General features: G+C 61.6%; 2 protein-coding genes and 1 long non-coding RNA gene across 3 annotated transcripts; all 3 read left to right on the top strand.

Moving 5' to 3' along the window:
* The first annotated feature begins 10,670 nt into the window (after positions 1 to 10,670).
* LOC129200494 (uncharacterized) lies at positions 10,671 to 15,978 on the top strand. The gene is made up of 3 exons (XR_008574935.1): positions 10,671 to 12,487; positions 13,530 to 13,679; positions 15,099 to 15,978. It is a non-coding gene; the product is annotated as an uncharacterized LOC129200494 (long non-coding RNA).
* A 3,805-nt stretch (positions 15,979 to 19,783) lies between these two features.
* On the top strand, positions 19,784 to 25,429 carry LOC129200495 (BCL-6 corepressor-like protein 1). Its single transcript, XM_054811812.1, has 3 exons — positions 19,784 to 21,601; positions 22,645 to 22,794; positions 24,210 to 25,429. Exon 3 carries the CDS (start codon positions 24,302 to 24,304, stop codon positions 25,409 to 25,411), a length of 1,110 nt encoding a protein of 369 aa, XP_054667787.1. The 5' UTR covers positions 19,784 to 21,601; positions 22,645 to 22,794; positions 24,210 to 24,301; the 3' UTR covers positions 25,412 to 25,429.
* A 23,399-nt stretch (positions 25,430 to 48,828) lies between these two features.
* On the top strand, positions 48,829 to 52,289 carry LOC129200492 (proline-rich protein 36-like). Its single transcript, XM_054811811.1, has 2 exons — positions 48,829 to 49,653; positions 51,069 to 52,289. The coding sequence occupies exon 2, from the start codon at positions 51,161 to 51,163 to the stop codon at positions 52,109 to 52,111; it is 951 nt and encodes a 316-aa protein (XP_054667786.1). The 5' UTR covers positions 48,829 to 49,653; positions 51,069 to 51,160; the 3' UTR covers positions 52,112 to 52,289.
* Positions 52,290 to 52,808: the final 519 nt, after the last annotated feature.

Raw genomic sequence — 52,808 nt, 5'->3', positions numbered from 1 at the left:
CCAAACTCCGTCCCCGACGCACGCCAAGCCCCGCCCCTCAGCAAAACTCCGCCCCGACGCACGCCAAGCCCCGCCCTCACGCAAACTCCGCCCCTCACGCAAACTCCGCCCCGACGCACGCCAAGCCCCGCCCCTCACGAAAACTCCGCCCCCGACGCACGCCAAGCCCCGCCCCTCACGCAGCGCACAGCGCATGCTCGCTCGGTGCTGCCGCCTAGCGACCAAATTTCGGTACTGCAGCGGCAGCGCCGCGCATGCGCAGTGCAGCGCCACGCCCCCTCCCCGGAACCGGCTGCCGGCAGTCGGTGTGCAGGGGCTGCCGTGAGCCGAGGGAGGAGCGGAGGCATCGCCGGGCTGCGGCTGCACGGAGGGAGAAGGTGAGCGGGGCAGCGGGACGGACCGGCGGGTCCCGGGGAAAGCCCCGAGGAGGGCGGCGGCAGCGGTGCCGCCTCCGAGGAGAGGCGGGGGGGCGGCGGGGTCCGTGTCACAGAGGGGAGGGGGGCTGCCCGGAGCCGCGCGGCGGGTGGGGGGGGTGCGCGCCGTGTCGGAACCGGGCGGGGAGACCGTCCGGAGCCGGGCGGCGGGGGCTGCCCGGAGCCGGCGGGCGTCCGCGCCTTTCGGAGGTGGCTGAGGGGAGGCGGGGGCGGGGGGGGGGGTCCAGCCCGGAGCCGCGCTGCGGAGCTCGGGGCTGCCGTCGCGGCTCGGCGGGGCTTTCGGGTGAGTCGGCTTTCGGGTGAGGGCACGGGACGGTGTCCCCGCAGGGTCAGGAAGCGTGGAAGGCTGCCTCCCGCGGCACGCCGGCAGTTGCAGTCTTGGGGCACGCGGCTGCTGGTCGGCCATATTGGCTCCCCGGAGCACGCCGGGAAGTGTAGTCTTACGGCACTCTAACGGCTGCCACGCGGCGCTTGCCAGTGCGTGCCGGGAGGCGTCGTTTTCGCGGACGGGGCTGCCGGACAGCCCGACTTGCTCTCGCAGGAGCGCGAGGTTGGGGTTTTTTTTGCCGGTTTCGAGTGGTTTTCTGCAGGCTTCCAGCCGCTCCCGAGCAGCGGTGCGGCCGTGCTACGAGAGAGCGCGCGCTCGTGCGGTGAGGCGTTGCCCGGTGTCCCGAGACGAGCGCTACCGGTCGGACTCTCCGGAAGCCTGTCCGGCAGCCCCAGGCCGCCCCCGAGCCCTGGCGTGAAGGCGGCAAGCTGGCCCTCGCCTGTGCCGCTTTCTTCCTGAACGGGGGTGCTGGCGGCAGCGGCAGCGGCAGCAGCGCGGGGAAAGAGCGGCGTCTCCGGGAGCCCCTGCAGAAGGAGGAGGGTCTCCGGCCAGGGCCGACCTCCGGTAGTAACGGCCGCTGCTTTTTCTTTCCCTCTCCCAGGCCGCGCTGAGGACGTGGTTGCCCGTCCCTCCCTTGGGGATGCCGTCGACTGCAGCCGCCTCGCCTGTGCCTGGCCTGGCTCGCCTCGTGGCGTGGGGGCGAAAAGGGACAGGCGGCGGAGCGCTTACCGGCCGTGGACAGGAGCTGCCCTAAGGGAAGCTGGAATGGCCAGAGAAAGGTGAAGAAGAAGAAGAAGAGATGGAAGGCTCTCCGGCCGGCAGCTGCCTCCCGCTGCAGGCAAGAGAGCGCCTGCCTCGCCGGGTGAGGAAAGATCCCTCGTTGCGCTCCGCGGCAGGTCAGGCTGCCGACGGGCACCGCAGGGTCGCCACGCGTAACCCAAAGCACGGTGCGGCCGCGTACCGAGGGAGGGAGGCAGGCTACTCATCTAGGCAGACTCGTCTCCTCGGAGCTGTAAGACACCCGTGTATTCTCTTAGGCGGAGGACAGCCGAGCGACCGGAGTGACAGCAAAGGAAAGGCGGAGAGCAGGAGAAAGAAGCGTCTGCGCTGGCAAGCTCTCCCGGCAGCGCCGAGAGCCAGAGCTGCGGTGAGTCCTGGGCCCGCGGGGCCCCATCGCCTCTCCTCTGCGTCGCGGGCCCTCCTCTGCCCCCCTCGCTTTCCCACCCCGCCGTGGTTTGCTTTCTGCTCCCCGCTATGTTCTTTTTCCATCTCGCTCTGACGGGCTGCCTGTCCCCACCTTTTTCAGGTCCTCGCTCTCTCTGCCCCGTAGCCCGTGGCTATTGTTTCCTTCTCTCTCTCCCTGTCTCTCTGTCCGGCCCCCAGCCACTGTTTCTGCATTCCTCCCCCTCGGTCCTGTAGCCCGTCGGTATTTCTGCCGTCTCTGGCGCTCTCTGTGCGGCTCCTCGTTCCTGTTGTTCGAGGTCTTCCTTCTCGGCTCCGTAGCGAGTCGTCGTGAGTCTCTCTCTTTCTCCGTCCCTCTCGAGCCTCTTCCCTGCCCCTCGTTTTGAAGGCCCGCCTCTCTGTCCCGGCACCCGTCGCTACGGTTCCTTTTCTCCGTCTCGCTCCCCGTCCCTGTTTTTCTAAAGTCTCCCCTCTCTGCCTCCTAGCCCGTCGGTACCTTTTTCTTTCCCCGTCGCGGTTCGTCTGGCTCCCTGTCCCTCTTTCTTTCTTTCTTCCTTCCTCCCTGTCTGCCCCGCAGCCCGGCCCTTCGTTCCTTTCTCCTTCCCTCTCTGTCCCTCTCCCGGTCCCCGGCTTTAAACTCTGCTTCTCTGCCCGGTAGCTCGCCACCGTCTTACCTTTCCCCGTCTCTCTCTCTGTCCAGCTCCCTCTCTCGAATTTTCAATTCCTCCCTGTCACTGCAGAAGCCTGTCGGGACTTTTTCCCCTGCCCGGCTTGCCTCTCCCCGTCTCGCGATTCCTCCCTCTCTGCCCTCTTAGCCGCGACCGTTTTTATATTCTCCGTCTCTCTCTCGGTCCGCCTCGAGATCCCGATTGTTTTTTAAAGCGACCGAATCGTCGAGGTTGGCAGAGACCTTTACGATTATCGGGTGGAACCGCGAACCTGGCGCTGGCAAGTCCCCCTCTGCCCCGCAGCCCGTCCCTTCCCTTCCGACGGCCTCTTTCTGCACCTCTCTCTGTCCGGCTCCCGGCCCCTCTTTTCCACTTCCGCCCTCTGTACCCTGTGGCTTTCCCCCTCTTCTTTCTCTCTCTGTCTCTGTTTGAGGAGGAGCAGCTGCCGCCCCAGCGTTCGCACCCCGTTCACGGTGTCGCGCGCACGCTTCTTCTCGGGCGCGCTTCCTCCTCCTCCTCCTTCGGGCTCGACCCGAGGCTTCCGGCAGCAGTCTCCGGGTGTCGGATTTTGTAAAATAATTAACGTAACTGAAAGGTGCAGCAGCGGGATCGGCCCGGGCGGGGCGCCTCCAAAGAGAGGGACCCGGAACAAAGAAATCCCGGGGCCGTTCCACGCTTGGGTCCCGGACACCCGCCCCTCGCGCGCTGTCCGCGCGTCCCTTAGTCCCGCGGCGACTTTTGGTCTGGGGTCTTCTACCGTCGTCTCGGATTCTTCTTCTGTATAGCTGTGGGCGGTGCGTTATTCCACAGGTGCTGCTGCGCCGATGCTCCGTACGTTCGCAGTAACGGGTAGAGCGGAAGGCTCCGTGGCCGGGGAAGAGCGGCACGGACGCGTTCCTGCTCGCTCCGTTGCACCGGAATTTCGACGGCTGGGTTCGGCCGCTAAATTGATGGCGCTACCGGAAGAAATTTCAGAAAAGTGAGTGCTGTGCTTGTCTTTAACCTTTTAAAGTAATTTTTCGACGGGCGCCCGGTCCGTGGCTTAGATATTTGGTTTGCGGCGAAACAGACCCGGAACGTGGCTCCAAGTAGCGTTCCGATTCGCTGAAATTCCCCGTAGTCAGAGCGCAAGAATCGTGAATGTTGCTTGGCGGTTTGAAATCTCAGGCTTTCTCTGAAAGCTGACCTGCCAGAATGAGCCGAAAGCAGGCCGAACGCCAATAGGGATGCCGCAGAAAAGGTCCTCTTCTTGACAGGAGAAGAGCTTGGCGAGACGTCAGCGCCGTTTCCCGTAGGGCCTCCGACCTACCGGTTCAGCAAGCGCGGGCTTTGTGCGATTCCCTCGGGGACGATGGCGAACAAACGTTGTACGGCAGAGAGTATCTTAGCTTACTTTCCATCTCCTGCTCGGTTACTTGCAGAATATTTAATTTGGCGTCGCACGGACCCAGAGGGACGGGTCCCCAACTCATGCTGGTAGGGCAACCCCAGTACCAGCCGGTAAAATCGGAAAAGAGTACGACGTTTTGAAACGTTTGCCTTGCGAGGAGAAGGGCCGTCTCTCGTTAGGCAACTGAATTCTGCGACCGATTTCCACGCCTCACGCGCGTGCGTGCGCGCACACGCGCCCCCCCCCCCACCCCCCCCAACAGGCAGGCTTTGACGGAGGCAGTCCCTAAGGCAACGCGATCTAAAACGTGGAAGTTTTTTTTTCTATTTTTAATAGTTTCTTACGGATAGGAGGCTCGTGTGAGCGTTTAGCCTGTCCCGTCCTTAATTCGGAACCCACTGGCTGGTGCAGAAGAACGGTCGTGTGACAAAACCAGCATGAAATTTGTCCCTGTGCCGGCTGCGTCCCGTGGTAAAGGAGTACATCTGTTATTCCGGCGTGAAAGATGTTTGATGAGTGTACCGCATCGTCAGAGCTGCTCTTGGTCTGCCTGCAAGCCGTGGGTTATGATTTAGAAATACGTTCGCCTACCGTTCCTTAACCGTGTGGTTTTGGTTTTTATTTTTTCAAAGAAAGGGTGGCTTTTTCGTCGATCTCTTTGTGAGAGTATCAAATCAGGCGGCGGTAAATACGTAGAAGCAACTAGGCGTACTACGGCGTGTACCGGACAGCGTTGGCGTGCCGCTCTGCTAGCAGCGGAGAGCCAGATGAGGATGCCCGTGGTAAGTACTCGTTCTGCCTCCGGCTGAAGGGAAAGATTCTCATGTTGAGGGTTCCTGGGCTTGTCTGTGTGATTAGCATTACTTTTTTTTTTTTTTTTTTTTTTTTGTAATGTGAAACAGGGTCAGATGATTGTTGATGAGTGGGACTTTGCGTACTCCTTTAGGTAGCTTTTCGTACTGAACCTTAGATCAGTTACAAAACTTAATCTTTGTGCAGTTTACGCGTTTTGTAGCATCTGTGGCAGAAACAACTACAAAGACATTTATCCTGTAGGTAAGCTGAAAATAAAAACGCGGTTTCTCACCTGATTTTTCTTTCGGAGGAACGCTCGCCCCCAGCGGCTGGTTTTTTTTGCTAGTGCTGTCGGGGGGAAGGAACGGCGGCACTTGCCTGGCTTCTTCCCCTAGCCAGGGACCTGAAACTTTGTTTTCCTCAGCTGTTTCAGTAGAAATTTACAAGTGTCGGTGGTCAACAGTGGCAGAGAATTGGGTGGCGTTTTCAATTTCAAAGGGAAGGAACATGTTGATGTTAATTCTGTTACCAAAAGTGAAGTACCAGCTGCTTCCTCTTTCTAGATCTTCTCTCCTTTCGCCGTCCTCCCCGAGGGGTAACGTGGCCACGCCGTATACCTTTTCTGCTCTGGTACCGTTCGTTTGATACGCAGGAGCGCTGTGAAATAAATAGAAGGGCTCCGGACAGACATCTGCCATCGTTGCGGCTGCCTTAAATCGTGTATTTGTCCCTTTAGCCCGTCATTTCCTTTCCGCTCAGTTGAGTTACGTGCAGCGTTAGGTTCCAGTCGAGAGCGGTGCCGCCGAACAACGCTCTGGGAGCGTGCGCGGAGGAGGGCGACCGAGATGGCGAGAGGTCTCCGAGGCGAGACTTAGGGGGAGCGGCTGAGGTCACTTGGTTTGTTCAGCTTGGAGAAGGGAAGGCCGAGGGGTGACCTCATTGCAGTCTACACCTTCCTCGAGGGGGACGGCGGAGGGGGAGGCGCTGACCTCCGCTCTCTCCGGTGACCGGCACTAGGACCCGAGGAAACGGGACGAAGCTGCGTCAGGGCAAGTTCAGACCGGACGTTGGGAAAAGGCTTTTCACTGAGAGGGCGGTCGGTCAGTCGCGGAACAGGCTCCCCAGGGAAGCGGTCGCAGCCACCGAGCCTGTCAGGAGTTCAAGGAGCGTCTGAACGATGCTCTTAGTCGCACGGTTTAGTTTTAGGTAGTCCCGCGTGGAGCGGGGGGCTTGGTCTCGGCGATCCGTATGGCTCCCTTCCAACTTGAGATACTCTATGATTCTGTGAAATCTTCTGGGTTAGAAACGACCTTATTGTAATAGAGAATTCGCTGAACGTGGCTTTGTGCAAGGACTGTCGTCTTAGAATATCTTTTTTTTTTTTTCTTCCCCCCCCCCCCCCCCCGATATGAGAAAAGCTCTGTCCAGAGATACGGAGACGAAATCAGTTGTACCTCATCCCGTGACACCGGAAGACATTGAGTAAGTGTAAGCTGTGATGCTCAGTGAAATTACTAAGAGCGTTAAGTTTCCCGTGCCTTTGCTTTCACTCTCCCATTCTCTTGTCTTGCGGCACGTCGCGTTTTTTGAGGCCGTGGAAGCGACATCGGGAGCGATGGGGTGTCAGAACCAGGTCCTCCTGCCTGTCGCTGGTTTTGCTTACCTTCGCCGTCTCTGTGTACCAGTCTGCGTGTCTCTCTGTGTTCCTCAATCCCTGTCCTCTCTTCTCTGTTCTGCTTTGTTTCGCTGCGTATGTCCCGTTCCCTGTCCCACCTTTATCCTTCCTTCCTTCTTCCTCGCCTTTTTCTCTGTCCTTTTGTCCTGCTCCCCGACCCTGTTTCTCGCTCCATCTGACCGTCCTTTCCTGGCACCTTTGTGTCTCTGCTCCTTGCCCCCGTCTTTCTCTCCCCTCTGCCCAGTCCTCGTCTCCCTCTTTTGTCTCTCTGCCCCTCTGTCCTGCTCCCTGCCCCTCTTTTTCTCACTCTGCCCCAGCGTCCCGCTCCCCGGTCCTCTTTCCCTCTGTTGCGCTCTCCTTCTCCCTGCTCCCCAGCCCGCTTCTCTCTCGCTCCCGCTTCCTTTTTTTATTCTCTGTTGCTCTGTCCTGCTCCCCGTGCCGCTGTCCCTCGCCGTACCTCTCGGTCCGGCTCCCTGCCCTTATTCTCTTTTCCTCCCTCGCCGTGGCGCTGCCCGCCCAGGGTCGTTTCTGCCTCTCTGTCCCGCTCCCCGTCCTTGTTTGTCGGTCGCCGTCCCGCTGCCTCTCTTCCTGCCGCTTCTTCCTCCCTCTCTGTCAGGCTCCCCGTCCCCGTCCTTCACTCGCCGTCCCTTTCCTTGCCTCGTGCTTTCTCGCTCGCCGCCGCCCCCCCCCCCCATCCAGCTGGCTGCCCCTTTTCTCCTCTCAGCCAGCGTCCTGCAGCTGGCTCCTCGGTTTTGGCGGCAGCCTGCACATAGCAGCCCAGCTCTCCAGCAGCCTGACGGACCGACCGTGTGTCTGTTCCACGCCGGACTGGCGAGCGTGGCTCTGGGTAGGACAGCCGAGGTGCCCCAGGGCCGGGCCCCGAGCCCCGGTGCGGAGTCTCTCCCGGGACCGGCTCTGTGTGTGACTGAATAAACGCTTGCGGTCTCTTTTGCCGTGCCGGCTGCGTTGGTGCTTCCTTTGCGGGGGGCGAGGGGCAGGGGAGGAGGTGTGTTGGGGGGTATTAACGTATTCAACAAGGTCACATTGCTCGCATCCCCGGGATCCAAAAGTGATGCTTCTTGGCTCCGCCCCCTGATGCATGCCAAGCCCCGTGCCTGAAGCAAACTCTGCCCTGATGCACGCCCAGCCCCGCCCCTCATGCAAACTCCGCCCCGACGCACGCCAAGCCCTGCCCCTCACAGAAACTCCGCCCCTGAAGCAAGCCAAGCCCCGCCCCTCACAGAAACTCCGCCCCTCACAGAAACTCCGCCCCTGAAGCAAGCCAAGCCCTGCCCCTCACAGAAACTCCGCCCCCACAGAAACTCCGCCCCTGATGCATGCCAAGCCCCGCCCCTCATGCAAACCCCGCCCTGATGCATGCCAAGCCCCGCCCTCACACAAACTCCACCCCTGAAGCAAGCCAAGCCCTGCCCCTCTGCAAACTCCGCCCCTCTGCAAACTCCGCCCCTCTGCAAACTCCGCCCTGATGCACGCCAAGCCCCGCCCCTCATGCAAACTCCGCCCAGATGCACGCCAAGCCCCGCCCCTCACGCAAACTCCGCCCTGATGCATGCCAAGCCCCGCCCCTCATGCAAACTCCGCCCCGATGCACGCCAAGCACCGCCCCTCACGCAAACTCCGCCCCTGATGCACGCCAAGCCCCGCCCCTCATGCAAACTCCGCCCCGATGCACGCCAAGCCCCGCCCCTCACAGAAACTCCGCCCCTCACACAAGCCCCGCCCTGACGCAAACTCCGCCCTGATGCACGCCAAGCCCCGCCCCTCATGCAAACTCCGCCCCCGACGAACGCCAAGCCCCGCCCCTCACGCAAGCCCCGCCCCTCACGCAAACTCCAACCCCGATGCATGCCAAGCCCCGCCCCTCACGCAAACTCCGCCCCTCACACAAACTCCGCCCCGATGCACGCCAAGCACCGCCCCTCACAGAAACTCCGCCCCTGACACAAGCCCCGCCCCTCACGCAAACTCCGCCCCTGACGCACGCCAAGCACCGCCCCTCACGCAAACTCCGCCCCTCACGCAAACTCCGCCCCCGACGCACGCCAAGCACCGCCCCTCACGCAAACTCCGCCCCGACGCACGCCAAGCACTACCCCCATGCAAACTCCGCCCCTGATGCAAACTCCGCCCCCGATGCACGCCAAGCACCACCCCTCACGCAAACTCCGCCCCCGACGCAAACTCCGCCCCCGACGCACGCCCAGCCCCGCCCCTCAAGCAAGCTCCGCCCCCGACGCAAACTCCGCCCCGACGCACGCCGAGCCCCGCCCCTCACGCAAACTCCGCCCCCACACAAACTCCGCCCCCGACGCACGCCAAGCCCCGCCCCTCACGCAAACTCCGCCCCCACACAAACTCCGCCCCGACGCAAACTCCGCCCCGACGCACGCCAAAGCCCCGCCCCCACACAAACTCCGCCCCCGACGCACGCCAAGCCCCGCCCCCACGCAAACTCCGCCCCGACGCACGCCAAGCCCCGCCCCTCACGCAAACTCCGCCCCTCACGCAAACTCCGCCCCGACGCACGCCAAGCCCCGCCCCTCACGCAAACTCCGCCCCCGACGCACGCCAAGCCCCGCCCCTCACGCAGCGCACAGCGCATGCTCGCTCGGTGCTGCCGCCTAGCGACCAAATGTCGGTACTGCAGCGGCAGCGCCGCGCATGCGCAGTGCAGCGCCACGGCCCCTCCCCGGAACCGGCTGCCGGCAGTCGGTGTGCAGGGGCTGCCGTGAGCCGAGGGAGGAGCGGAGGCATCGCCGGGCTGCGGCTGCACGGAGGGAGAAGGTGAGCGGGGCAGCGGGACGGACCGGCGGGTCCCGGGGAAAGCCCCGAGGAGGGCGGCGGCAGCGGTGCCGCCTCCGAGGAGAGGCGGGGGGGCGGCGGGGTCCGTGTCACAGAGGGGAGGGGGGGCTGCCCGGAGCCGCGCGGCGGGTGGGGGGGGTGCGCGCCGTGTCGGAACCGGGCGGGGAGACCGTCCGGAGCCGGGCGGCGGGGGCTGCCCGGAGCCGGCGGGCGTCCGCGCCTTTCGGAGGTGGCTGAGGGGAGGCGGGGGCGGGGGGGGGGGGTCCAGCCCGGAGCCGCGCTGCGGAGCTCGGGGCTGCCGTCGCGGCTCGGCGGGGCTTTCGGGTGAGTCGGCTTTCGGGTGAGGGCACGGGACGGTGTCCCCGCAGGGTCAGGAAGCGTGGAAGGCTGCCTCCCGCGGCACGCCGGCAGTTGCAGTCTTGGGGCACGCGGCTGCTGGTCGGCCATATTGGCTCCCCGGAGCACGCCGGGAAGTGTAGTCTTACGGCACTCTAACGGCTGCCACGCGGCGCTTGCCAGTGCGTGCCGGGAGGCGTCGTTTTCGCGGACGGGGCTGCCGGACAGCCCGACTTGCTCTCGCAGGAGCGCGAGGTTGGGGTTTTTTTGCCGGTTTCGAGTGGTTTTCTGCAGGCTTCCAGCCGCTCCCGAGCAGCGGTGCGGCCGTGCTACGAGAGAGCGCGCGCTCGTGCGGTGAGGCGTTGCCCGGTGTCCCGAGACGAGCGCTACCGGTCGGACTCTCCGGAAGCCTGTCCGGCAGCCCCAGGCCGCCCCCGAGCCCTGGCGTGAAGGCGGCAAGCTGGCCCTCGCCTGTGCCGCTTTCTTCCTGAACGGGGGTGCTGGCGGCAGCGGCAGCAGCGCGGGGAAAGAGCGGCGTCTCCGGGAGCCCCTGCAGAAGGAGGAGGGTCTCCGGCCAGGGCCGACCTCCGGTAGTAACGGCCGCTGCTTTTTCTTTCCCTCTCCCAGGCCGCGCTGAGGACGTGGTTGCCCGTCCCTCCCTTGGGGATGCCGTCGACTGCAGCCGCCTCGCCTGTGCCTGGCCTGGCTCGCCTCGTGGCGTGGGGGGCGAAAAGGGACAGGCGGCGGAGCGCTTACCGGCCGTGGACAGGAGCTGCCCTAAGGGAAGCTGGAATGGCCAGAGAAAGGTGAAGAAGAAGAAGAAGAGATGGAAGGCTCTCCGGCCGGCAGCTGCCTCCCGCTGCAGGCAAGAGAGCGCCTGCCTCGCCGGGTGAGGAAAGATCCCTCGTTGCGCTCCGCGGCAGGTCAGGCTGCCGACGGGCACCGCAGGGTCGCCACGCGTAACCCAAAGCACGGTGCGGCCGCGTACCGAGGGAGGGAGGCAGGCTACTCATCTAGGCAGACTCGTCTCCTCGGAGCTGTAAGACACCCGTGTATTCTCTTAGGCGGAGGACAGCCGAGCGACCGGAGTGACAGCAAAGGAAAGGCGGAGAGCAGGAGAAAGAAGCGTCTGCGCTGGCAAGCTCTCCCGGCAGCGCCGAGAGCCAGAGCTGCGGTGAGTCCTGGGCCCGCGGGGCCCCATCGCCTCTCCTCTGCGTCGCGGGCCCTCCTCTGCCCCCCTCGCTTTCCCACCCCGCCGTGGTTTGCTTTCTGCTCCCCGCTATGTTCTTTTTCCATCTCGCTCTGACGGGCTGCCTGTCCCCACCTTTTTCAGGTCCTCGCTCTCTCTGCCCCGTAGCCCGTGGCTATTGTTTCCTTCTCTCTCTCCCTGTCTCTCTGTCCGGCCCCCAGCCACTGTTTCTGCATTCCTCCCCCTCGGTCCTGTAGCCCGTCGGTATTTCTGCCGTCTCTGGCGCTCTCTGTGCGGCTCCTCGTTCCTGTTGTTCGAGGTCTTCCTTCTCGGCTCCGTAGCGAGTCGTCGTGAGTCTCTCTCTTTCTCCGTCCCTCTCGAGCCTCTTCCCTGCCCCTCGTTTTGAAGGCCCGCCTCTCTGTCCCGGCACCCGTCGCTACGGTTCCTTTTCTCCGTCTCGCTCCCCGTCCCTGTTTTTCTAAAGTCTCCCCTCTCTGCCTCCTAGCCCGTCGGTACCTTTTTCTTTCCCCGTCGCGGTTCGTCTGGCTCCCTGTCCCTCTTTCTTTCTTTCTTCCTTCCTCCCTGTCTGCCCCGCAGCCCGGCCCTTCGTTCCTTTCTCCTTCCCTCTCTGTCCCTCTCCCGGTCCCCGGCTTTAAACTCTGCTTCTCTGCCCGGTAGCTCGCCACCGTCTTACCTTTCCCCGTCTCTCTCTCTGTCCAGCTCCCTCTCTCGAATTTTCAATTCCTCCCTGTCACTGCAGAAGCCTGTCGGGACTTTTTCCCCTGCCCGGCTTGCCTCTCCCCGTCTCGCGATTCCTCCCTCTCTGCCCTCTTAGCCGCGACCGTTTTTATATTCTCCGTCTCTCTCTCGGTCCGCCTCGAGATCCCGATTGTTTTTTAAAGCGACCGAATCGTCGAGGTTGGCAGAGACCTTTACGATTATCGGGTGGAACCGCGAACCTGGCGCTGGCAAGTCCCCCTCTGCCCCGCAGCCCGTCCCTTCCCTTCCGACGGCCTCTTTCTGCACCTCTCTCTGTCCGGCTCCCGGCCCCTCTTTTCCACTTCCGCCCTCTGTACCCTGTGGCTTTCCCCCTCTTCTTTCTCTCTCTGTCTCTGTTTGAGGAGGAGCAGCTGCCGCCCCAGCGTTCGCACCCCGTTCACGGTGTCGCGCGCACGCTTCTTCTCGGGCGCGCTTCCTCCTCCTCCTCCTTCGGGCTCGACCCGAGGCTTCCGGCAGCAGTCTCCGGGTGTCGGATTTTGTAAAATAATTAACGTAACTGAAAGGTGCAGCAGCGGGATCGGCCCGGGCGGGGCGCCTCCAAAGAGAGGGACCCGGAACAAAGAAATCCCGGGGCCGTTCCACGCTTGGGTCCCGGACACCCGCCCCTCGCGCGCTGTCCGCGCGTCCCTTAGTCCCGCGGCGACTTTTGGTCTGGGGTCTTCTACCGTCGTCTCGGATTCTTCTTCTGTATAGCTGTGGGCGGTGCGTTATTCCACAGGTGCTGCTGCGCCGATGCTCCGTACGTTCGCAGTAACGGGTAGAGCGGAAGGCTCCGTGGCCGGGGAAGAGCGGCACGGACGCGTTCCTGCTCGCTCCGTTGCACCGGAATTTCGACGGCTGGGTTCGGCCGCTAAATTGATGGCGCTACCGGAAGAAATTTCAGAAAAGTGAGTGCTGTGCTTGTCTTTAACCTTTTAAAGTAATTTTTCGACGGGCGCCCGGTCCGTGGCTTAGATATTTGGTTTGCGGCGAAACAGACCCGGAACGTGGCTCCAAGTAGCGTTCCGATTCGCTGAAATTCCCCGTAGTCAGAGCGCAAGAATCGTGAATGTTGCTTGGCGGTTTGAAATCTCAGGCTTTCTCTGAAAGCTGACCTGCCAGAATGAGCCGAAAGCAGGCCGAACGCCAATAGGGATGCCGCAGAAAAGGTCCTCTTCTTGACAGGAGAAGAGCTTGGCGAGACGTCAGCGCCGTTTCCCGTAGGGCCTCCGACCTACCGGTTCAGCAAGCGCGGGCTTTGTGCGATTCCCTCGGGGACGATGGCGAACAAACGTTGTACGGCAGAGAGTATCTTAGCTTACTTTCCATCTCCTGCTCGGTTACTTGCAGAATATTTAATTTGGCGTCGCACGGACCCAGAGGGACGGGTCCCCAACTCATGCTGGTAGGGCAACCCCAGTACCAGCCGGTAAAATCGGAAAAGAGTACGACGTTTTGAAACGTTTGCCTTGCGAGGAGAAGGGCCGTCTCTCGTTAGGCAACTGAATTCTGCGACCGATTTCCACGCCTCACGCGCGTGCGTGCGCGCACACGCGCCCCCCCCCCCCCCCCCCCAACAGGCAGGCTTTGACGGAGGCAGTCCCTAAGGCAACGCGATCTAAAACGTGGAAGTTTTTTTTTCTATTTTTAATAGTTTCTTACGGATAGGAGGCTCGTGTGAGCGTTTAGCCTGTCCCGTCCTTAATTCGGAACCCACTGGCTGGTGCAGAAGAACGGTCGTGTGACAAAACCAGCATGAAATTTGTCCCTGTGCCGGCTGCGTCCCGTGGTAAAGGAGTACATCTGTTATTCCGGCGTGAAAGATGTTTGATGAGCGTACCGCATCGTCAGAGCTGCTCTTGGTCTGCCTGCAAGCCGTGGGTTATGATTTAGAAATACGTTCGCCTACCGTTCCATAACAGTGTGGTTTTGGTTTTTATTTTTTCAAAGAAAGGGTGGCTTTTTCGTCGATCTCTTTGTGAGAGTATCAAATCAGGCGGCGGTAAATACGTAGAAGCAACTAGGCGTACTACGGCGTGTACCGGACAGCGTTGGCGTGCCGCTCTGCTAGCAGCGGAGAGCCAGATGAGGATGCCCGTGGTAAGTACTCGTTCTGCCTCCGGCTGAATGGAAAGATTCTCATGTTGAGGGTTCCTGGGCTTGTCTGTGTGATTAGCATTACTACTTTTTTTTTTTTTTTTTTTTTGTGTAATGTGAAACAGGGTCAGATGATTGTTGATGAGTGGGACTTTGCGTACTCCTTTAGGTAGCTTTTCGTACTGAACCTTAGATCAGTTACAAAACTTAATCTTTGTGCAGTTTACGTGTTTTGTAGCATCTGTGGCAGAAACAACTACAAAGACATTTATCCTGTAGGTAAGCTGAAAATAAAAACGCGGTTTCTCACCTGATTTTTCTTTCGGAGGAACGCTCGCCCCCAGCGGCTGGTTTTTTTTGCTAGTGCTGTCGGGGGGAAGGAACGGCGGCACTTGCCTGGCTTCTTCCCCTAGCCAGGGACCTGAAACTTTGTTTTCCTCAGCTGTTTCAGTAGAAATTTACAAGTGTCGGTGGTCAACAGTGGCAGAGAATTGGGTGGCGTTTTCAATTTCAAAGGGAAGGAACATGTTGATGTTAATTCTGTTACCAAAAGTGAAGTACCAGCTGCTTCCTCTTTCTAGATCTTCTCTCCTTTCGCCGTCCTCCCCGAGGGGTAACGTGGCCACGCCGTATACCTTTTCTGCTCTGGTACCGTTCGTTTGATACGCAGGAGCGCTGTGAAATAAATAGAAGGGCTCCGGACAGACATCTGCCATCGTTGCGGCTGCCTTAAATCGTGTATTTGTCCCTTTAGCCCGTCATTTCCTTTCCGCTCAGTTGAGTTACGTGCAGCGTTAGGTTCCAGTCGAGAGCGGTGCCGCCGAACAACGCTCTGGGAGCGTGCGCGGAGGAGGGCGACCGAGATGGCGAGAGGTCTCCGAGGCGAGACTTAGGGGGAGCGGCTGAGGTCACTTGGTTTGTTCAGCTTGGAGAAGGGAAGGCCGAGGGGTGACCTCATTGCAGTCTACACCTTCCTCGAGGGGGACGGCGGAGGGGGAGGCGCTGACCTCCGCTCTCTCCGGTGACCGGCACTAGGACCCGAGGAAACGGGACGAAGCTGCGTCAGGGCAAGTTCAGACCGGACGTTGGGAAAAGGCTTTTCACTGAGAGGGCGGTCGGTCAGTCGCGGAACAGGCTCCCCAGGGAAGCGGTCGCAGCCACCGAGCCTGTCAGGAGTTCAAGGAGCGTCTGAACGATGCTCTTAGTCGCACGGTTTAGTTTTAGGTAGTCCCGCGTGGAGCGGGGGCTTGGTCTCGGCGATCCGTATGGGTCCCTTCCAACTTGAGATACTCTATGATTCTGTGAAATCTTCTGGGTTAGAAACGACCTTATTGTAATAGAGAATTCGCTGAACGTGGCTTTGTGCAAGGACTGTCGTCTTAGAATATGATTTTTTTTTTTTGTTCCCCCCCCCCCCCCCAGATATGAGAAAAGCTCTGTCCAGAGATACGGAGACGAAATCAGTTGTACCTCATCCCGTGACACCGGAAGACATTGAGTAAGTGTAAGCTGTGATGCTCAGTGAAATTACTAAGAGCGTTAAGTTTCCCGTGCCTTTGCTTTCACTCTCCCATTCTCTTGTCTTGCGGCACGTCGCGTTTTTTGAGGCCGTGGAAGCGACATCGGGAGCGATGGGGTGTCAGAACCAGGTCCTCCTGCCTGTCGCTGGTTTTGCTTACCTTCGCCGTCTCTGTGTACCAGTCTGCGTGTCTCTCTGTGTTCCTCAATCCCTGTCCTCTCTTCTCTGTTCTGCTTTGTTTCGCTGCGTATGTCCCGTTCCCTGTCCCACCTTTATCCTTCCTTCCTTCTTCCTCGCCTTTTTCTTTGTCCTGTTGTCCTGCTCCCCGACCCTGTTTCTCGCTCCATCTGACCGTCCTTTTCCTGGCACCTTTGTGTCTCTGCTCCTTGCCCCCGTCTTTCTCTCCCCTCTGCCCAGTCCTCGTCTCCCTCTTTTGTCTCTCTGCCCCTCTGTCCTGCTCCCTGCCCCTCTTTTTCTCACTCTGCCCCAGCGTCCCGCTCCCCGGTCCTCTTTCCCTCTGTTGCGCTCTCCTTCTCCCTGCTCCCCAGCCCGCTTCTCTCTCGCTCCCGCTTCCTTTTTTTATTCTCTGTTGCTCTGTCCTGCTCCCCGTGCCGCTGTCCCTCGCCGTACCTCTCGGTCCGGCTCCCTGCCCTTATTCTCTTTTCCTCCCTCGCCGTGGCGCTGCCCGCCCAGGGTCGTTTCTGCCTCTCTGTCCCGCTCCCCGTCCTTGTTTGTCGGTCGCCGTCCCGCTGCCTCTCTTCCTGCCGCTTCTTCCTCCCTCTCTGTCAGGCTCCCCGTCCCCGTCCTTCACTCGCTGTCCCTTTCCTTGCCTCGTGCTTTCTCGCTCGCCGCCGCCCCCCCCCCATCCAGCTGGCTGCCCCTTTTCTCCTCTCAGCCAGCGTCCTGCAGCTGGCTCCTCGGTTTTGGCGGCAGCCTGCACATAGCAGCCCAGCTCTCCAGCAGCCTGACGGACCGACCGTGTGTCTGTTCCACGCCGGACTGGCGAGCGTGGCTCTGGGTAGGACAGCCGAGGTGCCCCAGGGCCGGGCCCCGAGCCCCGGTGCGGAGTCTCTCCCGGGACCGGCTCTGTGTGTGACTGAATAAACGCTTGCGGTCTCTTTTGCCGTGCCGGCTGCGTTGGTGCTTCCTTTGCGGGGGGCGAGGGGCAGGGGAGGAGGTGTGTTGGGGGGTATTAACGTATTCAACAAGGTCACATTGCTCGCATCCCCGGGATCCAAAAGTGATGCTTCTTGGCTCCGCCCCCTGATGCATGCCAAGCCCCGTGCCTGAAGCAAACTCTGCCCTGATGCACGCCCAGCCCCGCCCCTCATGCAAACTCCGCCCCTGATGCATGCCAAGCCCCGCCCCTCACAGAAACTCCGCCCCTGAAGCAAGCCAAGCCCTGCCCCTCACAGAAACTCCGCCCCTCACAGAAACTCCACCCCTGAAGCAAGCCAAGCCCTGCCCCTCACAGAAACTCCGCCCCTCACAGAAACTCCACCCCTGATGCATGCCAAGCCCCGCCCCTCATGCAAACTCCGCCCTGATGCATGCCAAGCCCCGCCCCTCACGCAAACTCCGCCCCTCGGCAAACTCTGCCCCAATGCACGCCAAGTCCCGCCCCTCATGCAAACTCCGCCCAGATCCATGCCAAGCCCCGCCCCTCACAGAAACTCCGCCCTGATGCATGCCAAGCCCCGCCCCTCACGCAAACTCCGCCCTGATGCATGCCAAGCCCCGCCCCTCACACAAACTCCACCCCTGAAGCAAGCCAAGCCCTGCCCCTCTGCAAACTCCGCCCCGATGCACGCCAAGCCCTGCGCCTCACGCAAACTCCGCCCCCACACAAACTCCGCCCCGATGCACGCCAAGCACCGCCCCTCACGCAAACTCCGCCCCTGATGCACGCCAAGCCCTGCCCCTCACACAAACTCCGCCCCGATGCACGCCAAGCCCCGCCCCTCACATAAACTCCGCCCCTCACACAAGCCCCGCCCTGAAGCAAACTCCACCCCTGATGCACGCCAAGCCCCGCCCATCATGCAAACTCCGCCCCCGACGCACGCCAAGCCCCGCCCCTCACGCAAACTCCAACCCCGATGCATGCCAAGCCCCGCCCCTCATGCAAACTCCGCCCCCACACAAACTCCGCCCCGATGCACGCCAAGCACCGCCCCCAGAGAAACTCCGCCCCTGACACAAGCCCCGCCCCTCACGCAAACTCCGCCCTGATGCACGCCAAGCACCGCCCCTCAAGCAAACTCCGCCCCTCACGCAAACTCCGCCCCCGACGCACGCCAAGCACCGCCCCTCACGCAAACTCCGCCCCTCACGCAAACTCCGCCCCCGACGCACGCCAAGCACCGCCCCTCACGCAAACTCCGCCCTGATGCACGCCAAGCACCACCCCTCATGCAAACTCCGCCCCCGATGCAAACTCCGCCCCCGACGCACGCCAAGCCCCGCCCCTCACGCAAACTCCGCCCCCGATGCAAACTCCGCCCCCGACGCACGCCCAGCCCCGCCCCTCAAGCAAGCTCCGCCCCCGACGCAAACACCGCCCTGACGCACGCCGAGCCCCGCCCCTCACGCAAACTCCGCCCCCACACAAACTCCGCCCCCGACGCACGCCAAGCCCTGCCCCTCACGCAAAGGCCGCCCCGACGCACGCCAAGCCCCGCCCCTCACGCAAACTCCGCCCCGACGCAAACTCCGCCCCCGAGGCACGCCAAAGCCCTGCCCCCACACAAACTCCGCCCCCGACGCACGCCAAGCCCCGCCCCCACGCAAACTCCGCCCCGACGCACGCCAAGCCCCGCCCCTCACGCAAACTCCGCCCCCGACGCACGCCAAGCCCCGCCCCTCACAGAAACTCCGCCCCCGACGCACGCCAAGCCCCGCCCCCACAGAAACTCCGCCCCCGACGCACGCCAAGCCCCGCCCCTCACATAAACTCCGCCCCCGACGCACGCCAAGCCCCGCCCCTCACGCAGCGCACAGCGCATGCTCGCTCGGTGCTGCCGCCTAGCGACCAAATGTCGGTACTGCAGCGGCAGCGCCGCGCATGCGCAGTGCAGCGCCACGGCCCCTCCCCGGAACCGGCTGCCGGCAGTCGGTGTGCAGGGGCTGCCGTGAGCCGAGGGAGGAGCGAAGGCATCGCCGGGCTGAGGCTGCACGGAGGGAGAAGGTGAGCGGGGCAGCGGGACGGACCGGCGGGTCCCGGGGAAAGCCCCGAGGAGGGCGGCGGCAGCGGTGCCGCCTCCGAGGAGAGGCGGGGGGGCGGCGGGGGCCGGGTCACAGAGGGGAGGGGGGCTGCCCGGAGCCGCGCGGCGGGTGGGGGGGGTGCGCGCCGTGTCGGAACCGGGCGGGGAGACCGTCCGGAGCCGGGCGGCGGGGGCTGCCCGGAGCCGGCGGGCGTCCGCGCCTTTCGGAGGTGGCTGAGGGGAGGCGGGGGCGGGGGGGGGGGTCCAGCCCGGAGCCGCGCTGCGGAGCTCGGGGCTGCCGTCGCGGCTCGGCGGGGCTTTCGGGTGAGTCGGCTTTGGGGTGAGGGCACGGGACGGTGTCCCCGCAGGGTCAGGAAGCGTGGAAGGCTGCCTCCCGCGGCACGCCGGCAGTTGCAGTCTTGGGGCACGCGGCTGCTGGTCGGCCATATTGGCTCCCCGGAGCACGCCGGGAAGTGTAGTCTTACGGCACTCTAACGGCTGCCACGCGGCGCTTGCCGGTGCGTGCCGGGAGGCGTCGTTTTCGCGGACGGGGCTGCCGGACAGCCCGACTTGCTCTCGCAGGAGCGCGAGGTTGGGGTTTTTTTGCCGGTTTCGAGTGGTTTTCTGCAGGCTTCCAGCCGCTCCCGAGCAGCGGTGCGGCCGTGCTACGAGAGAGCGCGCGCTCGTGCGGTGAGGCGTTGCCCGGTGTCCCGAGACGAGCGCTACCGGTCGGACTCTCCGGAAGCCTGTCCGGCAGCCCCAGGCCGCCCCCGAGCCCTGGCGTGAAGGCGGCAAGCTGGCCCTCGCCTGTGCCGCTTTCTTCCTGAACGGGGGTGCTGGCGGCAGCGGCAGCGGCAGCAGCAGCGCGGGGAAAGAGCGGCGTCTCCGGGAGCCCCTGCAGAAGGAGGAGGGTCTCCGGCCAGGGCCGACCTCCGGTAGTAACGGCCGCTGCTTTTTCTTTCCCTCTCCCAGGCCGCGCTGAGGACGTGGTTGCCCGTCCCTCCCTTGGGGATGCCGTCGACTGCAGCCGCCTCGCCTGTGCCTGGCCTGGCTCGCCTCGTGGCGTGGGGGCGAAAAGGGACAGGCGGCGGAGCGCTTACCGGCCGTGGACAGGAGCTGCCCTAAGGGAAGCTGGAATGGCCAGAGAAAGGTGAAGAAGAAGAAGAAGAAGAGATGGAAGGCTCTCCGGCCGGCAGCTGCCTCCCGCTGCAGGCAAGAGAGCGCCTGCCTCGCCGGGTGAGGAAAGATCCCTCGTTGCGCTCCGCGGCAGGTCAGGCTGCCGACGGGCACCGCAGGGTCGCCACGCGTAACCCAAAGCACGGTGCGGCCGCGTACCGAGGGAGGGAGGCAGGCTACTCATCTAGGCAGACTCGTCTCCTCGGAGCTGTAAGACACCCGTGTATTCTCTTAGGCGGAGGACAGCCGAGCGACCGGAGTGACAGCAAAGGAAAGGCGGAGAGCAGGAGAAAGAAGCGTCTGCGCTGGCAAGCTCTCCCGGCAGCGCCGAGAGCCAGAGCTGCGGTGAGTCCTGGGCCCGCGGGGCCCCATCGCCTCTCCTCTGCGTCGCGGGCCCTCCTCTGCCCCCCTCGCTTTCCCACCCCGCCGTGGTTTGCTTTCTGCTCCCCGCTATGTTCTTTTTCCATCTCGCTCTGACGGGCTGCCTGTCCCCACCTTTTTCAGGTCCTCGCTCTCTCTGCCCCGTAGCCCGTGGCTATTGTTTCCTTCTCTCTCTCCCTGTCTCTCTGTCCGGCCCCCAGCCACTGTTTCTGCATTCCTCCCCCTCGGTCCTGTAGCCCGTCGGTATTTCTGCCGTCTCTGGCGCTCTCTGTGCGGCTCCTCGTTCCTGTTGTTCGAGGTCTTCCTTCTCGGCTCCGTAGCGAGTCGTCGTGAGTCTCTCTCTTTCTCCGTCCCTCTCGAGCCTCTTCCCTGCCCCTCGTTTTGAAGGCCCGCCTCTCTGTCCCGGCACCCGTCGCTACGGTTCCTTTTCTCCGTCTCGCTCCCCGTCCCTGTTTTTCTAAAGTCTCCCCTCTCTGCCTCCTAGCCCGTCGGTACCTTTTTCTTTCCCCGTCGCGGTTCGTCTGGCTCCCTGTCCCTCTTTCTTTCTTTCTTCCTTCCTCCCTGTCTGCCCCGCAGCCCGGCCCTTCGTTCCTTTCTCCTTCCCTCTCTGTCCCTCTCCCGGTCCCCGGCTTTAAACTCTGCTTCTCTGCCCGGTAGCTCGCCACCGTCTTACCTTTCCCCGTCTCTCTCTCTGTCCAGCTCCCTCTCTCGAATTTTCAGTTCCTCCCTGTCACTGCAGAAGCCTGTCGGGACTTTTTCCCCTGCCCGGCTTGCCTCTCCCCGTCTCGCGATTCCTCCCTCTCTGCCCTCTTAGCCGCGACCGTTTTTATATTCTCCGTCTCTCTCTCGGTCCGCCTCGAGATCCCGATTGTTTTTTAAAGCGACCGAATCGTCGAGGTTGGCAGAGACCTTTACGATTATCGGGTGGAACCGCGAACCTGGCGCTGGCAAGTCCCCCTCTGCCCCGCAGCCCGTCCCTTCCCTTCCGACGGCCTCTTTCTGCACCTCTCTCTGTCCGGCTCCCGGCCCCTCTTTTCCACTTCCGCCCTCTGTACCCTGTGGCTTTCCCCCTCTTCTTTCTCTCTCTGTCTCTGTTTGAGGAGGAGCAGCTGCCGCCCCAGCGTTCGCACCCCGTTCACGGTGTCGCGCGCACGCTTCTTCTCGGGCGCGCTTCCTCCTCCTCCTCCTTCGGGCTCGACCCGAGGCTTCCGGCAGCAGTCTCCGGGTGTCGGATTTTGTAAAATAATTAACGTAACTGAAAGGTGCAGCAGCGGGATCGGCCCGGGCGGGGCGCCTCCAAAGAGAGGGACCCGGAACAAAGAAATCCCGGGGCCGTTCCACGCTTGGGTCCCGGACACCCGCCCCTCGCGCGCTGTCCGCGCGTCCCTTAGTCCCGCGGCGACTTTTGGTCTGGGGTCTTCTACCGTCGTCTCGGATTCTTCTTCTGTATAGCTGTGGGCGGTGCGTTATTCCACAGGTGCTGCTGCGCCGATGCTCCGTACGTTCGCAGTAACGGGTAGAGCGGAAGGCTCCGTGGCCGGGGAAGAGCGGCACGGACGCGTTCCTGCTCGCTCCGTTGCACCGGAATTTCGACGGCTGGGTTCGGCTGCTAAATTGATGGCGCTACTGGAAGAAATTTCAGAAAAGTGAGTGCTGTGCTTGTCTTTAACCTTTTAAAGTAATTTTTCGACGGGCGCCCGGTCCGTGGCTTAGATATTTGGTTTGCGGCGAAACAGACCCGGAACGTGGCTCCAAGTAGCGTTCCGATTCGCTGAAATTCCCCGTAGTCAGAGCGCAAGAATCGTGAATGTTGCTTGGCGGTTTGAAATCTCAGGCTTTCTCTGAAAGCTGACCTGCCAGAATGAGCCGAAAGCAGGCCGAACGCCAATAGGGATGCCGCAGAAAAGGTCCTCTTCTTGACAGGAGAAGAGCTTGGCGAGACGTCAGCGCCGTTTCCCGTAGGGCCTCCGACCTACCGGTTCAGCAAGCGCGGGCTTTGTGCGATTCCCTCGGGGACGATGGCGAACAAACGTTGTACGGCAGAGAGTATCTTAGCTTACTTTCCATCTCCTGCTCGGTTACTTGCAGAATATTTAATTTGGCGTCGCACGGACCCAGAGGGACGGGTCCCCAACTCATGCTGGTAGGGCAACCCCGTACCAGCCGGTAAAATCGGAAAAGAGTACGACGTTTTGAAACGTTTGCCTTGCGAGGAGAAGGGCCGTCTCTCGTTAGGCAACTGAATTCTGCGACCGATTTCCACGCCTCACGCGCGTGCGTGCGCGCACACGCGCCCCCCCCACCCACCCCCCCCAACAGGCAGGCTTTGACGGAGGCAGTCCCTAAGGCAACGCGATCTAAAACGTGGAAGTTTTTTTTTCTATTTTTAATAGTTTCTTACGGATAGGAGGCTCGTGTGAGCGTTTAGCCTGTCCCGTCCTTAATTCGGAACCCACTGGCTGGTGCAGAAGAACGGTCGTGTGACAAAACCAGCATGAAATTTGTCCCTGTGCCGGCTGCGTCCCGTGGTAAAGGAGTACATCTGTTATTCCGGCGTGAAAGATGTTTGATGAGTGTACCGCATCGTCAGAGCTGCTCTTGGTCTGCCTGCAAGCCGTGGGTTATGATTTAGAAATACGTTCGCCTACCGTTCCTTAACCGTGTGGTTTTGGTTTTTATTTTTTCAAAGAAAGGGTGGCTTTTTCGTCGATCTCTTTGTGAGAGTATCAAATCAGGCGGCGGTAAATACGTAGAAGCAACTAGGCGTACTACGGCGTGTACCGGACAGCGTTGGCGTGCCGCTCTGCTAGCAGCGGAGAGCCAGATGAGGATGGCCGTGGTAAGTACTCGTTCTGCCTCCGGCTGAAGGGAAAGATTCTCATGTTGAGGGTTCCTGGGCTTGTCTGTGTGATTAGCATTACTACTTTTTTTTTTTTTTTTTTTTTTTTTGTAATGTGAAACAGGGTCAGATGATTGTTGTTGAGTGGGACTTTGCGTACTCCTTTAGGTAGCTTTTCGTACTGAACCTTAGATCAGTTACAAAACTTAATCTTTGTGCAGTTTACGCGTTTTGTAGCATCTGTGGCAGAAACAACTACAAAGACATTTATCCTGTAGGTAAGCTGAAAATAAAAACGCGGTTTCTCACCTGATTTTTCTTTCGGAGCAACGCTCGCCCCCAGCGGCTGGTTTTTTTTGCTAGTGCTGTCGGGGGGAAGGAACGGCGGCACTTGCCTGGCTTCTTCCCCTAGCCAGGGACCTGAAACTTTGTTTTCCTCAGCTGTTTCAGTAGAAATTTACAAGTGTCGGTGGTCAACAGTGGCAGAGAATTGGGTGGCGTTTTCAATTTCAAAGGGAAGGAACATGTTGATGTTAATTCTGTTACCAAAAGTGAAGTACCAGCTGCTTCCTCTTTCTAGATCTTCTCTCCTTTCGCCGTCCTCCCCGAGGGGTAACGTGGCCACGCCGTATACCTTTTCTGCTCTGGTACCGTTCGTTTGATACGCAGGAGCGCTGTGAAATAAATAGAAGGGCTCCGGACAGACATCTGCCATCGTTGCGGCTGCCTTAAATCGTGTATTTGTCCCTTTAGCCCGTCATTTCCTTTCCGCTCAGTTGAGTTACGTGCAGCGTTAGGTTCCAGTCGAGAGCGGTGCCGCCGAACAACGCTCTGGGAGCGTGCGCGGAGGAGGGCGACCGGTCTCCGAGGCAAGACTTAGGGGGAGCGGCTGAGGTCACTTGGTTTGTTCAGCTTGGAGAAGGGAAGGCCGAGGGGTGACCTCATCGCAGTCTACACCTTCCTCGAGGGGGACGGCGGAGGGGGAGGCGCTGACCTCCGCTCTCTCCGGTGACCGGCACTAGGACCCGAGGAAACGGGACGAAGCTGCGTCAGGGCAAGTTCAGACCGGACGTTGGGAAAAGGCTTTTCACTGAGAGGGCGGTCGGTCAGTCGCGGAACAGGCTCCCCAGGGAAGCGGTCGCAGCCACCGAGCCTGTCAGGAGTTCAAGGAGCGTCTGAACGATGCTCTTAGTCGCACGGTTTAGTTTTAGGTAGTCCCGCGTGGAGCGGGGGCTTGGTCTCGGCGATCCGTATGGGTCCCTTCCAACTTGAGATACTCTATGATTCTGTGAAATCTTCTGGGTTAGAAACGACCTTATTGTAATAGAGAATTCGCTGAACGTGGCTTTGTGCAAGGACTGTCGTCTTAGAATATCTTTTTTTTTTTTTTTTCCCCCCCCCCCCCCCCCCCCCAGATATGAGAAAAGCTCTGTCCAGAGATACGGAGACGAAATCAGTTGTACCTCATCCCGTGACACCGGAAGACATTGAGTAAGTGTAAGCTGTGATGCTCAGTGAAATTACTAAGAGCGTTAAGTTTCCCATGCCTTTGCTTTCACTCTCCCATTCTCTTGTCTTGCGGCACGTCGCGTTTTTTGAGGCCGTGGAAGCGACATCGGGAGCGATGGGGTGTCAGAACCAGGTCCTCCTGCCTGTCGCTGGTTTTGCTTACCTTCGCCGTCTCTGTGTACCAGTCTGCGTGTCTCTCTGTGTTCCTCAATCCCTGTCCTCTCTTCTCTGTTCTGCTTTGTTTCGCTGCGTATGTCCCGTTCCCTGTCCCACCTTTATCCTTCCTTCCTTCTTCCTCGCCTTTTTCTCTGTCCTTTTGTCCTGCTCCCCGACCCTGTTTCTCGCTCCATCTGACCGTCCTTTTCCTGGCACCTTTGTGTCTCTGCTCCTTGCCCCCGTCTTTCTCTCCCCTCTGCCCAGTCCTCGTCTCCCTCTTTTGTCTCTCTGCCCCTCTGTCCTGCTCCCTGCCCCTCTTTTTCTCACTCTGCCCCAGCGTCCCGCTCCCCGGTCCTCTTTCCCTCTGTTGCGCTCTCCTTCTCCCTGCTCCCCAGCCCGCTTCTCTCTCGCTCCCGCTTCCTTTTTTTATTCTCTGTTGCTCTGTCCTGCTCCCCGTGCCGCTGTCCCTCGCCGTACCTCTCGGTCCGGCTCCCTGCCCTTATTCTCTTTTCCTCCCTCGCCGTGGCGCTGCCCGCCCAGGGTCGTTTCTGCCTCTCTGTCCCGCTCCCCGTCCTTGTTTGTCGGTCGCCGTCCCGCTGCCTCTCTTCCTGCCGCTTCTTCCTCCCTCTCTGTCAGGCTCCCCGTCCCCGTCCTTCACTCGCCGTCCCTTTCCTTGCCTCGTGCTTTCTCGCTCGCCGCCGCCCCCCCCCCCATCCAGCTGGCTGCCCCTTTTCTCCTCTCAGCCAGCGTCCTGCAGCTGGCTCCTCGGTTTTGGCGGCAGCCTGCACATAGCAGCCCAGCTCTCCAGCAGCCTGACGGACCGACCGTGTGTCTGTTCCACGCCGGACTGGCGAGCGTGGCTCTGGGTAGGACAGCCGAGGTGCCCCAGGGCCGGGCCCCGAGCCCCGGTGCGGAGTCTCTCCCGGGACCGGCTCTGTGTGTGACTGAATAAACGCTTGCGGTCTCTTTTGCCGTGCCGGCTGCGTTGGTGCTTCCTTTGCGGGGGGCGAGGGGCAGGGGAGGAGGTGTGTTGGGGGGTATTAACGTATTCAACAAGGTCACATTGCTCGCATCCCCGGGATCCAAAAGTGATGCTTCTTGGCTCCGCCCCCTGATGCATGCCAAGCCCCGTGCCTGAAGCAAACTCTGCCCTGATGCACGCCCAGCCCCGCCCCTCATGCAAACTCCGCCCCTGATGCATGCCAAGCCCTGCCCCTCACAGAAACTCCGCCCCTGAAGCAAGCCAAGCCCCGCCCCTCACACAAACTCCGCCCCTCACAGAAACTCCGCCCCTGAAGCAAGCCAAGCCCTGCCCCTCACAGAAACTCCGCCCCTCACAGAAACTCCGCCCCTGATGCATGCCAAGCCCCACCCCTCATGCAAACCCCGCCCTGATGCATGCCTAGCCCCGCCCCTCACACAAACTCCACCCCTGAAGCAAGCCAAGCCCTGCCCCTCTGCAAACTCCGCCCCTCTGCAAACTCCGCCCCTCTGCAAACTCTGCCCTGATGCACGCCAAGCCCCGCCCCTCATGCAAACTCCGCCCAGATGCACGCCAAGCCCCACCCCTCACGCAAACTCCGCCCCTGATGCATGCCAAGCCCCGCCCCTCATGCAAACTCCGCCCCGATGCACGCCAAGCACCGCCCCTCACGCAAACTCCGCCCCTGATGCATGCCAAGCCCCGCCCCTCACACAAACTCCGCCCCGATGCATGCCAAGCCCCGCCCCTCACAGAAACTCCGCCCCTCACACAAGCCCCGCCCTGACGCAAACTCCGCCCCTGATGCACGCCAAGCCCCGCCCCTCATGCAAACTCCGCCCCCGACGCACGCCAAGCCCCGCCCCTCACGCAAGCCCCGCCCCTCACGCAAACTCCAACCCCGATGCATGCCAAGCCCCGCCCCTCACGCAAACTCCGCCCCTCACACAAACTCCGCCCCGATGCACGCCAAGCACCGCCCCTCACAGAAACTCCGCCCCTGACACAAGCCCCGCCCCTCACGCAAACTCCGCCCCTGACGCACGCCAAGCACCGCCCCTCACGCAAACTCCGCCCCTCACGCAAACTCCGCCCCCGACGCACGCCAAGCACCGCCCCTCACGCAAACTCCGCCCCGACGCACGCCAAGCACTACCCCCATGCAAACTCCGCCCCTGATGCAAACTCCGCCCCCGATGCACGCCAAGCACCACCCCTCACGCAAACTCCGCCCCCGACGCAAACTCCGCCCCCGACGCACGCCCAGCCCCGCCCCTCACGCAAACTCCGCCCCGACGCAAACACCGCCCCGACGCACGCCGAGCCCCGCCCCTCACGCAAACTCCGCCCCCACACAAACTCCGCCCCCGACGCACGCCAAGCCCCGCCCCTCACGCAAACTCCGCCCCCACACAAACTCCGCCCCGACGCAAACTCCGCCCCGACGCACGCCAAAGCCCCGCCCCCACACAAACTCCGCCCCCGACGCACGCCAAGCCCCGCCCCCACGCAAACTCCGCCCCGACGCACGCCAAGCCCCGCCCCTCACGCAAACTCCGCCCCTCACGCAAACTCCGCCCCGACGCACGCCAAGCCCCGCCCCTCACGCAAACTCCGCCCCCGACGCACGCCAAGCCCCGCCCCTCACGCAGCGCACAGCGCATGCTCGCTCGGTGCTGCCGCCTAGCGACCAAATGTCGGTACTGCAGCGGCAGCGCCGCGGCCCCTCCCCGGAACCGGCTGCCGGCAGTCGGTGTGCAGGGGCTGCCGTGAGCCGAGGGAGGAGCGGAGGCATCGCCGGGCTGCGGCTGCACGGAGGGAGAAGGTGAGCGGGGCAGCGGGACGGACCGGCGGGTCCCGGGGAAAGCCCCGAGGAGGGCGGCGGCAGCGGTGCCGCCTCCGAGGAGAGGCGGGGGGGCGGCGGGGTCCGTGTCACAGAGGGGAGGGGGGCTGCCCGGAGCCGCGCGGCGGGTGGGGGGGGTGCGCGCCGTGTCGGAACCGGGCGGGGAGACCGTCCGGAGCCGGGCGGCGGGGGCTGCCCGGAGCCGGCGGGCGTCCGCGCCTTTCGGAGGTGGCTGAGGGGAGGCGGGGGCGGGGGGGGGGGTCCAGCCCGGAGCCGCGCTGCGGAGCTCGGGGCTGCCGTCGCGGCTCGGCGGGGCTTTCGGGTGAGTCGGCTTTGGGGTGAGGGCACGGGACGGTGTCCCCGCAGGGTCAGGAAGCGTGGAAGGCTGCCTCCCGCGGCACGCCGGCAGTTGCAGTCTTGGGGCACGCGGCTGCTGGTCGGCCATATTGGCTCCCCGGAGCACGCCGGGAAGTGTAGTCTTACGGCACTCTAACGGCTGCCACGCGGCGCTTGCCAGTGCGTGCCGGGAGGCGTCGTTTTCGCGGACGGGGCTGCCGGACAGCCCGACTTGCTCTCGCAGGAGCGCGAGGTTGGGGTTTTTTTGCCGGTTTCGAGTGGTTTTCTGCAGGCTTCCAGCCGCTCCCGAGCAGCGGTGCGGCCGTGCTACGAGAGAGCGCGCGCTCGTGCGGTGAGGCGTTGCCCGGTGTCCCGAGACGAGCGCTACCGGTCGGACTCTCCGGAAGCCTGTCCGGCAGCCCCAGGCCGCCCCCGAGCCCTGGCGTGAAGGCGGCAAGCTGGCCCTCGCCTGTGCCGCTTTCTTCCTGAACGGGGGTGCTGGCGGCAGCGGCAGCGGCAGCAGCGCGGGGAAAGAGCGGCGTCTCCGGGAGCCCCTGCAGAAGGAGGAGGGTCTCCGGCCAGGGCCGACCTCCGGTAGTAACGGCCGCTGCTTTTTCTTTCCCTCTCCCAGGCCGCGCTGAGGACGTGGTTGCCCGTCCCTCCCTTGGGGATGCCGTCGACTGCAGCCGCCTCGCCTGTGCCTGGCCTGGCTCGCCTCGTGGCGTGGGGGCGAAAAGGGACAGGCGGCGGAGCGCTTACCGGCCGTGGACAGGAGCTGCCCTAAGGGAAGCTGGAATGGCCAGAGAAAGGTGAAGAAGAAGAAGAAGAGATGGAAGGCTCTCCGGCCGGCAGCTGCCTCCCGCTGCAGGCAAGAGAGCGCCTGCCTCGCCGGGTGAGGAAAGATCCCTCGTTGCGCTCCGCGGCAGGTCAGGCTGCCGACGGGCACCGCAGGGTCGCCACGCGTAACCCAAAGCACGGTGCGGCCGCGTACCGAGGGAGGGAGGCAGGCTACTCATCTAGGCAGACTCGTCTCCTCGGAGCTGTAAGACACCCGTGTATTCTCTTAGGCGGAGGACAGCCGAGCGACCGGAGTGACAGCAAAGGAAAGGCGGAGAGCAGGAGAAAGAAGCGTCTGCGCTGGCAAGCTCTCCCGGCAGCGCCGAGAGCCAGAGCTGCGGTGAGTCCTGGGCCCGCGGGGCCCCATCGCCTCTCCTCTGCGTCGCGGGCCCTCCTCTGCCCCCCTCGCTTTCCCACCCCGCCGTGGTTTGCTTTCTGCTCCCCGCTAGGTTCTTTTTCCATCTCGCTCTGACGGGCTGCCTGTCCCCACCTTTTTCAGGTCCTCGCTCTCTCTGCCCCGTAGCCCGTGGCTATTGTTTCCTTCTCTCTCTCCCTGTCTCTCTGTCCGGCCCCCAGCCACTGTTTCTGCATTCCTCCCCCTCGGTCCTGTAGCCCGTCGGTATTTCTGCCGTCTCTGGCGCTCTCTGTGCGGCTCCTCGTTCCTGTTGTTCGAGGTCTTCCTTCTCGGCTCCGTAGCGAGTCGTCGTGAGTCTCTCTCTTTCTCCGTCCCTCTCGAGCCTCTTCCCTGCCCCTCGTTTTGAAGGCCCGCCTCTCTGTCCCGGCACCCGTCGCTACGGTTCCTTTTCTCCGTCTCGCTCCCCGTCCCTGTTTTTCTAAAGTCTCCCCTCTCTGCCTCCTAGCCCGTCGGTACCTTTTTCTTTCCCCGTCGCGGTTCGTCTGGCTCCCTGTCCCTCTTTCTTTCTTTCTTCCTTCCTCCCTGTCTGCCCCGCAGCCCGGCCCTTCGTTCCTTTCTCCTTCCCTCTCTGTCCCTCTCCCGGTCCCCGGCTTTAAACTCTGCTTCTCTGCCCGGTAGCTCGCCACCGTCTTACCTTTCCCCGTCTCTCTCTCTGTCCAGCTCCCTCTCTCGAATTTTCAATTCCTCCCTGTCACTGCAGAAGCCTGTCGGGACTTTTTCCCCTGCCCGGCTTGCCTCTCCCCGTCTCGCGATTCCTCCCTCTCTGCCCTCTTAGCCGCGACCGTTTTTATATTCTCCGTCTCTCTCTCGGTCCGCCTCGAGATCCCGATTGTTTTTTAAAGCGACCGAATCGTCGAGGTTGGCAGAGACCTTTACGATTATCGGGTGGAACCGCGAACCTGGCGCTGGCAAGTCCCCCTCTGCCCCGCAGCCCGTCCCTTCCCTTCCGACGGCCTCTTTCTGCACCTCTCTCTGTCCGGCTCCCGGCCCCTCTTTTCCACTTCCGCCCTCTGTACCCTGTGGCTTTCCCCCTCTTCTTTCTCTCTCTGTCTCTGTTTGAGGAGGAGCAGCTGCCGCCCCAGCGTTCGCACCCCGTTCACGGTGTCGCGCGCACGCTTCTTCTCGGGCGCGCTTCCTCCTCCTCCTCCTTCGGGCTCGACCCGAGGCTTCCGGCAGCAGTCTCCGGGTGTCGGATTTTGTAAAATAATTAACGTAACTGAAAGGTGCAGCAGCGGGATCGGCCCGGGCGGGGCGCCTCCAAAGAGAGGGACCCGGAACAAAGAAATCCCGGGGCCGTTCCACGCTTGGGTCCCGGACACCCGCCCCTCGCGCGCTGTCCGCGCGTCCCTTAGTCCCGCGGCGACTTTTGGTCTGGGGTCTTCTACCGTCGTCTCGGATTCTTCTTCTGTATAGCTGTGGGCGGTGCGTTATTCCACAGGTGCTGCTGCGCCGATGCTCCGTACGTTCGCAGTAACGGGTAGAGCGGAAGGCTCCGTGGCCGGGGAAGAGCGGCACGGACGCGTTCCTGCTCGCTCCGTTGCACCGGAATTTCGACGGCTGGGTTCGGCCGCTAAATTGATGGCGCTACCGGAAGAAATTTCAGAAAAGTGAGTGCTGTGCTTGTCTTTAACCTTTTAAAGTAATTTTTCGACGGGCGCCCGGTCCGTGGCTTAGATATTTGGTTTGCGGCGAAACAGACCCGGAACGTGGCTCCAAGTAGCGTTCCGATTCGCTGAAATTCCCCGTAGTCAGAGCGCAAGAATCGTGAATGTTGCTTGGCGGTTTGAAATCTCAGGCTTTCTCTGAAAGCTGACCTGCCAGAATGAGCCGAAAGCAGGCCGAACGCCAATAGGGATGCCGCAGAAAAGGTCCTCTTCTTGACAGGAGAAGAGCTTGGCGAGACGTCAGCGCCGTTTCCCGTAGGGCCTCCGACCTACCGGTTCAGCAAGCGCGGGCTTTGTGCGATTCCCTCGGGGACGATGGCGAACAAACGTTGTACGGCAGAGAGTATCTTAGCTTACTTTCCATCTCCTGCTCGGTTACTTGCAGAATATTTAATTTGGCGTCGCACGGACCCAGAGGGACGGGTCCCCAACTCATGCTGGTAGGGCAACCCCAGTACCAGCCGGTAAAATCGGAAAAGAGTACGACGTTTTGAAACGTTTGCCTTGCGAGGAGAAGGGCCGTCTCTCGTTAGGCAACTGAATTCTGCGACCGATTTCCACGCCTCACGCGCGTGCGTGCGCGCACACGCGCCCCCCCCCCCACCCCCCCCAACAGGCAGGCTTTGACGGAGGCAGTCCCTAAGGCAACGCGATCTAAAACGTGGAAGTTTTTTTTTCTATTTTTAATAGTTTCTTACGGATAGGAGGCTCGTGTGAGCGTTTAGCCTGTCCCGTCCTTAATTCGGAACCCACTGGCTGGTGCAGAAGAACGGTCGTGTGACAAAACCAGCATGAAATTTGTCCCTGTGCCGGCTGCGTCCCGTGGTAAAGGAGTACATCTGTTATTCCGGCGTGAAAGATGTTTGATGAGCGTACCGCATCGTCAGAGCTGCTCTTGGTCTGCCTGCAAGCCGTGGGTTATGATTTAGAAATACGTTCGCCTACCGTTCCATAACAGTGTGGTTTTGGTTTTTATTTTTTCAAAGAAAGGGTGGCTTTTTCGTCGATCTCTTTGTGAGAGTATCAAATCAGGCGGCGGAAAATACGTAGAAGCAACTAGGCGTACTACGGCGTGTACCGGACAGCGTTGGCGTGCCGCTCTGCTAGCAGCGGAGAGCCAGATGAGGATGCCCGTGGTAAGTACTCGTTCTGCCTCCGGCTGAATGGAAAGATTCTCATGTTGAGGGTTCCTGGGCTTGTCTGTGTGATTAGCATTACTACTTTTTTTTTTTTTTTTTTTTGTGTAATGTGAAACAGGGTCAGATGATTGTTGATGAGTGGGACTTTGCGTACTCCTTTAGGTAGCTTTTCGTACTGAACCTTAGATCAGTTACAAAACTTAATCTTTGTGCAGTTTACGTGTTTTGTAGCATCTGTGGCAGAAACAACTACAAAGACATTTATCCTGTAGGTAAGCTGAAAATAAAAACGCGGTTTCTCACCTGATTTTTCTTTCGGAGGAATGCTCGCCCCCAGCGGCTGGTTTTTTTTGCTAGTGCTGTCGGGGGGAAGGAACGGCGGCACTTGCCTGGCTTCTTCCCCTAGCCAGGGACCTGAAACTTTGTTTTCCTCAGCTGTTTCAGTAGAAATTTACAAGTGTCGGTGGTCAACAGTGGCAGAGAATTGGGTGGCGTTTTCAATTTCAAAGGGAAGGAACATGTTGATGTTAATTCTGTTACCAAAAGTGAAGTACCAGCTGCTTCCTCTTTCTAGATCTTCTCTCCTTTCGCCGTCCTCCCCGAGGGGTAACGTGGCCACGCCGTATACCTTTTCTGCTCTGGTACCGTTCGTTTGATACGCAGGAGCGCTGTGAAATAAATAGAAGGGCTCCGGACAGACATCTGCCATCGTTGCGGCTGCCTTAAATCATGTATTTGTCCCTTTAGCCCGTCATTTCCTTTCCGCTCAGTTGAGTTACGTGCAGCGTTAGGTTCCAGTCGAGAGCGGTGCCGCCGAACAACGCTCTGGGAGCGTGCGCGGAGGAGGGCGACCGAGATGGCGAGAGGTCTCCGAGGCGAGACTTAGGGGGAGCGGCTGAGGTCACTTGGTTTGTTCAGCTTGGAGAAGGGAAGGCCGAGGGGTGACCTCATTGCAGTCTACACCTTCCTCGAGGGGGACGGCGGAGGGGGAGGCGCTGACCTCCGCTCTCTCCGGTGACCGGCACTAGGACCCGAGGAAACGGGACGAAGCTGCGTCAGGGCAAGTTCAGACCGGACGTTGGGAAAAGGCTTTTCACTGAGAGGGCGGTCGGTCAGTCGCGGAACAGGCTCCCCAGGGAAGCGGTCGCAGCCACCGAGCCTGTCAGGAGTTCAAGGAGCGTCTGAACGATGCTCTTAGTCGCACGGTTTAGTTTTAGGTAGTCCCGCGTGGAGCGGGGGCTTGGTCTCGGCGATCCGTATGGGTCCCTTCCAACTTGAGATACTCTATGATTCTGTGAAATCTTCTGGGTTAGAAACGACCTTATTGTAATAGAGAATTCGCTGAACGTGGCTTTGTGCAAGGACTGTCGTCTTAGAATATCTTTTTTTTTTTTTCTTTCCCCCCCCCCCCCCCCCGATATGAGAAAAGCTCTGTCCAGAGATACGGAGACGAAATCAGTTGTACCTCATCCCGTGACACCGGAAGACATTGAGTAAGTGTAAGCTGTGATGCTCAGTGAAATTACTAAGAGCGTTAAGTTTCCCGTGCCTTTGCTTTCACTCTCCCATTCTCTTGTCTTGCGGCACGTCGCGTTTTTTGAGGCCGTGGAAGCGACATCGGGAGCGATGGGGTGTCAGAACCAGGTCCTCCTGCCTGTCGCTGGTTTTGCTTACCTTCGCCGTCTCTGTGTACCAGTCTGCGTGTCTCTCTGTGTTCCTCAATCCCTGTCCTCTCTTCTCTGTTCTGCTTTGTTTCGCTGCGTATGTCCCGTTCCCTGTCCCACCTTTATCCTTCCTTCCTTCTTCCTCGCCTTTTTCTCTGTCCTTTTGTCCTGCTCCCCGACCCTGTTTCTCGCTCCATCTGACCGTCCTTTTCCTGGCACCTTTGTGTCTCTGCTCCTTGCCCCCGTCTTTCTCTCCCCTCTGCCCAGTCCTCGTCTCCCTCTTTTGTCTCTCTGCCCCTCTGTCCTGCTCCCTGCCCCTCTTTTTCTCACTCTGCCCCAGCGTCCCGCTCCCCGGTCCTCTTTCCCTCTGTTGCGCTCTCCTTCTCCCTGCTCCCCAGCCCGCTTCTCTCTCGCTCCCGCTTCCTTTTTTTATTCTCTGTTGCTCTGTCCTGCTCCCCGTGCCGCTGTCCCTCGCCGTACCTCTCGGTCCGGCTCCCTGCCCTTATTCTCTTTTCCTCCCTCGCCGTGGCGCTGCCCGCCCAGGGTCGTTTCTGCCTCTCTGTCCCGCTCCCCGTCCTTGTTTGTCGGTCGCCGTCCCGCTGCCTCTCTTCCTGCCGCTTCTTCCTCCCTCTCTGTCAGGCTCCCCGTCCCCGTCCTTCACTCGCTGTCCCTTTCCTTGCCTCGTGCTTTCTCGCTCGCCGCCGCCCCCCCCCCATCCAGCTGGCTGCCCCTTTTCTCCTCTCAGCCAGCGTCCTGCAGCTGGCTCCTCGGTTTTGGCGGCAGCCTGCACATAGCAGCCCAGCTCTCCAGCAGCCTGACGGACCGACCGTGTGTCTGTTCCACGCCGGACTGGCGAGCGTGGCTCTGGGTAGGACAGCCGAGGTGCCCCAGGGCCGGGCCCCGAGCCCCGGTGCGGAGTCTCTCCCGGGACCGGCTCTGTGTGTGACTGAATAAACGCTTGCGGTCTCTTTTGCCGTGCCGGCTGCGTTGGTGCTTCCTTTGCGGGGGGCGAGGGGCAGGGGAGGAGGTGTGTTGGGGGGTATTAACGTATTCAACAAGGTCACATTGCTCGCATCCCCGGGATCCAAAAGTGATGCTTCTTGGCTCCGCCCCCTGATGCATGCCAAGCCCCGTGCCTGAAGCAAACTCTGCCCTGATGCACGCCCAGCCCCGCCCCTCATGCAAACTCCGCCCCTGATGCATGCCAAGCCCTGCCCCTCACAGAAACTCCGCCCCTGAAGCAAGCCAAGCCCCGCCCCTCACAGAAACTCCGCCCCTCACAGAAACTCCGCCCCTGAAGCAAGCCAAGCCCTGCCCCTCACAGAAACTCCGCCCCTCACAGAAACTCCGCCCCTGATGCATGCCAAGCCCCACCCCTCATGCAAACCCCGCCCTGATGCATGCCTAGCCCCGCCCCTCACACAAACTCCACCCCTGAAGCAAGCCAAGCCCTGCCCCTCTGCAAACTCCGCCCCTCTGCAAACTCCGCCCCTCTGCAAACTCTGCCCTGATGCACGCCAAGCCCCGCCCCTCATGCAAACTCCGCCCAGATGCACGCCAAGCCCCACCCCTCACGCAAACTCCGCCCCTGATGCATGCCAAGCCCCGCCCCTCATGCAAACTCCGCCCCGATGCACGCCAAGCACCGCCCCTCACGCAAACTCCGCCCCTGATGCACGCCAAGCCCCGCCCCTCACACAAACTCCGCCCCGATGCATGCCAAGCCCCGCCCCTCACAGAAACTCCGCCCCTCACACAAGCCCCGCCCTGACGCAAACTCCGCCCCTGATGCACGCCAAGCCCCGCCCCTCATGCAAACTCCGCCCCCGACGAACGCCAAGCCCCGCCCCTCACGCAAGCCCCGCCCCTCACGCAAACTCCAACCCCGATGCATGCCAAGCCCCGCCCCTCACGCAAACTCCGCCCCTCACACAAACTCCGCCCCGATGCACGCCAAGCACCGCCCCTCACAGAAACTCCGCCCCTGACACAAGCCCCGCCCCTCACGCAAACTCCGCCCCTGACGCACGCCAAGCACCGCCCCTCACGCAAACTCCGCCCCTCACGCAAACTCCGCCCCCGACGCACGCCAAGCACCGCCCCTCACGCAAACTCCGCCCCGACGCACGCCAAGCACTACCCCTCATGCAAACTCCGCCCCCGATGCAAACTCCGCCCCCGATGCACGCCAAGCACCACCCCTCACGCAAACTCCGCCCCCGACGCAAACTCCGCCCCCGACGCACGCCCAGCCCCGCCCCTCAAGCAAGCTCCGCCCCGACGCAAACACCGCCCCGACGCACGCCGAGCCCCGCCCCTCACGCAAACTCCGCCCCCACACAAACTCCGCCCCCGACGCACGCCAAGCCCCGCCCCTCACGCAAACTCCGCCCCCACACAAACTCCGCCCCGACGCAAACTCCGCCCCGACGCACGCCAAAGCCCCGCCCCCACACAAACTCCGCCCCCGACGCACGCCAAGCCCCGCCCCCACGCAAACTCCGCCCCGACGCACGCCAAGCCCCGCCCCTCACGCAAACTCCGCCCCTCACGCAAACTCCGCCCCGACGCACGCCAAGCCCCGCCCCTCACGCAAACTCCGCCCCCGACGCACGCCAAGCCCCGCCCCTCACGCAGCGCACAGCGCATGCTCGCTCGGTCCTGCCGCCTAGCGACCAAATGTCGGTACTGCAGCGGCAGCGCCGCGCATGCGCAGTGCAGCGCCACGGCCCCTCCCCGGAACCGGCTGCCGGCAGTCGGTGTGCAGGGGCTGCCGTGAGCCGAGGGAGGAGCGGAGGCATCGCCGGGCTGCGGCTGCACGGAGGGAGAAGGTGAGCGGGGCAGCGGGACGGACCGGCGGGTCCCGGGGAAAGCCCCGAGGAGGGCGGCGGCAGCGGTGCCGCCTCCGAGGAGAGGCGGGGGGGCGGCGGGGTCCGTGTCACAGAGGGGAGGGGGGCTGCCCGGAGCCGCGCGGCGGCTGGGGGGGGTGCGCGCCGTGTCGGAACCGGGCGGGGAGACCGTCCGGAGCCGGGCGGCGGGGGCTGCCCGGAGCCGGCGGGCGTCCGCGCCTTTCGGAGGTGGCTGAGGGGAGGCGGGGGCGGGGGGGGGGGGGTCCAGCCCGGAGCCGCGCTGCGGAGCTCGGGGCTGCCGTCGCGGCTCGGCGGGGCTTTCGGGTGAGTCGGCTTTCGGGTGAGGGCACGGGACGGTGTCCCCGCAGGGTCAGGAAGCGTGGAAGGCTGCCTCCCGCGGCACGCCGGCAGTTGCAGTCTTGGGGCACGCGGCTGCTGGTCGGCCATATTGGCTCCCCGGAGCACGCCGGGAAGTGTAGTCTTACGGCACTCTAACGGCTGCCACGCGGCGCTTGCCAGTGCGTGCCGGGAGGCGTCGTTTTCGCGGACGGGGCTGCCGGACAGCCCGACTTGCTCTCGCAGGAGCGCGAGGTTGGGGTTTTTTTGCCGGTTTCGAGTGGTTTTCTGCAGGCTTCCAGCCGCTCCCGAGCAGCGGTGCGGCCGTGCTACGAGAGAGCGCGCGCTCGTGCGGTGAGGCGTTGCCCGGTGTCCCGAGACGAGCGCTACCGGTCGGACTCTCCGGAAGCCTGTCCGGCAGCCCCAGGCCGCCCCCGAGCCCTGGCGTGAAGGCGGCAAGCTGGCCCTCGCCTGTGCCGCTTTCTTCCTGAACGGGGGTGCTGGCGGCAGCGGCAGCAGCGCGGGGAAAGAGCGGCGTCTCCGGGAGCCCCTGCAGAAGGAGGAGGGTCTCCGGCCAGGGCCGACCTCCGGTAGTAACGGCCGCTGCTTTTTCTTTCCCTCTCCCAGGCCGCGCTGAGGACGTGGTTGCCCGTCCCTCCCTTGGGGATGCCGTCGACTGCAGCCGCCTCGCCTGTGCCTGGCCTGGCTCGCCTCGTGGCGTGGGGGCGAAAAGGGACAGGCGGCGGAGCGCTTACCGGCCGTGGACAGGAGCTGCCCTAAGGGAAGCTGGAATGGCCAGAGAAAGGTGAAGAAGAAGAAGAAGAGATGGAAGGCTCTCCGGCCGGCAGCTGCCTCCCGCTGCAGGCAAGAGAGCGCCTGCCTCGCCGGGTGAGGAAAGATCCCTCGTTGCGCTCCGCGGCAGGTCAGGCTGCCGACGGGCACCGCAGGGTCGCCACGCGTAACCCAAAGCACGGTGCGGCCGCGTACCGAGGGAGGGAGGCAGGCTACTCATCTAGGCAGACTCGTCTCCTCGGAGCTGTAAGACACCCGTGTATTCTCTTAGGCGGAGGACAGCCGAGCGACCGGAGTGACAGCAAAGGAAAGGCGGAGAGCAGGAGAAAGAAGCGTCTGCGCTGGCAAGCTCTCCCGGCAGCGCCGAGAGCCAGAGCTGCGGTGAGTCCTGGGCCCGCGGGGCCCCATCGCCTCTCCTCTGCGTCGCGGGCCCTCCTCTGCCCCCCTCGCTTTCCCGCCCCGCCGTGGTTTGCTTTCTGCTCCCCGCTATGTTCTTTTTCCATCTCGCTCTGACGGGCTGCCTGTCCCCACCTTTTTCAGGTCCTCGCTCTCTCTGCCCCGTAGCCCGTGGCTATTGTTTCCTTCTCTCTCTCCCTGTCTCTCTGTCCGGCCCCCAGCCACTGTTTCTGCATTCCTCCCCCTCGGTCCTGTAGCCCGTCGGTATTTCTGCCGTCTCTGGCGCTCTCTGTGCGGCTCCTCGTTCCTGTTGTTCGAGGTCTTCCTTCTCGGCTCCGTAGCGAGTCGTCGTGAGTCTCTCTCTTTCTCCGTCCCTCTCGAGCCTCTTCCCTGCCCCTCGTTTTGAAGGCCCGCCTCTCTGTCCCGGCACCCGTCGCTACGGTTCCTTTTCTCCGTCTCGCTCCCCGTCCCTGTTTTTCTAAAGTCTCCCCTCTCTGCCTCCTAGCCCGTCGGTACCTTTTTCTTTCCCCGTCGCGGTTCGTCTGGCTCCCTGTCCCTCTTTCTTTCTTTCTTCCTTCCTCCCTGTCTGCCCCGCAGCCCGGCCCTTCGTTCCTTTCTCCTTCCCTCTCTGTCCCTCTCCCGGTCCCCGGCTTTAAACTCTGCTTCTCTGCCCGGTAGCTCGCCACCGTCTTACCTTTCCCCGTCTCTCTCTCTGTCCAGCTCCCTCTCTCGAATTTTCAATTCCTCCCTGTCACTGCAGAAGCCTGTCGGGACTTTTTCCCCTGCCCGGCTTGCCTCTCCCCGTCTCGCGATTCCTCCCTCTCTGCCCTCTTAGCCGCGACCGTTTTTATATTCTCCGTCTCTCTCTCGGTCCGCCTCGAGATCCCGATTGTTTTTTAGAGCGACCGAATCGTCGAGGTTGGCAGAGACCTTTACGATTATCGGGTGGAACCGCGAACCTGGCGCTGGCAAGTCCCCCTCTGCCCCGCAGCCCGTCCCTTCCCTTCCGACGGCCTCTTTCTGCACCTCTCTCTGTCCGGCTCCCGGCCCCTCTTTTCCACTTCCGCCCTCTGTACCCTGTGGCTTTCCCCCTCTTCTTTCTCTCTCTGTCTCTGTTTGAGGAGGAGCAGCTGCCGCCCCAGCGTTCGCACCCCGTTCACGGTGTCGCGCGCACGCTTCTTCTCGGGCGCGCTTCCTCCTCCTCCTCCTTCGGGCTCGACCCGAGGCTTCCGGCAGCAGTCTCCGGGTGTCGGATTTTGTAAAATAATTAACGTAACTGAAAGGTGCAGCAGCGGGATCGGCCCGGGCGGGGCGCCTCCAAAGAGAGGGACCCGGAACAAAGAAATCCCGGGGCCGTTCCACGCTTGGGTCCCGGACACCCGCCCCTCGCGCGCTGTCCGCGCGTCCCTTAGTCCCGCGGTGACTTTTGGTCTGGGGTCTTCTACCGTCGTCTCGGATTCTTCTTCTGTATAGCTGTGGGCGGTGCGTTATTCCACAGGTGCTGCTGCGCCGATGCTCCGTACGTTCGCAGTAACGGGTAGAGCGGAAGGCTCCGTGGCCGGGGAAGAGCGGCACGGACGCGTTCCTGCTCGCTCCGTTGCACCGGAATTTCGACGGCTGGGTTCGGCCGCTAAATTGATGGCGCTACCGGAAGAAATTTCAGAAAAGTGAGTGCTGTGCTTGTCTTTAACCTTTTAAAGTAATTTTTCGACGGGCGCCCGGTCCGTGGCTTAGATATTTGGTTTGCGGCGAAACAGACCCGGAACGTGGCTCCAAGTAGCGTTCCGATTCGCTGAAATTCCCCGTAGTCAGAGCGCAAGAATCGTGAATGTTGCTTGGCGGTTTGAAATCTCAGGCTTTCTCTGAAAGCTGACCTGCCAGAATGAGCCGAAAGCAGGCCGAACGCCAATAGGGATGCCGCAGAAAAGGTCCTCTTCTTGACAGGAGAAGAGCTTGGCGAGACGTCAGCGCCGTTTCCCGTAGGGCCTCCGACCTACCGGTTCAGCAAGCGCGGGCTTTGTGCGATTCCCTCGGGGACGATGGCGAACAAACGTTGTACGGCAGAGAGTATCTTAGCTTACTTTCCATCTCCTGCTCGGTTACTTGCAGAATATTTAATTTGGCGTCGCACGGACCCAGAGGGACGGGTCCCCAACTCATGCTGGTAGGGCAACCCCAGTACCAGCCGGTAAAATCGGAAAAGAGTACGACGTTTTGAAACGTTTGCCTTGCGAGGAGAAGGGCCGTCTCTCGTTAGGCAACTGAATTCTGCGACCGATTTCCACGCCTCACGCGCGTGCGTGCGCGCACACGCGCCCCCCCCCCCCCACCCCCCCCAACAGGCAGGCTTTGACGGAGGCAGTCCCTAAGGCAACGCGATCTAAAACGTGGAAGTTTTTTTTTCTATTTTTAATAGTTTCTTACGGATAGGAGGCTCGTGTGAGCGTTTAGCCTGTCCCGTCCTTAATTCGGAACCCACTGGCTGGTGCAGAAGAACGGTCGTGTGACAAAACCAGCATGAAATTTGTCCCTGTGCCGGCTGCGTCCCGTGGTAAAGGAGTACATCTGTTATTCCGGCGTGAAAGATGTTTGATGAGCGTACCGCATCGTCAGAGCTGCTCTTGGTCTGCCTGCAAGCCGTGGGTTATGATTTAGAAATACGTTCGCCTACCGTTCCATAACAGTGTGGTTTTGGTTTTTATTTTTTCAAAGAAAGGGTGGCTTTTTCGTCGATCTCTTTGTGAGAGTATCAAATCAGGCGGCGGTAAATACGTAGAAGCAACTAGGCGTACTACGGCGTGTACCGGACAGCGTTGGCGTGCCGCTCTGCTAGCAGCGGAGAGCCAGATGAGGATGCCCGTGGTAAGTACTCGTTCTGCCTCCGGCTGAATGGAAAGATTCTCATGTTGAGGGTTCCTGGGCTTGTCTGTGTGATTAGCATTACTACTTTTTTTTTTTTTTTTTTTTGTGTAATGTGAAACAGGGTCAGATGATTGTTGATGAGTGGGACTTTGCGTACTCCTTTAGGTAGCTTTTCGTACTGAACCTTAGATCAGTTACAAAACTTAATCTTTGTGCAGTTTACGTGTTTTGTAGCATCTGTGGCAGAAACAACTACAAAGACATTTATCCTGTAGGTAAGCTGAAAATAAAAACGCGGTTTCTCACCTGATTTTTCTTTCGGAGGAATGCTCGCCCCCAGCGGCTGGTTTTTTTTGCTAGTGCTGTCGGGGGGAAGGAACGGCGGCACTTGCCTGGCTTCTTCCCCTAGCCAGGGACCTGAAACTTTGTTTTCCTCAGCTGTTTCAGTAGAAATTTACAAGTGTCGGTGGTCAACAGTGGCAGAGAATTGGGTGGCGTTTTCAATTTCAAAGGGAAGGAACGTGTTGATGTTAATTCTGTTACCAAAAGTGAAGTACCAGCTGCTTCCTCTTTCTAGATCTTCTCTCCTTTCGCCGTCCTCCCCGAGGGGTAACGTGGCCACGCCGTATACCTTTTCTGCTCTGGTACCGTTCGTTTGATACGCAGGAGCGCTGTGAAATAAATAGAAGGGCTCCGGACAGACATCTGCCATCGTTGCGGCTGCCTTAAATCGTGTATTTGTCCCTTTAGCCCGTCATTTCCTTTCCGCTCAGTTGAGTTACGTGCAGCGTTAGGTTCCAGTCGAGAGCGGTGCCGCCGAACAACGCTCTGGGAGCGTGCGCGGAGGAGGGCGACCGAGATGGCGAGAGGTCTCCGAGGCGAGACTTAGGGGGAGCGGCTGAGGTCACTTGGTTTGTTCAGCTTGGAGAAGGGAAGGCCGAGGGGTGACCTCATCGCAGTCTACACCTTCCTCGAGGGGGACGGCGGAGGGGGAGGCGCTGACCTCCGCTCTCTCCGGTGACCGGCACTAGGACCCGAGGAAACGGGACGAAGCTGCGTCAGGGCAAGTTCAGACCGGACGTTGGGAAAAGGCTTTTCACTGAGAGGGCGGTCGGTCAGTCGCGGAACAGGCTCCCCAGGGAAGCGGTCGCAGCCACCGAGCCTGTCAGGAGTTCAAGGAGCGTCTGAACGATGCTCTTAGTCGCACGGTTTAGTTTTAGGTAGTCCCGCGTGGAGCGGGGGCTTGGTCTCGGCGATCCGTATGGGTCCCTTCCAACTTGAGATACTCTATGATTCTGTGAAATCTTCTGGGTTAGAAACGACCTTATTGTAATAGAGAATTCGCTGAACGTGGCTTTGTGCAAGGACTGTCGTCTTAGAATATCTTTTTTTTTTTTTTCTCCCCCCCCCCCCCCCCCCCGATATGAGAAAAGCTCTGTCCAGAGATACGGAGACGAAATCAGTTGTACCTCATCCCGTGACACCGGAAGACATTGAGTAAGTGTAAGCTGTGATGCTCAGTGAAATTACTAAGAGCGTTAAGTTTCCCGTGCCTTTGCTTTCACTCTCCCATTCTCTTGTCTTGCGGCACGTCGCGTTTTTTGAGGCCGTGGAAGCGACATCGGGAGCGATGGGGTGTCAGAACCAGGTCCTCCTGCCTGTCGCTGGTTTTGCTTACCTTCGCCGTCTCTGTGTACCAGTCTGCGTGTCTCTCTGTGTTCCTCAATCCCTGTCCTCTCTTCTCTGTTCTGCTTTGTTTCGCTGCGTATGTCCCGTTCCCTGTCCCACCTTTATCCTTCCTTCCTTCTTCCTCGCCTTTTTCTCTGTCCTTTTGTCCTGCTCCCCGACCCTGTTTCTCGCTCCATCTGACCGTCCTTTTCCTGGCACCTTTGTGTCTCTGCTCCTTGCCCCCGTCTTTCTCTCCCCTCTGCCCAGTCCTCGTCTCCCTCTTTTGTCTCTCTGCCCCTCTGTCCTGCTCCCTGCCCCTCTTTTTCTCACTCTGCCCCAGCGTCCCGCTCCCCGGTCCTCTTTCCCTCTGTTGCGCTCTCCTTCTCCCTGCTCCCCAGCCCGCTTCTCTCTCGCTCCCGCTTCCTTTTTTTATTCTCTGTTGCTCTGTCCTGCTCCCCGTGCCGCTGTCCCTCGCCGTACCTCTCGGTCCGGCTCCCTGCCCTTATTCTCTTTTCCTCCCTCGCCGTGGCGCTGCCCGCCCAGGGTCGTTTCTGCCTCTCTGTCCCGCTCCCCGTCCTGGTTTGTCGGTCGCCGTCCCGCTGCCTCTCTTCCTGCCGCTTCTTCCTCCCTCTCTGTCAGGCTCCCCGTCCCCGTCCTTCACTCGCTGTCCCTTTCCTTGCCTCGTGCTTTCTCGCTCGCCGCCGCCCCCCCCCCCATCCAGCTGGCTGCCCCTTTTCTCCTCTCAGCCAGCGTCCTGCAGCTGGCTCCTCGGTTTTGGCGGCAGCCTGCACATAGCAGCCCAGCTCTCCAGCAGCCTGACGGACCGACCGTGTGTCTGTTCCACGCCGGACTGGCGAGCGTGGCTCTGGGTAGGACAGCCGAGGTGCCCCAGGGCCGGGCCCCGAGCCCCGGTGCGGAGTCTCTCCCGGGACCGGCTCTGTGTGTGACTGAATAAACGCTTGCGGTCTCTTTTGCCGTGCCGGCTGCGTTGGTGCTTCCTTTGCGGGGGGCGAGGGGCAGGGGAGGAGGTGTGTTGGGGGGTATTAACGTATTCAACAAGGTCACATTGCTCGCATCCCCGGGATCCAAAAGTGATGCTTCTTGGCTCCGCCCCCTGATGCATGCCAAGCCCCGTGCCTGAAGCAAACTCTGCCCTGATGCACGCCCAGCCCCGCCCCTCATGCAAACTCCGCCCCTGATGCATGCCAAGCCCTGCCCCTCACAGAAACTCCGCCCCTGAAGCAAGCCAAGCCCCGCCCCTCACAGAAACTCCGCCCCTCACAGAAACTCCACCCCTGAAGCAAGCCAAGCCCTGCCCCTCACAGAAACTCCGCCCCTCACAGAAACTCCACCCCTGATGCATGCCAAGCCCCGCCCCTCATGCAAACTCCGCCCTGATGCATGCCAAGCCCCGCCCCTCACGCAAACTCCGCCCCTCGGCAAACTCTGCCCCAATGCACGCCAAGTCCCGCCCCTCATGCAAACTCCGCCCAGATCCATGCCAAGCCCCGCCCCTCACAGAAACTCCGCCCTGATGCATGCCAAGCCCCGCCCCTCACAGAAACTCCGCCCTGATGCATGCCAAGCCCCGCCCCTCACACAAACTCCACCCCTGAAGCAAGCCAAGCCCTGCCCCTCTGCAAACTCCGCCCCGATGCACGCCAAGCCCTGCGCCTCACGCAAACTCCGCCCCCACACAAACTCCGCCCCGATGCACGCCAAGCACCGCCCCTCACGCAAACTCCGCCCCTGATGCACGCCAAGCCCTGCCCCTCACACAAACTCCGCCCCGATGCACGCCAAGCCCCGCCCCTCACATAAACTCCGCCCCTCACACAAGCCCCGCCCTGAAGCAAACTCCACCCCTGATGCACGCCAAGCCCCGCCCATCATGCAAACTCCGCCCCCGACGACCGCCAAGCCCCGCCCCTCACGCAAACTCCAACCCCGATGCATGCCAAGCCCCGCCCCTCATGCAAACTCCGCCCCCACACAAACTCCGCCCCGATGCACGCCAAGCACCGCCCCCAGAGAAACTCCGCCCCTGACACAAGCCCCGCCCCTCACGCAAACTCCGCCCTGATGCACGCCAAGCACCGCCCCTCAAGCAAACTCCGCCCCTCACGCAAACTCCGCCCCCGACGCACGCCAAGCACCGCCCCTCACGCAAACTCCGCCCCTCACGCAAACTCCGCCCCCGACGCACGCCAAGCACCGCCCCTCACGCAAACTCCGCCCTGACGCACGCCAAGCACCACCCCTCATGCAAACTCCGCCCCCGATGCAAACTCCGCCCCCGACGCACGCCAAGCACCACCCCTCCCGCAAACTCCGCCCCCGATGCAAACTCCGCCCCCGAGGCACGCCCAGCCCCGCCCCTCAAGCAAGCTCCGCCCCCGACGCAAACACCGCCCTGACGCACGCCGAGCCCCGCCCCTCACGCAAACTCCGCCCCCACACAAACTCCGCCCCCGACGCACGCCAAGCCCCGCCCCTCACGCAAACTCCGCCCCGACGCAAACTCCGCCCCCGAGGCACGCCAAAGCCCTGCCCCCACACAAACTCCGCCCCCGACGCACGCCAAGCCCCGCCCCCACGCAAACTCCGCCCCGACGCACGCCAAGCCCCGCCCCTCACGCAAACTCCGCCCCCGACGCACGCCAAGCCCCGCCCCTCACAGAAACTCCGCCCCCGACGCACGCCAAGCCCCGCCCCCACAGAAACTCCGCCCCCGACGCACGCCAAGCCCCGCCCCTCACAGAAACTCCGCCCCCGACGCACGCCAAGCCCCGCCCCTCACGCAGCGCACAGCGCATGCTCGCTCGGTGCTGCCGCCTAGCGACCAAATGTCGGTACTGCAGCGGCAGCGCCGCGCATGCGCAGTGCAGCGCCACGGCCCCTCCCCGGAACCGGCTGCCGGCAGTCGGTGTGCAGGGGCTGCCGTGAGCCGAGGGAGGAGCGAAGGCATCGCCGGGCTGAGGCTGCACGGAGGGAGAAGGTGAGCGGGGCAGCGGGACGGACCGGCGGGTCCCGGGGAAAGCCCCGAGGAGGGCGGCGGCAGCGGTGCCGCCTCCGAGGAGAGGCGGGGGGGCGGCGGGGTCCGTGTCACAGAGGGGAGGGGGGCTGCCCGGAGCCGCGCGGCGGCTGGGGGGGGTGCGCGCCGTGTCGGAACCGGGCGGGGAGACCGTCCGGAGCCGGGCGGCGGGGGCTGCCCGGAGCCGGCGGGCGTCCGCGCCTTTCGGAGGTGGCTGAGGGGAGGCGGGGGCGGGGGGGGGGTCCAGCCCGGAGCCGCGCTGCGGAGCTCGGGGCTGCCGTCGCGGCTCGGCGGGGCTTTCGGGTGAGTCGGCTTTGGGGTGAGGGCACGGGACGGTGTCCCCGCAGGGTCAGGAAGCGTGGAAGGCTGCCTCCCGCGGCACGCCGGCAGTTGCAGTCTTGGGGCACGCGGCTGCTGGTCGGCCATATTGGCTCCCCGGAGCACGCCGGGAAGTGTAGTCTTACGGCACTCTAACGGCTGCCACGCGGCGCTTGCCGGTGCGTGCCGGGAGGCGTCGTTTTCGCGGACGGGGCTGCTGGACAGCCCGACTTGCTCTCGCAGGAGCGCGAGGTTGGGGTTTTTTTGCCGGTTTCGAGTGGTTTTCTGCAGGCTTCCAGCCGCTCCCGAGCAGCGGTGCGGCCGTGCTACGAGAGAGCGCGCGCTCGTGCGGTGAGGCGTTGCCCGGTGTCCCGAGACGAGCGCTACCGGTCGGACTCTCCGGAAGCCTGTCCGGCAGCCCCAGGCCGCCCCCGAGCCCTGGCGTGAAGGCGGCAAGCTGGCCCTCGCCTGTGCCGCTTTCTTCCTGAACGGGGGTGCTGGCGGCAGCGGCAGCGGCAGCGGCAGCAGCGCGGGGAAAGAGCGGCGTCTCCGGGAGCCCCTGCAGAAGGAGGAGGGTCTCCGGCCAGGGCCGACCTCCGGTAGTAACGGCCGCTGCTTTTTCTTTCCCTCTCCCAGGCCGCGCTGAGGACGTGGTTGCCCGTCCCTCCCTTGGGGATGCCGTCGACTGCAGCCGCCTCGCCTGTGCCTGGCCTGGCTCGCCTCGTGGCGTGGGGGCGAAAAGGGACAGGCGGCGGAGCGCTTACCGGCCGTGGACAGGAGCTGCCCTAAGGGAAGCTGGAATGGCCAGAGAAAGGTGAAGAAGAAGAAGAAGAAGAGATGGAAGGCTCTCCGGCCGGCAGCTGCCTCCCGCTGCAGGCAAGAGAGCGCCTGCCTCGCCGGGTGAGGAAAGATCCCTCGTTGCGCTCCGCGGCAGGTCAGGCTGCCGACGGGCACCGCAGGGTCGCCACGCGTAACCCAAAGCACGGTGCGGCCGCGTACCGAGGGAGGGAGGCAGGCTACTCATCTAGGCAGACTCGTCTCCTCGGAGCTGTAAGACACCCGTGTATTCTCTTAGGCGGAGGACAGCCGAGCGACCGGAGTGACAGCAAAGGAAAGGCGGAGAGCAGGAGAAAGAAGCGTCTGCGCTGGCAAGCTCTCCCGGCAGCGCCGAGAGCCAGAGCTGCGGTGAGTCCTGGGCCCGCGGGGCCCCATCGCCTCTCCTCTGCGTCGCGGGCCCTCCTCTGCCCCCCTCGCTTTCCCACCCCGCCGTGGTTTGCTTTCTGCTCCCCGCTATGTTCTTTTTCCATCTCGCTCTGACGGGCTGCCTGTCCCCACCTTTTTCAGGTCCTCGCTCTCTCTGCCCCGTAGCCCGTGGCTATTGTTTCCTTCTCTCTCTCCCTGTCTCTCTGTCCGGCCCCCAGCCACTGTTTCTGCATTCCTCCCCCTCGGTCCTGTAGCCCGTCGGTATTTCTGCCGTCTCTGGCGCTCTCTGTGCGGCTCCTCGTTCCTGTTGTTCGAGGTCTTCCTTCTCGGCTCCGTAGCGAGTCGTCGTGAGTCTCTCTCTTTCTCCGTCCCTCTCGAGCCTCTTCCCTGCCCCTCGTTTTGAAGGCCCGCCTCTCTGTCCCGGCACCCGTCGCTACGGTTCCTTTTCTCCGTCTCGCTCCCCGTCCCTGTTTTTCTAAAGTCTCCCCTCTCTGCCTCCTAGCCCGTCGGTACCTTTTTCTTTCCCCGTCGCGGTTCGTCTGGCTCCCTGTCCCTCTTTCTTTCTTTCTTCCTTCCTCCCTGTCTGCCCCGCAGCCCGGCCCTTCGTTCCTTTCTCCTTCCCTCTCTGTCCCTCTCCCGGTCCCCGGCTTTAAACTCTGCTTCTCTGCCCGGTAGCTCGCCACCGTCTTACCTTTCCCCGTCTCTCTCTCTGTCCAGCTCCCTCTCTCGAATTTTCAGTTCCTCCCTGTCACTGCAGAAGCCTGTCGGGACTTTTTCCCCTGCCCGGCTTGCCTCTCCCCGTCTCGCGATTCCTCCCTCTCTGCCCTCTTAGCCGCGACCGTTTTTATATTCTCCGTCTCTCTCTCGGTCCGCCTCGAGATCCCGATTGTTTTTTAGAGCGACCGAATCGTCGAGGTTGGCAGAGACCTTTACGATTATCGGGTGGAACCGCGAACCTGGCGCTGGCAAGTCCCCCTCTGCCCCGCAGCCCGTCCCTTCCCTTCCGACGGCCTCTTTCTGCACCTCCCTCTGTCCGGCTCCCGGCCCCTCTTTTCCACTTCCGCCCTCTGTACCCTGTGGCTTTCCCCCTCTTCTTTCTCTCTCTGTCTCTGTTTGAGGAGGAGCAGCTGCCGCCCCAGCGTTCGCACCCCGTTCACGGTGTCGCGCGCACGCTTCTTCTCGGGCGCGCTTCCTCCTCCTCCTCCTTCGGGCTCGACCCGAGGCTTCCGGCAGCAGTCTCCGGGTGTCGGATTTTGTAAAATAATTAACGTAACTGAAAGGTGCAGCAGCGGGATCGGCCCGGGCGGGGCGCCTCCAAAGAGAGGGACCCGGAACAAAGAAATCCCGGGGCCGTTCCACGCTTGGGTCCCGGACACCCGCCCCTCGCGCGCTGTCCGCGCGTCCCTTAGTCCCGCGGCGACTTTTGGTCTGGGGTCTTCTACCGTCGTCTCGGATTCTTCTTCTGTATAGCTGTGGGCGGTGCGTTATTCCACAGGTGCCGCCGCGCCGATGCTCCGTACGTTCGCAGTAACGGGTAGAGCGGAAGGCTCCGTGGCCGGGGAAGAGCGGCACGGACGCGTTCCTGCTCGCTCCGTTGCACCGGAATTTCGACGGCTGGGTTCGGCTGCTAAATTGATGGCGCTACTGGAAGAAATTTCAGAAAAGTGAGTGCTGTGCTTGTCTTTAACCTTTTAAAGTAATTTTTCGACGGGCGCCCGGTCCGTGGCTTAGATATTTGGTTTGCGGCGAAACAGACCCGGAACGTGGCTCCAAGTAGCGTTCCGATTCGCTGAAATTCCCCGTAGTCAGAGCGCAAGAATCGTGAATGTTGCTTGGCGGTTTGAAATCTCAGGCTTTCTCTGAAAGCTGACCTGCCAGAATGAGCCGAAAGCAGGCCGAACGCCAATAGGGATGCCGCAGAAAAGGTCCTCTTCTTGACAGGAGAAGAGCTTGGCGAGACGTCAGCGCCGTTTCCCGTAGGGCCTCCGACCTACCGGTTCAGCAAGCGCGGGCTTTGTGCGATTCCCTCGGGGACGATGGCGAACAAACGTTGTACGGCAGAGAGTATCTTAGCTTACTTTCCATCTCCTGCTCGGTTACTTGCAGAATATTTAATTTGGCGTCGCACGGACCCAGAGGGACGGGTCCCCAACTCATGCTGGTAGGGCAACCCCGTACCAGCCGGTAAAATCGGAAAAGAGTACGACGTTTTGAAACGTTTGCCTTGCGAGGAGAAGGGCCGTCTCTCGTTAGGCAACTGAATTCTGCGACCGATTTCCACGCCTCACGCGCGTGCGTGCGCGCACACGCGCCCCCCCACCCACCCCCCCCAACAGGCAGGCTTTGACGGAGGCAGTCCCTAAGGCAACGCGATCTAAAACGTGGAAGTTTTTTTTTCTATTTTTAATAGTTTCTTACGGATAGGAGGCTCGTGTGAGCGTTTAGCCTGTCCCGTCCTTAATTCGGAACCCACTGGCTGGTGCAGAAGAACGGTCGTGTGACAAAACCAGCATGAAATTTGTCCCTGTGCCGGCTGCGTCCCGTGGTAAAGGAGTACATCTGTTATTCCGGCGTGAAAGATGTTTGATGAGCGTACCGCATCGTCAGAGCTGCTCTTGGTCTGCCTGCAAGCCGTGGGTTATGATTTAGAAATACGTTCGCCTACCGTTCCTTAACCGTGTGGTTTTGGTTTTTATTTTTTCAAAGAAAGGGTGGCTTTTTCGTCGATCTCTTTGTGAGAGTATCAAATCAGGCGGCGGTAAATACGTAGAAGCAACTAGGCGTACTACGGCGTGTACCGGACAGCGTTGGCGTGCCGCTCTGCTAGCAGCGGAGAGCCAGATGAGGATGCCCGTGGTAAGTACTCGTTCTGTCTCCGGCTGAAGGGAAAGATTCTCATGTTGAGGGTTCCTGGGCTTGTCTGTGTGATTAGCATTACTACTTTTTTTTTTTTTTTTTTTTTTTTTGTAATGTGAAACAGGGTCAGATGATTGTTGATGAGTGGGACTTTGCGTACTCCTTTAGGTAGCTTTTCGTACTGAACCTTAGATCAGTTACAAAACTTAATCTTTGTGCAGTTTACGCGTTTTGTAGCATCTGTGGCAGAAACAACTACAAAGACATTTATCCTGTAGGTAAGCTGAAAATAAAAACGTGGTTTCTCACCTGATTTTTCTTTCGGAGGAACGCTCGCCCCCAGCGGCTGGTTTTTTTTGCTAGTGCTGTCGGGGGGAAGGAACGGCGGCACTTGCCTGGCTTCTTCCCCTAGCCAGGGACCTGAAACTTTGTTTTCCTCAGCTGTTTCAGTAGAAATTTACAAGTGTCGGTGGTCAACAGTGGCAGAGAATTGGGTGGCGTTTTCAATTTCAAAGGGAAGGAACGTGTTGATGTTAATTCTGTTACCAAAAGTGAAGTACCAGCTGCTTCCTCTTTCTAGATCTTCTCTCCTTTCGCCGTCCTCCCCGAGGGGTAACGTGGCCACGCCGTATACCTTTTCTGCTCTGGTACCGTTCGTTTGATACGCAGGAGCGCTGTGAAATAAATAGAAGGGCTCCGGACAGACATCTGCCATCGTTGCAGCTGCCTTAAATCGTGTATTTGTCCCTTTAGCCCGTCATTTCCTTTCCGCTCAGTTGAGTTACGTGCAGCGTTAGGTTCCAGTCGAGAGCGGTGCCGCCGAACAACGCTCTGGGAGCGTGCGCGGAGGAGGGCGACCGGTCTCCGAGGCAAGACTTAGGGGGAGCGGCTGAGGTCACTTGGTTTGTTCAGCTTGGAGAAGGGAAGGCCGAGGGGTGACCTCATCGCAGTCTACACCTTCCTCGAGGGGGACGGCGGAGGGGGAGGCGCTGACCTCCGCTCTCTCCGGTGACCGGCACTAGGACCCGAGGAAACGGGACGAAGCTGCGTCAGGGCAAGTTCAGACCGGACGTTGGGAAAAGGCTTTTCACTGAGAGGGCGGTCGGTCAGTCGCGGAACAGGCTCCCCAGGGAAGCGGTCGCAGCCACCGAGCCTGTCAGGAGTTCAAGGAGCGTCTGAACGATGCTCTTAGTCGCACGGTTTAGTTTTAGGTAGTCCCGCGTGGAGCGGGGGCTTGGTCTCGGCGATCCGTATGGGTCCCTTCCAACTTGAGATACTCTATGATTCTGTGAAATCTTCTGGGTTAGAAACGACCTTATTGTAATAGAGAATTCGCTGAACGTGGCTTTGTGCAAGGACTGTCGTCTTAGAATATCTTTTTTTTTTTTTTCTTCCCCCCCCCCCCCCCCCCCCAGATATGAGAAAAGCTCTGTCCAGAGATACGGAGACGAAATCAGTTGTACCTCATCCCGTGACACCGGAAGACATTGAGTAAGTGTAAGCTGTGATGCTCAGTGAAATTACTAAGAGCGTTAAGTTTCCCGTGCCTTTGCTTTCACTCTCCCATTCTCTTGTCTTGCGGCACGTCGCATTTTTTGAGGCCGTGGAAGCGACACCGGGAGCGATGGGGTGTCAGAACCAGGTCCTCCTGCCTGTCGCTGGTTTTGCTTACCTTCGCCGTCTCTGTGTACCAGTCTGCGTGTCTCTCTGTGTTCCTCAATCCCTGTCCTCTCTTCTCTGTTCTGCTTTGTTTCGCTGCGTATGTCCCGTTCCCTGTCCCACCTTTATCCGTCCTTCCTTCTTCCTCGCCTTTTTCTTTGTCCTTTTGTCCTGCTCCCCGACCCTGTTTCTCGCTCCATCTGACCGTCCTTTTCCTGGCACCTTTGTGTCTCTGCTCCTTGCCCCCGTCTTTCTCTCCCCTCTGCCCAGTCCTCGTCTCCCTCTTTTGTCTCTCTGCCCCTCTGTCCTGCTCCCTGCCCCTCTTTTTCTCACTCTGCCCCAGCGTCCCGCTCCCCGGTCCTCTTTCCCTCTGTTGCGCTCTCCTTCTCCCTGCTCCCCAGCCCGCTTCTCTCACGCTCCCGCTTCCTTTTTTTATTCTCTGTTGCTCTGTCCTGCTCCCCGTGCCGCTGTCCCTCGCCGTACCTCTCGGTCCGGCTCCCTGCCCTTATTCTCTTTTCCTCCCTCGCCGTGGCGCTGCCCGCCCAGGGTCGTTTCTGCCTCTCTGTCCCGCTCCCCGTCCTTGTTTGTCGGTCGCCGTCCCGCTGCCTCTCTTCCTGCCGCTTCTTCCTCCCTCTCTGTCAGGCTCCCCGTCCCCGTCCTTCACTCGCCGTCCCTTTCCTTGCCTCGTGCTTTCTCGCTCGCCGCCGCCCCCCCCCCCCATCCAGCTGGCTGCCCCTTTTCTCCTCTCAGCCAGCGTCCTGCAGCTGGCTCCTCGGTTTTGGCGGCAGCCTGCACATAGCAGCCCAGCTCTCCAGCAGCCTGACGGACCGACCGTGTGTCTGTTCCACGCCGGACTGGCGAGCGTGGCTCTGGGTAGGACAGCCGAGGTGCCCCAGGGCCGGGCCCCGAGCCCCGGTGCGGAGTCTCTCCCGGGACCGGCTCTGTGTGTGACTGAATAAACGCTTGCGGTCTCTTTTGCCGTGCCGGCTGCGTTGGTGCTTCCTTTGCGGGGGGCGAGGGGCAGGGGAGGAGGTGTGTGTGGGGGTATTAACGTATTCAACAAGGTCACATTGCTCGCATCCCCGGGATCCAAAAGTGATGCTTCTTGGCTCCGCCCCCTGATGCATGCCAAGCCCCGTGCCTGAAGCAAACTCTGCCCTGATGCACGCCCAGCCCCGCCCCTCATGCAAACTCCGCCCCTGATGCATGCCAAGCCCTGCCCCTCACAGAAACTCCGCCCCTGAAGCAAGCCAAGCCCCGCCCCTCACAGAAACTCCGCCCCTCACAGAAACTCCGCCCCTGAAGCAAGCCAAGCCCTGCCCCTCACAGAAACTCCGCCCCTCACAGAAACTCCGCCCCTGATGCATGCCAAGCCCCGCCCCTCATGCAAACCCCGCCCTGATGCATGCCAAGCCCCGCCCCTCACACAAACTCCACCCCTGAAGCAAGCCAAGCCCTGCCCCTCTGCAAACTCCGCCCCTCTGCAAACTCCGCCC

Source organism: Grus americana, unplaced genomic scaffold (assembly GCF_028858705.1).
Source record: "Grus americana isolate bGruAme1 unplaced genomic scaffold, bGruAme1.mat scaffold_219, whole genome shotgun sequence".
Classification (NCBI taxonomy): Eukaryota; Metazoa; Chordata; class Aves; order Gruiformes; family Gruidae; genus Grus; species Grus americana.
The sequence above is the reverse complement of the archived record's forward strand: the minus strand, read 5'-3'. Positions and strand labels throughout refer to the sequence as shown.

Coding starts and splice junctions, on each gene's coding strand:
- LOC129200495 (XM_054811812.1), top strand. CDS start 24,302: ATGCTCAGTGAAATTACTAAGAGCGTTAAGTTTCCCATGCCTTTGCTT.
- LOC129200492 (XM_054811811.1), top strand. CDS start 51,161: ATGCTCAGTGAAATTACTAAGAGCGTTAAGTTTCCCGTGCCTTTGCTT.